Source organism: Oncorhynchus clarkii, chromosome 3, assembly GCF_045791955.1.
Source record: "Oncorhynchus clarkii lewisi isolate Uvic-CL-2024 chromosome 3, UVic_Ocla_1.0, whole genome shotgun sequence".
Classification (NCBI taxonomy): Eukaryota; Metazoa; Chordata; class Actinopteri; order Salmoniformes; family Salmonidae; genus Oncorhynchus; species Oncorhynchus clarkii.
The window spans coordinates 17,894,544-17,965,825 of NC_092149.1; the positions used below are offsets into that span (position 1 = coordinate 17,894,544).

General features: G+C 44.5%; 3 protein-coding genes across 9 annotated transcripts in view; 2 read left to right on the forward strand and 1 right to left on the reverse strand.

Moving 5' to 3' along the window:
- LOC139389858 (hormone-sensitive lipase-like) overlaps positions 1 to 14,640 on the forward strand; it is a 45,757-nt gene extending 31,117 nt beyond the window's left edge. For all 5 annotated transcript variants that reach the window (XM_071136849.1, XM_071136884.1, XM_071136857.1 and 2 more), the window contains 7 exons: positions 158 to 310; positions 2,046 to 2,190; positions 4,510 to 4,737; positions 4,870 to 5,028; positions 6,052 to 6,278; positions 8,377 to 8,643; positions 8,836 to 14,640. In XM_071136849.1, coding sequence (XP_070992950.1) covers positions 158 to 310; positions 2,046 to 2,190; positions 4,510 to 4,737; positions 4,870 to 5,028; positions 6,052 to 6,278; positions 8,377 to 8,643; positions 8,836 to 9,237 — 1,581 coding nt within the window. In that variant the 3' untranslated portion in view covers positions 9,238 to 14,640. The remainder of the gene's footprint in view (positions 1 to 157; positions 311 to 2,045; positions 2,191 to 4,509; positions 4,738 to 4,869; positions 5,029 to 6,051; positions 6,279 to 8,376; positions 8,644 to 8,835) is intronic.
- A 9,503-nt stretch (positions 14,641 to 24,143) lies between these two features.
- On the forward strand, positions 24,144 to 59,944 carry LOC139389880 (transmembrane protein 145-like). Of its 2 annotated transcripts, XM_071136896.1 has the most exons (15): positions 24,144 to 24,323; positions 39,615 to 39,689; positions 40,169 to 40,246; positions 45,371 to 45,457; positions 47,569 to 47,670; positions 50,047 to 50,131; positions 50,735 to 50,806; positions 52,164 to 52,232; positions 52,522 to 52,602; positions 54,026 to 54,104; positions 55,729 to 55,822; positions 56,621 to 56,793; positions 57,106 to 57,226; positions 58,672 to 58,860; positions 59,041 to 59,944. In XM_071136896.1, the coding sequence occupies exons 1-15, from the start codon at positions 24,219 to 24,221 to the stop codon at positions 59,278 to 59,280; spliced, it is 1,650 nt and encodes a 549-aa protein (XP_070992997.1). In that variant the 5' UTR covers positions 24,144 to 24,218; the 3' UTR covers positions 59,281 to 59,944. The 2 variants fall into 2 exon arrangements, with proteins under 2 accessions (XP_070992997.1, XP_070993004.1); XM_071136903.1 differs by lacking the exon at positions 52,164 to 52,232 and having other exon boundaries at positions 59,041 to 59,298.
- A 3,905-nt stretch (positions 59,945 to 63,849) lies between these two features.
- LOC139389894 (large ribosomal subunit protein bL17m-like) lies at positions 63,850 to 65,246 on the reverse strand. 2 transcript variants are annotated; one of them, XM_071136913.1, is made up of 3 exons: positions 64,870 to 65,246; positions 64,649 to 64,717; positions 63,850 to 64,483 (listed from the first exon to the last, which is right to left on the reverse strand). In XM_071136913.1, the coding sequence occupies exons 1-3, from the start codon at positions 65,041 to 65,043 to the stop codon at positions 64,223 to 64,225; spliced, it is 504 nt and encodes a 167-aa protein (XP_070993014.1). In that variant the 5' UTR covers positions 65,044 to 65,246; the 3' UTR covers positions 63,850 to 64,222. The 2 variants fall into 2 exon arrangements, with proteins under 2 accessions (XP_070993014.1, XP_070993024.1); XM_071136923.1 differs by lacking the exon at positions 64,649 to 64,717 and having other exon boundaries at positions 64,870 to 65,239.
- Between the last annotated feature and the right edge of the window lie 6,036 nt (positions 65,247 to 71,282).

Sequence of the window (71,282 nt, forward strand, 5' to 3'; positions counted from 1 at the left end):
CGCCGCTAGTCCTGACTGAAGGGATTGTTCAACAGAGAGCTGTAAAGCAAACGGACAAATCAACATCTGTAGCAATTGAAGTGAAAACAGATTTTGTTCTAGCTTTGATTGCGATAGTGATTCTCTGGCTGTCTCTGTCTCCCTCCCTCTTCTGTAGGACAGTGAGGCGTTGCTGTCCCTGTCTCGTTCTGAGGGGGGTCCTATCTCCCTGTCTCTGGGAATGAAGACCAAGCAGAGCCCCCCTTCTCGCTGGCTCCTGGTGCACTACCACGGAGGAGGCTTTGTGGCTCAGACCTCCAAGTCTCACGAGGTAATAACACATTCTGTTCTCGTTTGTTTGTTGGGGAGGAATTGACCGTCACATTTCACCTTTAACCTAACTAGTGTCTCTATGGTGGGAACCCATGGCGTGGCCTGGTTCTCTCCACAGCCTATCATGTTCAGACCTCAATGTCTTTTTTTATTTATTACTTTTGTTAACTGGAATCAAACCATTCTAATGAATAGTTTGAGAATTGCGTTGTTATAGGGGTACTTGGTGGTCTTGAGGATATGTTCGGAATGATTGTGTTTTCACTCCATGGCTTCCCTGTAATGAGCCGTTCCTGCTAATGACTGTTTAATTCATCCAATAGGGTTGATGGACACAAACTGACTTATATATTTATATCACTCTATATTATCCAGTGATTGGTGCAGGCCAGCCCCTCTTTCCCCCAAATCCACTCCTGTCTCTCTCCTCCCTCCTCATTCCATCTCCTCTCTCTCCCCCCTGTATTATATAACCAGCAGGGTACTTTAAACCACTGAGACGCATCACCATGAAACCAGAATGGACTGGCAGTCCCTTGATCTCCAATAGCCTGGCAACCAGAGGCTATAGGAAGTGATCTGAGGAGGAACAAGCCTGTCATGTTGAATTAGCCTGGAACTCTGCATGAAGTTATTATGGCTTTATATTACATAGGCCCTAATGGAAGATGTCTGTCTGTGTGTGATCTCCATGCTTTAGGCTCTCTCCTCTAACCCTGTCCTCTACGCGTTCCTCCTTTCTGATCATTATTCCCTTTGCGCTCTACTCTCCTTTGTCCTAATGACCTCTTCTGTCATTTTTGTAATCCACCTCTGCTCTTTGCTTTCCTTTCTCTCTCCTCCCTCCTTCACTGTACCCACTCTGTTCTTCCTTCCTCCCCCTGGCCAGTGAGGAGATGGATAGAGTCTGTGAGGGCATTCATCTCTCTCTATGGGGTCCGCTGGCAAGCCTTGTGATTGGCAGACCTGGCCAGCGGCGCTGACGGGTTTCAAAACGCATCATGTACTGACAATGACGATCGTTCAAATTGGCACGCAGGCGCACGCGCGCACACAACGACACGCATGTCAGCGGTGCCAGACTGATCCATTATGGCAGCGTGGCTTTAAAAGTGCAGGGCAGATTCCCAGGGATGGTGTTGAGGTGGTGTCTGGCAGTGTGATGTGGTCACATCCAGTCATGGGCCACTGAGGTGAGGCTCTCTGTGTATTGTTTAGAGAGGCAGAGCTGTCACTACTGACACTGTCACTGATACTTAGAGAGAAGAGGAGTGGCAATGGAGCGATCGAAGGACAGGAGAGAAACTTCTCTAGAGGAGGGCAGACTAATATTGTCAGAGGAGATTTATGTCTAAGAATGCTAATCATTTAGCTACTATGACATCAAATTGCATAGCAACAACAGGTTAACACCACCCATGTGTATTGAGAGCAAGGTTGTCATATTGCATTTGTGAGCACAGTGCACATAACTGGTATTTTCATAACAGAATTACCAAGCCACCACTGGAGTTAGGCAGTGTTGGGTTGGTAGTTCACCAATACAGAACCTGCAAGGTGGGCATCTGATACCAGGACCTCTCTCCTATCCTTCCCAACACCACCTCCTGTAAAGCTAGCTAGGGGGCACTAAGAAGCCTTCAGAACTGCAAACAGCACTCTGCCTGCCCTGGTAGGAGGTTGCACCATCTACAGTACACTCACTCCTTTCACCCCCTTTCTCTCTTCTACAGCCGTACCTGAAGAGCTGGTCTCAGGACTTGGGTGTGCCCATCCTGTCTGTGGACTACTCTCTGGCCCCTGAAGCCCCCTTCCCCAGGGCCCTGGAGGACTGCTTCTACGCCTACTGCTGGGCCATCAAGAACCACCAGCTGCTGGGTAGGACAACACACTACTACCACTTTATCTAACCCTACTGCTGGGCCATCAATAACCACCACCTGCTGGGTAGGATAACACACTACTACCACTTTATCTAACCCTACTGCTGTGCCATCAATAACCACCACCTGCTGGGTAGGACAACACACTACTACCACTTTATCTAACCCTACTGCTGTGCCATCAATAACCACCACCTGCTGGGTAGGACAACACACTACTACCACTTTATCTAACCCTACTGCTGTGCCATCAATAACCACCACCTGCTGGGTAGGATAACACACTACTACCACTTTATCGAACCCTAACCCTACTGCTGGGTAGGATAACACACTACTGCCACTTTATCTTAGAATAGAATGGTCTTTAATGTCCCCGAGGGGAAATGTCTTTGACAACATTTTGATGCTCTACATTTGAAGTCGGAAGTTTACATACACTTAGGTTGAGTCATTAAAACTCGTATTTTCAACCACTCCACAAATTTCTTGTTAACAAACTCTAGTTTTGGCAACTCGGTTAGGACATCTACTTTGCATGACACAAGTAATTTTTCCAACAATTGTTTACAGACAGATTATTTCACTTATATTTCACTGTATCACAATTCCAGTGGGTCAGAAGTTTACATACACTAAGTTGACTGTGCCTTTAAACAGCTTGGAAAATTCCCGAAAATTATTTCATGGCTTTAGAAGCTTCTGATAGGCTAATTGACATCATTTTCATCAATTGGAGGTGTACCAGTGGATCTATTTCAAGGCCTACCTTCAAAGAAATCTGCTAAGACCTCATCCTTGGGAGCAATTTCCAAACGCCTGAAGGTACCACGTTCATCTGTACAAACAATAGTACGCAAGTATGAACACCATGGGACCATGCAGCTGTCATACCGCTCAGGAAGGAGATGCTTTCTGTCTCCTAGAGATTAACGTACTTTAGTGCAAATCAATCCCAGAACAACAGCAAAAGGACCTTGTGAAGATGCTGGAGGAAACGGGTACAAAAGTACCTATTTCCACAGTAAAACAAGTAATATATCGACATAACCTGAAAGGCCGCTCAGCAAGGAAGAAGCACTGCTCCAAAACCACCATAAAAAAGCCAGACTACAGTTTGTAACTGCACATGGGGACAAAGATCATACTTTTTGGAGAAATGTCCTCTGGTCTGATGAAACAAAAATTGAACTGTTTGGCCATAATGACCATTGTTATGTTTGGAGGTTAAAGGGGGATGCTTGCAAGCCGAAGAACACCATCCCAACCGTGAAGCACAGGGGTGGCAGCTGTTGTGGGGGTGCTTTGCTGCAGGAGGGACTGGTGCACTTCTCAAAATAGATGGCATCATGAGGACTGAAAATGATGTGGATATATTGAAGCAAAATCTCAAGACATCAGTCAGTAAGTTAAAGCTTGGTCGCAAATGGGTCTTCCAAATGGACAATGACCCCAAGCATACTTCCAAAGTTGTTGCAAAATGGCTTAAGGACAACAAAGTCAAGGTATTGGAGTGGCTATCACAAAGCCCTGACCTCAATCCTATAGAAAATGTGTGGGGAGAACTGAAAAAGCATGTGCGAGCAAGGAGGCCTACAAACCTGACTCAGTTACACCAGCTCTGTCAGGAGGAATGGGCCAAAATTCACCCAACTTATTGTGGGGAGCTTGTGGAAGGCTACCTGAAACATTTGACCCAAGTTAAACAATTTAAAGGCAATGCTACCAAATACTAATTGAGTGTATGTAAACTTCTGGTCTACTGGGAAAGTGATGAAAGAAATAAAAGCTGAAAGAAACCATTCTCTCTACTATTATTCTGACATTTCACATTCTTAAAATATATTGGTGATCCTAACTGACCCAAGACAGGGAATTCTTACTAGGATTAAATGTCAGGAATTGAAAAACTGAGTTTAAATGTATTTGGCTAAGGTGTATGTAAACTTCTGACTTCAACTTAATTCCCAATGTTCTCAATATTTACTTTGGATGTTTCCTGGTACTTAATAGATTATTATGACAGAAAGCTAAAGACTGGTTAGCTTGGAACTCACTCAACTGATGGCCATAGTCTCAATTTATGTCTCAATTATAAAACATTGTGGGACAAGATAAAACAACACCTATACGGTACTTGCATATCAACAACCACCCCCTCATTGCCCCATATAGACATGGGTACAGAGAGTGGGACTTGGATGTGTTATACAGATTCTCACTTTTACTCAGCTTTTCTCCTTTCTCTCCCTCTTTCTGTTTCTCTGTCACACTCTTGCCTCAATCTACTGACTCTGACTCTCCTCTCTCTCAGGTTGGACGGGCGAGAATGTCTGTCTGGCCGGTGACAGTGCTGGTGGTAACCTGTGTATTACAACATCGATGCGCGCTGCATCTCACGGCGTGCGGATGCCGGATGGCATCGTAGCTGCCTACCCTGCCATCCTGCTCACCGCCTATGCCTCGCCCTCCCGTCTGCTCACCCTCTTTGACCCCCTACTGCCCCTCAGTGTGCTCTCCAGGTGTCTCAGCGCCTACGCAGGTAAGACTGTGTGAGAGGGTGCAGAGATGGTTTACTGCCCCTGAGTGTAGTGCGTGGTGTTTGTGTATGCCAATCAATGCTGGTGAGTGATGGGTACCACATTTCCCCTCTCCCCCTCCCTCTCTCCCCCAGGTGAGGAGCCCCAGGCAGAGAAGCAGGTGGAGAAGGTGAGCACTCTGAGCATGGTGAGGAGAGACACGGCCCTGCTGCTCAGAGACTTCAAACAGGGAGCTTCCAACTGGATCCACTCCCTACTGGACCCCAACAGAGCCGCTGCCACGGCATCCACAGGTAGGTACACGTGTTTGTTGTGGGGGGGGTCTTGTGGTGAGAGGGTGTGTCTGTGTCATTGTGTTCACGCATCTTAGTGTCTGACTGAGGTGAAATAATATTTTCCTATTACCGGAAGGGCCATGTATGGATGATTTTATTGACATTGATATCCACAGTTGACGTCTAATTAACCCATCAATCACCCACGGCCACCACCCTGTTGCGTCACACCCTCATCCATCCATATCAATTCACTGCTTAATCTTAGGCCACAGAAGGCTCTCCCCACTAATTGTGTTGAAACCCTGCAGTAAGCAGACTATTCCAGGCGTCACCATGTTACCTGACACACAGCAGCTGTGGGCCAGACTAATGACTGTATCATTGGGGGGTGTACATTATTAAAGGCCATTATTAATAGAAGAGCTCAGTGAGTACAGCTTTGAGAACAGACAAGCCATGACACCTCTTACAGCTGTGTTGTGACGGGGAGATCATATCGTAATGACACCATTATTGCTTAAAGCTATAATCAAAGTGGGCACCTTGCGTCTGTTTTGGTAAAAAGCTGAGGGATGGGTCTGGAGCAATGTAACCATTCTCAAATTCATACTGTAGACAGCTATGGATGGAAGGACTTACAATCCATGTGATAAACATTGCAGTTTTAACCATGTTTTAAAGCTTTACAGTGTTAGTTTACATTTATATTGTTTAAAACATTGGGGTGAAATAAGATTATATGTGGGGTTCTGATGGGATATTGACAGTTAAACTAAGATAATGAGGCATTTTTAAGTTATATTCTTCAACAATCAATGGTGTATATCAATAATTTGAGTCCAAAAATGAATGCAGTATCTAACGATTCTAGCTTTTAATATCCATCTCCCAATAACCACACGCCGCTCACCCCTGCCTCTTCTCACCGTCCTCCAATCATATGTCTTCATTGATGTTTCCCTGTTCCATAATGGCCTCAGTCTTTGTCTCTCACTCTGCCTCTGTCTTATTTTGTCAGTGACTCTCTTCTCTCTCCAGACACGTCTTCGTCAGTGAGGAAGAGTGTGTCTGAGGCATCCATCAGCTCACCCCACTCGGACCCCCCCGTGCCCCCTGAGCATCCCTTTGACTTCTCCCTGAGGAGAGAGTCTCTGAAGAGCCACACCTGCCAGGACCTGGCAGGCCACGCCAACAACGCCAACTCCACTCCCGCTGCTGCCCCCACCACTCCTGCCCACAATGCAATGGTGTTCCCCGAACCCACGGTATGATACTCCCTGAGTTGCCCTTAACAGGTGTAGGATCAGATTACCCTCTCCAAAACCTAACCTTAACAATTTCGGGGGGGGGGGGGGTTAAACTGACTTCAGATCAGTGTGGCAGCTTCATCCTTACTGCTAGAGGTCGATTTCAAGTTTTCATAACAGTCGGTAATCAGCCTTTTTGGATGCCGATTTATATTGCAATCCACGAGGAGACTGCGTGGCAGGCTTGACCACCTGTTACGTGAGTGCCGCATCAAAAGGACCTTGTGGCTGCAAGGAGCCAAGGTAAGTTGCTAGCTAGCATTAAACTTATAAAAAACTATTAATCTTCACATAATCACTAGTTAACTACACATGGTTGATGATATTACTTGGTTACCTAGCTTATCCTGCATTGCATATAATCAATGCGGTGCCTGTTAATTTATCATCGAATCACAGCCTACTTCAACTTTGCCAAACGGGTAACAATTTAACAAAAGTGCATTCGTGAAAAAAGCACAATCGTGGCACAAATGTACCTAACCATAAATGTCAATGCCTTTCTTAAAATCAATACACAAGTATATATATTTTTTTATCCTGCATATGTAGTTAAAATAAATTAATGTTAGCAGGCAATAATAACTAGGGAAATTGTGTCACTTTTCTTCCCTTTAGTGCAAGCAGAGTCAGGGTATTTGCAGCAGTTTGGGTTGCCTGGCTCGTTGCGAACTGTGTGAAGACCATTTCTTCCTAACAAAGACCGTAATTAATTTGCCAGAATTTTACATAATTATGACATAACATTGAATGTTGTGCAATGTAACATCAATATTTAGACTTATGGATGCCACCCGTTAGATAGAATACAGAACGGTTCCGTATTTCACTGAAAGAATAAAAGTTTTGTTTTCGAAATGATAGTTTCCGGATTTGACCATATTAATGACCAAAGGCTTGTATTTCTGTGTGTTTATTATATTATAATTAAGTATATGATTTAATAGAGCAGTCTGACTGAGCGGTGAAAGGCAGTAGCAGGCTCGTAAGCATTCATTCAAAAAGCACTTTACAGCGTTTGCCTGCAGCTCTTAGCAATGCTTGAGGCACAGCGCTGTTTGACTTCAAGCCTATCAACTCCTGAGATTAGGCTGTCAGTACTAAAGTGCCTATAAGAACATCCAATAGGGATGGTATATGAAATACAAATGGTATAGAGAGAAATAGTCCTATAATGACAACCTAAAACTTCTTACCTGGGAATATTGAAGACTCTTGTTAAAATGAACCACCAGCTTTCATATGTTCTCATGTTCTGAGCAAGGAACTTAAACGTTAGCTTTCTTACATGGCACATATTACACTTTTCTTCTCCAACACGGTGTTTTTGCATTATTTAAACCAAATTGAACATGTTTTATTATTTATTTGAGTCTAATTTGATTGTATTTATGTATTATATTAAGTTAAAATAAGTGTTAATTCAATATTGTTGTAATTGTAATTTATTACAAATATGTATCTATATAAATAAATCGGCCAATTTTAATCAGTATCGGCTTTTTTTGGTCCTCCAATAATTGGTATTGGTGTTGAAAAATCATAATCATTCGAACTCTACTTATTGCGTTTACGACCACTTCAGACACCCTTGTCACTGAATTGTTGGTGTTTGTCTTAACGAAGCCTCTCGCTGAATAATTTATGCAAATAGATGGTGACCAAGCTGCTTGTCTTGTTCCCTCCTCCACAGATTTAACTGGCGCAGACAGGCAGGCAGACAGAACTGTGTGTCTGAGTGTAATGTGTGTCAGTATGGAGATCATCTCTGTGTTTCTATAAAGCCAGTCTGAATGAATGCCTCTGTCTACAGGGGGAATATGAAGAACTGTCACATGACGTCACAGTGAAACATGTCAATGTTTGTTCCTGTGATTTGAAATGTGAAAAAATATACTTGAGGCTTGTAGATTCTTAGAACAAGTGTCTGGTCCCAACGGAAAGACACATCAGTATTATTCAGTATCTTATACCATAAGGTTTCCACAGTCTTGGTCCTTGACTAGTGATAACTTATGTATTGCCATGGTAACATCTTTTTCTTGTACCCCTCCAGCCTGACAACGTGAGCTTCTTCCTCTCCAAAGAGGAGGCGGTGTCCATGTCAGATGCTCTGTCCTCTGTAGCCATAGCGCCCCCTGAGGGGGAGGAAGGCGTGGTGCTGGAGCACCCTCGGGAGTTCCCCCTGGGCTTCGAACCGCTGCGCTCTGAGCGGCTGGCTGAGATGAAGCTGGCCACCTCGCCTGTCGTCAGGAACCCCTACATGTCTCCTCTACTGGCCCCCGACAGCATGCTGAGAGGACTGCCCCCCATACACCTAGTGGTGGGTGGGAGGGAGGGAGGTGGTGGGTGAGAGGGAGGGGAGGACTACCTAGTGGTGAGAGGGAGGGAAATGGAGTTGACGACTGGCTTGTCCCAATCTTTTTCTGGTCTTTTCTACCAATTTAGTATTTTTTTTACATGATCCTAGAAGACCCTCTTTGACTCTGTTGTTTATCTCTCCTTCTCCCCTTAGGCCTGTGCGTTAGACCCCATGCTGGATGACTCTGTGATGTTTGCCAAGCGCCTGAGGAACGTAGATCAGCCAGTCACCCTGTGTGTGGTGGACGACCTCCCCCATGGCTTTCTCAGCCTATCACAGCTCTCCAGGGAGACTAGGGAAGCGGCTAACGTCTGCGTCAACCGAATCAGGGACGTCTTTGACCAGAAGGACTCGCCCCAGGAGCCACGCATGCACCGCAAGCTGGAAAGGACCAATCGACGTGCTTCCTCTGTCGCCACGGGTGACCCAGAGAAGCTTTTTGCAGCACCCATTCAAGAGGAGGAGCTGCTGGTGGCCAGGGGAGGGGCTCTAGTTCAAGATGGGGAGGAGCTAGTTGGTGTGGCAGCACAGAACAACATAGACATTGTAGGATAAAGGCATAATCAGGGGTTTGCTAGATGAGTACTGTTTGTTAAAGGATTTAAAAGAGATGGAGAAAAGGGGGGGATTTGGGCCATATGAAGCCTGGGAGAGGAGAAGAGAATAGAGTGAAGGAAAAACAGCAGGAGGAGGATATGGAGAAGGTGTTGGTAGCGTGCCCAGTTTTGGAGAGACAGAATAAAGCACCCATGGATAGAGAGGACAGCAAGTACTAATTGCAACCTCTTCAGCTTTCAAACTCTCAATTGCTGTTTAGCACCATGCACGGTGACATGTTGACCACACACACACTAAACCATTTTGCCTTTTGGGCTGCTGCATTGTGCTCGGTGTAGAACTGTGAGTTTGGAACCTGGACATTATAAAACAGCACAGAGCGTTGTGGTGAATGGTCAATCCATCTCCCTATAGAAGACTATTCCAGTCCCTAATCAGATGAGCTCCTACATAGTGCCATCACAACTTAATGGCCACTTGTTTTTTAGGGAGCCGCTCTAAATCAAGCTTAATAACTGTAGAACTCTGAGGTCTGTTAAACTAGTTGGTTGTGAATACTGCCGCTGTTCGGTCACTTACCCTGATGATTGGCCCATCAATAGGGTGCTGCAGCATTGGAAACAACAAACTTAGAAACTGGAAGGATTTGGTAGTACCTTGAAATTGTTAACCATAATAGATCTTATTATGCCATAGTATTCCTTGTTATTTGTATTTATTGTGTGTGTTTATGTATTATATATTTATATATACTCGTATTGTATTTTTATTTTAATCCTGGATCATAGTTCTACCTGTTTATTCAAGGCTTTTAAGAGCATATTGTGAGGTGGATGCTAAGTTATGTTCCTAGCTGTGTAGTGCCATACTCTATGGCTGCTCATTCCTAGTTGTTCAAAGTAGCCAAATGTTAACCTCTATCACTGTAGTGACTAGTGATCAGCTAGTCGTTACCCACCCAACCAGTCACCTCAGTGAGATGTGGCTGAGGGTTGATATTATTATATTCTGGTCTTTATATTATACTGATATATTATAACTATCCAATCATAAATAGCTAATGCAATATTATAGCTGCTTTTTCACCAGTGCAATCAACAGGATTCAGTGGAGCCATAATTATATTGTGCTTGGATTTAAGTACACTGTTGGGGGGGTAAAGCATCAAGTCTCACAGTAATTTTTGTTTTGATCATTTTTATTGACACACAGTAATTAAGTCTTATGATTTTAAGTTTCTTGTGCTCAGCCTTTGTTTGTTGCCATCTAAAAGCAATCACTTAGCTGTCTATAAACTGACTGCCTTTAGAAGCACATGTTTTTTAAAAGACTGGAAATCCTTTCTCTATTTGCACAGTGAATAACTTCAATAAGAAAGCCTTGAAGCAGACGGATGCACTGCCCATCTCTTCATACTATCTGTACATCACTGCACTGACTGCCAAAAACTCAGCCCTCTATCCCAGGATGCAGTGCATTACACTGCCACAGCCCTTGAGCCAGGGGACGTCCTGCTTGCTGACCCATTTCTGCACCTCTGTCCAAATCACAGAGGATCCATTCTGCTCCAACAGCCTGTACCGAGCGAGCAGGAGAATCTAGAACAAGCCTGATAGTGAGTTCATACTCACTGAACAGGTGACTTCTCTAGTTAGAAAATGTCTTTATGTGTACCTTTAGGACATTCTACAGTGGCTGACTGACAATCTGTGTTCTACACTATCTTTACCCTGTGCAAATACTCAGGGGCTGATGCTACAACTGTGTTTTGACTGAATCTGATATGATACTTGATATGGCCTCTGTCTAGCTTGTTGAGAATGAATGATTCACATTGGAGTGAAAGCCTTTATCTAAATATAAATGACAACAACCTCACTTCTGGTGCTGTCTTTGTCTGGTGGTCACAGGCCTGGGTTGCCAGATCTGTTGAGAATTATGCTGGTTGATAAGGATGGCTTTTGGCTGGATTTAACCCCCTCCCTCACCCCCCAGAAGAGCAGGGTTTATCCAGCACAAGGTCATGATCTAGTATTATGATTCACTGTCCTGTTTGCTGCCAGTGCTTATTGCAGTGTTTTGAGGCAGGCTGATAGAAATGAAGAGAGCTGTTAAGTGATTCCTTGAAGACCTTCAAGGTTATCTTGTTTTTAGAAGTCTTGTGTTTAATAGTTGATGGTTTTAGACGATCATTTCACACTTTCTTTGTAAGTTAAGTGTAACTGTGTTTCTGTGTTTAGTGCCATGTGAGGTGTCTGGTAAGTGGATTCTGTATGCGTCTATCAAGGACTCTTAACATTGCACGTGTTTGTCAGTGCTTATGTGGGTGGAACATCTACCATCTTTGAAACCATGATTGTGTGTTTTTAATTGCAGCAGTAAAGCAGCACGTGGGTGTATGGGGCCATGAGTTGCAACCCAAGCCCCTGAATCTCATGGGTGTTGTACAGTACACTATTGTTTAGCCAAGCAGGACTTCTGAGATCCCATTTAACATTATGCATTCTGTCAGCCATCCATTGCTATGATGCATGACAAGGTCCTTGATGAATACAGTTCTCATTGTGCTCTAGCAACATAACTGATCATGCATATTGAGATTTAGTAGCCTGGCGTCTCCATTGCCAGAGTAGATATCATAACCCCACACACACACCCAACGAGCACCACTCCAGGCCCTATGGGATCCTATAGACTACTAGCGCCCCCAATGAGCAAGGCTAGTACAGCCCTCTGATCTATCTATGGAACTGTGTAATGGTGGGTTAGAACCGTTGGTGGTTTATGACCAAATCCTTTTTATTTGGGTTGTGGCTTTAGACCAGGTCCTGGTCAGAAACATTGCTCTTGTTTTCCTGGTGGGTCACAATAAAGTATTTTATATGGGTCACAGTGCAACAACTTTGGGAACCACTGCAATAAGCTGCTCTTTTAATGGCTACCAATCCTTCACCTGATCTGAGAGGAGGGCACTGCACAGGAGAAATCCATGACATGGTGCTAGCCCATTAGTCTCGTGAGGTTACCACCATCTTGTTTTCACCTTACTAGTCTAGGTTGTCAGGAAAGGGGAGGAGCCATTTGAGGGCGTTAGAACATGGTCTCCCTCCACATGTGGGCAACCACTGTTTCTATGCCTCAATTTTTTTTTAATTGATTTAGAAAAAACAATGTTTAAAGTGTTATCTTTATTTAACTAGGCAAGTCAGTTCAGAACAAATTCTTATTTTTAATTACAAACTAGGAACAGTGGGTTAACTGCCTTGTTCAGGGGCAGAATGACAGATTTTTACTTTGTCAGCTCAGGGATGAATTATTGCAACCTTTCGGTTACTAGTCCAATGCTCTAACCACTAGGCTCCCTGATGCCCCTACTTGCCGTTTGATGCATCATGCATTAGCATTTGTGTGCGTGTTGCCGCGTTCAAAACAACTTGCCACTCTGAAAAGTATGAAGTCAAATCATGACGTCGGTGATCTTCAGGTCGGAAAGTCGGAGCTCTAGAAAGAGGCCCAAGATTCCGAGTTGGATGAAGGTTCAAATACATTTTCAGTCAGATTGCTTTTTCCTCGATTTCACAGTTTTGAACGCTCGGAAGTTGGAGAATTTCTAGTTCCTAGTTCTTTTGGGGAGTGTGATCCTCATTTTGGTCTTGAAATGCAAAATGGCTGAAGTGGTGTGGAGTGGCTTTGTGTGTTTTGATTATACATCATACCTCAACCATTTCCTTCATGTATAGGCTATTTACACTGGATTCAACATCTCTTAGCCCTGGGATATATTTAGCTCTAGGCTAACCTGAAACATGCAGTGTGAAAAGCCTATTAGTACGTCAACATATTATCTAAAAGCTGTTTAGGTCAAGTACCCGGTCAAATGTTTCACCACACACAGCTATGCAGTAACACACCAGCATCCTTTACTAGATTATGTCTCCTGTCTTTGGTAAGCCGTGTCTCCTTTTTCAATCGAAAATTTGGTCACTTGGTTGAAATGCTTTCGATCAACCCTGAGGCCAGAGTTATGCAAGGCTATTTTCCATTTCCATTTGGTCATTTAGCAGACGGCATACCACTTAGTTTGCCTAGAGCATTGTGCAATCTACACAATCTGGTCACTTGAGAATACTTGAATGGAACTGATCTCGACTGCCTGCTTTGCAGAATGTGTTCGTCTTGATAGGAAATAATTTTATTTTCTATTGTTTTGTCCCACTTAGACCAGGGGTTCTAAAAGTGGCGTCTGTGGAGGTACTGCAGGGCGTACAAGTCCGCTCCCCCCCCCCAAAAAAATGTTTTGTTGTACATAAATGCACTTGAATTTAAGCTTTAAACTGCTATTTTTTTCCTCTGACTCATGGCAATGTGTCGATTGCAGGATGTTACCTTTAAAGCTGCAACAATAACACATTTGTTTGAGAACTACAGCATATTCACTTCGATGCCAAGAGGCAGGCCTTTTTTTCATTTATTTTTCTAGGCAAGTCAGTTGAGAACAAATTATTATTTGCAATGACGGCCTAGGAACAGTGGGTTAACTGCCTTGTTCAGGTGCAGAACGACAGATTTTTACCTTGTCAGCTCGGGGATTCGATCTTGCAACCTTTCGGTTACTAGTCCAACGCTCTAACCACTAGGCTACCTGCCGCCCCAAATGTTCTTTAAATGCTACCTGCCACCCCAGGCCTGAGACTTGGATTGTTCAGCCATACACTGCAGAAGTCATGATAACTCCTTGTTGACTATTTGTTTTTATCTCACTCTAGTTATGATTTATGAGGGGGTTCCTGATGAATTTGCTATCACAAAAGGCCCCCCCCCCCAGCCCCAAAAAGTTTGCAAATCCCTGACTTAGACAATACCACCTGTGTGATAAAGTGCATGTTAGATTAAGGCTTGAAGCAGAACCAAAGATTGCGTCTAGTTTTATATGAAATTTGCCATCACTGTCATTGACATTAGTAACAGACATTTTGGCCTGGGTTGATGTCCGTGCGTCCTGTTAGCTGTGTCATTGAGATCTACACAGTAGTTCTGTGTTTGCACTTTATGGAACAAGACACTGGTTAATATAGAGCTATTTAAGATAACTATATTTTATTAAAACCTACACAAAGCCATAGAAAGTGAAATGTTTTGAAGTTTACTTTATTTTTATTTACCTTATTTTACAACACCACAAGTGCATCCATGTGAATAAAAGATTAATCTGTATTACAAAAATAAAATACATTTCCTGTATAGATATTTTAACTTTCACTTGTTTTTCCTCTTTTTTGACTCCTGTAATGACTCTTTACAGAATTGGTTGACTGTTTCACATATGCAATAAGTCTTTTGTCTCTTGTAACCCTTGTTTTTCCTGTTCATTTTTTTGTTGAATAAATATATTCTCCCAAACATGTTACATCTGTATTTATTTCGAAGCTGAAATGTCAGAATACGGATTTGGGGCAACAGACATTTTGTGACCTATGGTTAAATTCATTACCTGTCAATCAGATCTTTAACTTGATTACAAGGCTGTTTCAACAAGCTTATTCTGCTCATCAATCTGACTTTGACACAGTCAGGTCCATAAATATTTGTACATTGACCAAGTTATCATTTTAGTTCTACACCACCACAATTGATTTGAAAGGAAAGATGAGCTGAAGGTGCAGACTTCCAGCATTAATATGAGGGTATTTACATCCAAATTGAGTGAACGGTGAACACCTCACCCTAATTTTAGGGGCTTAAAAGTAATTTGACAAACTAATAATCCAAAATTAAATTGTGAGTTAATACTTTGTAGCAAATCATTTGCAGTCAAAGACTGCCTGAAGACTGGAACCCATAGACACCACCAGATGCTTGGTTTCTTCCCTGCTGATGCTCTGCCAGGCCTTTACTGCAGCTGTCATCAGTTCCGGCTTGTTCTTGGGGTGTTTTGCCTTCAAGTGAAATGCATGCTCAATTGGATTCAGGTCATGTGATTTACTTGGCCATTGCAGAACATTCCACTTTGCCTTTTGCAGTATGCTTCGGGTCATTGTCCATCTGCACGGTGACACGCCATCCAATGAGTTTTGAAGCATTTGGCTGAATCTGAGCAGATAATATAACCCTAAACACTTCAGAATTCATTCTGCTGCTTTTGTTAGCAGTCACATCAATAAATACAAGGTAACCAGTTCCATTGGCAGCCATACATGCACACGCCATAACACCACCTCCACCATGATTCACAGATGTGGTATGCGTCGGATCATGAGCAGTTCCTTCTCCATACTCTTTTCTAACCATCACAATGGTACATGTTGATATTTGTCTCATCTGTCCATTGGATGTTCCAGAACTGTACAGGCTTTTTTTTGTTGATGTTTTGTTGACAAACTCTAATCTGGTCTTCCTGTTTTTGAGGCTTACCGATGGTTTACATTTTGTGGTAAACTATCTATTTACTCAAGTCTTCTCTTGAATGTTGACTTTGACACAGATACGCCTACTTCCTAGAGGGTGTTCTTGATCTGGCCAACTGTTGTGAGGGGTTTTTTCTTCACCAGGGAAATAATTATTCTGTCATCCCACCACAGTTTTCTGTGGTCTTCCGGGCTTTTTGGTGTCCCTGAGCTCACCAATGCATTCTTTCTTTTTAAGAATGTACCAAATAGTTGTTAAGGCCAAACCTGATGTTTTTGATATCTCTGATGGGCTGGTTTTGATTTCTAAGCCTAGGCTTACTTCACTGCCAGTGACTGCTCTTTGGACTTCATATTGAGGGTTAACAGCAAGATTCCAAATGCAAATACCACACTTGAAATCAACTCCTAGACCTTTTATCTGCTTACTTGTAAATTATCTAATGAGGGAATAACACACACCTGGCCATGGAACAGCTGAGCCAATTGTCCAATTACTTTTGGTCCCTTAAGGGACCCTGGCTCAGTTCTGAGAAGTAGGCCAAACCAAACCACACAGAGTGAGAGACTATTCTATTGTAGGCTATTTAGTAATTTTTTTCTACTTTATCACATTCTATCCTACTGTATTGTATTCTTGACTTGACACATAAAAAGTCCTGTAATTCATACACCGTAAATACCCTCAAAATAAATAAATACCCTCAAATTAAAGCTGAAAATCTGCACTTTCAGCTCATATTCATTATTACTTTCAATTCTAATATGCTGTGGTAGACAGCTAAAATAATAACTTGGTCAATGTCCAAATATTTATGGACGTGACTATGTTGCGAACTTCTGAAACGACTTATGCCCGATTGTTCACCAGATGTGTTTTGTTTTGCTGCGATCTAGTCTGCATTTTCCATACATGGCGCACGTGCTTCACTTTACAACTATACTGAACAAAAATATACATGCAACAATTTCAAACATTTTACTTACAGTTCATATAAAGAAATCAGTCAATTAAAATGTATTAATTAGGCCCTAATCTATGGATCTATTCTATCTATTTCACATGACTGGGCAGGGGCAACACCATGGGTGGGCCTGGGAGGGCATAGGTCCACCCACTGGGGAGCCAGGCCCAGCCAATCAGAATTAGTTTTTCCCCACAAAAGTGCTTTATTACAGACAGAAAATCTCTTCAGTTTCATCAGCTGTATGGGTGGCTGGCCTCAGACAATCCCGCAGGGTTAAAAGTCGGATGTGGAGGTCCTGGGCTGGTGTAGTCACATACACAAGGTTAGCAGATGTTATTCCGAGTGGAGCAAAATTCCTATGCTTCTAGATCGACAGTGCAGCAGTATCTAACAGGTAATATCTAACAATTTCACAACAAAACCTAATACAATCTAGTAAAGGAATGGGATAAGAATATAGAAGTATAAAATAAATGGATGAGCAGTGACAGAGCAGCCTTCTTCACCACACTTTCTTTGTGCGTAGACCATTTCAGTTTGTCGGTGATATGTACACCGAGGAACTTGAAGCTTTCCACCTTCTCCACTGCTGTCCCATTGATGTGGATGGGGGGAGGGTGCTCCCTTTGCTGTTTCCTGAAATCCACAATAATATCTCTTGTTTTGCTGACATTGAGTGAGAGGTTATTTTCTTGACACCACACTCCAAGGGCCCACAACTCCCTGTAGGCTGTCTCGTTATTGTTGGTAATCAAGCCTACCACTGTAGTGTCGTCTGCAAACTTGATGATCGAGTTGGAGGCCTGCATGGCCACGCAGTCGTGGGTGAACAGGGAGTACAGGAGGGGGCTGAGAACACACCCTTGTGGGGCCCCAGTGTTGCGGATCAGCGGGGTGGAGATGTTTCCTACCTTCACCACCTGGGGGAGGCCCGTCAGGAAGTCCAGGACCCAGTTGCACAGGGTGGGGTTGAGACCCAAAGTCTCAAGCTTAATGACGAGTTTGGAGGGTACTATGGTGTTGAATGCTGAGCTGTAATCAATGAACAGCATTCTTACATAGGTATTCCTCTTGTCCAGATGGGATAGGGCAGTGTGCAGTGTGATGGCGATTGCATCGTCTGTGGATCTATTGGGGCGGTAAGCAAATTGAAGTGGGTCTAGGGTGTCAGGTAGGGTGGAGGTGATATGATCCTTGACTAGTCTCTGAAAGCACTTCATGGTGATGGAGGTGAGTGCTAAGGGCTGATAGTCATTTAGTTCAGTTACCTTAGCTTTCTTGGGAACAGGAACAAGGTGGTCATCTTGAAGCTTGTGGGGGCAGCAGACTTGGACAAGGAGTGATTGAATATGTCCATAAACACACCAGCCAGCTGGTCTGCGCATGCTCTGAGGACGCGGCTAGGGAGCCGGCAGCTTTGCGAGGGTTTAAATGTGTTACTCACGTCGGCCATGAGGGGGAGAGCCCACAGTCTTTGGTAGCGGGCCACATCGGTGGCACTGTATTGTCCTCAAAGCATGCAAAAAGGTTGTTTAATATGTCTGGAAGCAAGATGTCGATGTCCGCGATGGGGCTTGTTTTCTTTTTGTAATCTGTGATTGTCTGTAGACCCTGCCACATCTTGTATTTGAGCCGTTGAATTGCGACTCCACTGTCGCTATACTGATGCTTTGCTTGTTTGATTGTCTTACGGCGGGAATAACTACACTGTTTGTATTCGGCCATGTTTCCAGTGCCTTGCCACGATTAAATATGGTGGTACGTGTCTTCAGTTTTGCACAAATGCTGCCATCAATCCACAGTTTCTGGTTAGGGAAGGTTTTAATAGTGGGTACAACATCTCCTATACACTTCCTTATAAACTCACTCACCGAGTCAGCGTATATGTCAATGTTATTGTCTGAGGCTACATGACACATATCCCAGTCCACTTGAGCGAAGCGGTCTTGAAGCGTGGAATCTGATTGGTCAGACCAATGTTGGCTAGATCTAAGCATGGGCATTTCCTGTTTTAGTTTCTGCCTGTAGCAGGGGAGCAACAAGATGGAATCATGTTCAGATTTGCCAAAAGGAGGGCAGGGGAGGGCCTTGCATGCGTCACAGAAGTTAGAGTAGCAATGGTTGGGCGTGTTACTCGCTCGTGTACTGCAATCGATATGCTGAGAGAATTTAGGTAGCCTTGTTCTCAAATTAGCTTTGTTAAAATCCCCAGCTACAATAAATGCAGCCTCGGGATATATGGTTTCCAGTATGCATAAAGTCCAGTGACGTTCCTTGATGGCCGACTTGATATCTGCATGCGGGGGGATATACATGGCTGTGACGATAACCAAGGAGAGTTCTCTTGGGAGATAATACGCTCAGCATTTGATTGTGAGGAATTCTAGGTCAGCTGAACAAAAGGACTTCAATTCCTGTATGTTGTTACAATTACACCATTAGTCGTTAATCATGAAACATACACCCCCGCCCTTCTTCTTACCGGAGAGATGTTTATTCCTGTAGGCGCGATGCACTGAAAATCCCATTGGCTGTACGGGCTCCGACTGCATGTCCCCAGCTAGCCATGTTTCCGTGAAACAGAGTATGTTACTATCCCGGATATCTCTTTGGGGAAAAAAACTGCATATTTTAGTGGCCTTTTATTGTCCCCAGCACAAGGTGCGCCTGTGTAATGATTATGCTGTTTAATCAGCTTTTTGATATGCCACACCTGTCAGGTGAATGGATTATCTTGGCAAAGGAGAAATGTTCACTAAAAGGGATGTAAACAAATTTGTGCACAAATTTGTTTCAGCTCATGAAACATGGGACCAACACTTTACATGTTGCATTTTATATTTTTGTTCAGTATAGCTAATAGCTAGCTAGTTGGAGTCTGTGTACTTCTGTTTGTACCACCGCACAGTAAAGCAACGAGTTGAAAATATTGAATGGATACGGTACACAGAACGCACCGCAGCCTAGTGCAGCACCCCCAACATAGTGTTGCGGACTGCTCCATTGATAATGAATGACTTCTGATGGAACGGTACACAGAACGCACCCAGCCTAGTGCAGCACCCCCAACATAGTGTTGCGGACTGCTCCATTGACAATGAATTACTTCTGACTGAACGCAAAGAGTTTGATGCATCTGGTGGACATGTGGCAATAGACCTATTTGTATGAGGTATGCTAAACGTATGGATAGCACACAAGCTGTTAACCTCAAAGTATAAACTGTTGGGAATAAGGTTGTTTAGTGTCTGCCCTATATCTAGGAGATAAGAAAGCTCAGGAAATATTTAAGTTTTTTTGAACACGTATTTTACCTCTTATTTTTGTTGGCTCAAAACTACCTCCATACTACCATTCATTTCTATAAGTTACCTTCAGACTAGTCCCATGACATGGTCTGACAAACACCACTGTAGCGCAGATGCGGAGGATTGAGATGTATAGCCCATGCAAAAAAAAATGTCTCTAGTTTAAATGGACCGATTTTGATTGGGATCTTTTTATTATGTTACTCAGATTGACACACCGGTTTTAACTACATTATGTGGATGTAAATGCACACAGTCTCTGAACAGTTGATGTTGAGATGTGTCTGTTACTTGAACTCTGTGAAGCATTTATTTGGGTTCAAATTTCTGAGGCTGGTAACTCTAATGAACTTTGACAGCAGAGGTAATTCTGGGTCTTCCATTCCTGTGGTGGTCCTCATGAGAGACAGTTTCATCATAGCAGAGGTAACTCTGGGTCTTCCTTTCCTGTGGTGGTCCTCATGAGAACCAGTTTCATCATAGCAGAGGTAACACTGTGGTGGTCCTCATGAGAGACAGTTTCATCATAGCAGAGGTAACACTGGGTCTTCCATTCCTGTGGCGGTCCTCATGAGAACCAGTTTCATCATAGCGCTTGATGGTTTTTGCAGCTGCACTTGAAGAAACTTAAAAATGTCTTAATTGTCCATATTGACTGACCTTCATGTCTTAAAGTAATGATGGACTGTTGTGCACTATATCAGCACTATATCTTGACATGATGCTGGTTGAGTATTACAGCCAGGTTTTCCTGCTCTCTTCCCCATCTCACCTTCATCTCCCCCTCTCCTCTCCCCATTCTCTACCCTATGCCCCTGTCTTCCTCCTCCTCCTCGCCCCGGCTCTGGTTCCCCACTCTAAACAGGACTGGTTGTTCCTCACTCGCTTCTGTTTTCTCACTGATTTTGGACGTCTGGACTTCCGGTTCCGCTACCAAAAGGTGAGGTTATAGGTCAACTGATCTCCTATCTATCATTCTCTTTTCTTATTTTGTTTCATCAGTATTGTTGAATCTCTCCCTCTTAGTGAGTTTCTCTCTCTCTCTCCCCCTCTCTCTCTCTCTCTCTCTCAAATTGTCCCCCTGTACCCTATTATTTTCTTACCTTCATCATCTTTCCTCTATGTCCATTTCTCTCTTGTCTCTCTCCTCACTGATTAATTTTCTCTCCCTCTCGCTCCTCACTCTTTCTGTCTTTGGTAATTGTATCGACCCTTGTCTGTTCCTGTTATATTCTCCATACATTTACCCTGTCCTCTCTCCTCCTCTCTATCCTCTCCTCTTTTGTTATTTCTGTCCTCCTTTCTGTGTTCCTCCGGTTGCTGTTAGTGGTCTACAGACTTTGAGGCAGTCTGGTATTAATCTTAGGCCCCCTTTTCCCATTCCTTCTCTCCTCCATTCTCTCATTCTCTCCTCTCTAGTCACGATGCTGTCAGAATATATTGCTCTACTTTGATGACAGCTCTCAGTGGCCAGCTGTGTACAAGAAGCCGGACAAGGTGAGAAACCACTACTCTGTGTCACACTTGGCATGTGTGTGTGTGTGTATATGTACAGTGCCTTGCGAAAGTATTCGGCCCCCTTGAACTTTGCGACCTTTTGCCACATTTCAGGCTTCAAACATAAAGATATAAAACTGTATTTTTTTTGTGAGGATCAACAACAAGTGGGACCCAATCATGAAGTGGAACGACATTTATTGGATATTTCAAACTTTTTTAACAAATCAAACACTGAAAAATTGGGCGTGCAAAATTATTCAGCCCCCTTAAGTTAATACTTTGTAGCGCCACCTTTTGCTGTGATTACAGCTGTAAGTCGCTTGGGGTATGTCTCTATCAGTTTTGCACATCGAGAGACTGAACTTTTTCCCATTCCTCCTTGCAAAACAGCTCGAGCTCAGTGAGGTTGGATGGAGAGCATTTGTGAACAGCAGTTTTCAGTTCTTTCCACAGATTCTCGATTGGATTCAGGTCTGGACTTTGACTTGGCCATTCTAACACCTGGATATGTTTATTTTTGAACCATTCCATTGTAGATTTTGCTTTATGTTTTGGATCATTGTCTTGTTGGAAGACAAATCTCCATCCAAGTCTCAGGTCTTTTGCAGACTCCATCAGGTTTTCTTCCAGAATGGTCCTGTATTTGGCTCCATCCATCTTCCCATCAATTTTAACCATCTTCCCTGTCCCTGCTGAAGAAAAGCAGGCCCAAACCATGATGCTGCCACCACCATGTTTGACAGTGGGGATGGTGTGTTCAGTGTGATGAGCTGTGTTGCTTTTACGCCAAACATAACGTTTTGCATTGTTGCCAAAAAGTTCAATTTTGGTTTCATCTGACCAGAGCACCTTCTTCCACATGCTTGGTGTGTCTCCCAGGTGGCTTGTGGCAAACTTTAAACAACACGTTTTATGGATATCTTTAAGAAATGGCTTTCTTCTTGCCACTCTTCCATAAAGGCCAGATTTGTGCAATATACGACTGATTGTTGTCCTATGGACAGAGTCTCCCACCTCAGCTGTAGATCTCTGCAGTTCATCCAGAGTGATCATGGGCCTCTTGGCTGTATCTTTGATCAGTCTTCTCCTTGTATGAGCTGAAAGTTTAGAGGGACGGCCAGGTCTTGGTAGATTTGCAGTGGTCTGATACTCCTTCCATTTCAATATTATCGCTTGCACAGTGCTCCTTGGGATGTTTAAAGCTTGGGAAATCTTTTTGTATCCAAATCCGGCTTTAAACTTCTTCACAACAGTATCTCGGACCTGCCTGGTGTGTTCCTTGTTCTTCATGATGCTCTCTGCGCTTTTAACGGACCTCTGAGACTATCACAGTGCAGGTGCATTTATACGGAGACTTGATTACACACAGGTGGATTGTATTTATTATCATTAGTCATTTAGGTCAACATTGGATCATTCAGAGATCCTCACTGAACTTCTGGAGAGAGTTTGCTGCACTGAAAGTAAAGGGGCTGAATAATTTTGCACGCTCAATTTTTCAGTTTTTGATTTGTTAAAAAAGTTTGAAATATCCAATAAATGTCGTTCCACTTCATGATTGTGTCCCACTTGTTGTTGATTCTTCACAAAAAAATACAGTTTTATATCTTTATGTTTGAAGCCTGAAATGTGGCAAAAGGTCGCAAAGTTCAAGGGGGCCGAATACTTTCGCAAGGCACTGTATGTGTGTGTGTTTCCATCTGCTCTGTTTTACCTGTCCATGCTCCTTCTGTGATCTGGGCAAAATTGTGTGTGCAGGCATTTATGTTTCTTTATATGGAGTTAGTTCCATAGAAATAGAATGAATAGAACGGGCTTGGACGCTCTAACCTTGGCAATTTGACTGGTAAACTCATGGGTACACTCACAATCACTGATGAGGAATATGAAGGATCGGACCAAAATGCAGCGTGGTACGTGTCCATGTTAACTTTATTAATCTGAACACAAAATAACAAAGGTGAAAAAACGAAACAGGAGACTCTGGCGGCGCCGGACAGGCGGGAGGCTCTGGTGGCTCCGGACAGGCGGGAGGCTCTGGCGGCGCCGGATAGGCGGGAGGCTCTGGCGGTGCCGGACAGGCGGGAGGCTCTGGCGGCGCCGGACAGGTGGGAGGCTCCGGACTGCCAGCGGCTCTGGCGGCTCCGGACTGATGGGCGGCTCTGGCGGCTCCGGACTAGAGAGAGAACCTAGAGGGAGGAGAAGAGACAGCCTGGTGCGTTATTCCAGTCTTCAATATTATTATACAATGTAGAAAATAATAAAAATAAAGAAAAACCAGACAAGACAAAATTACAAAGAAACATATACTTCCATTAAACTTTTATCTGAACATGTGAAAATCATGTAGCCTATCCTTGGTGTGATGATTTACATTGATATGTGTAGTTGTTTTAGAAGGTGTAGCCTATTAGTCTTGTTCGATTCTATAGGCCTAGGCTAAGAGTGAACAACAGGCCTATAATGTGAGTGAAAACCCCACTCATCGAAAATGTTTGACCAAATAGGTAACAAATTAATTTAAACGTGAATGATTGATGTATGTCTCTTGAATGTGTCGCAATCTGAGAGCGAGAACGCGCATTCTGCCTCTGTTTCCAGTGAGTGGGGAAGGAGTAGAGGCGATTATCCAAAGCGCGCTCACAGCGGAAATATTGGGGCCACATGCATCGGCAAAAGACGAGAACGCGCGCCCTGTGTCTTCTCTGCTTCCTTCTCCGATACTGTCGTTTCCTGCATACCAGTTGATTGGGAAGGGGGGCCGGGACGAACACTGAGTAGCGAAATTCTAGGATAAGATGGAGGTTTGCGAGAGACTTTTGTGTCTGGCTGTGGTGTCCAGCGTTCTCTGCGTTGGCTCGGTTCTGGGGAAATACGTGAGAGGTATCGTCAACACCAAGGAGGTAAGGTGTTTGATACCTAATTTATCACTTGTGACAATGACACCATTATAAGACTCGGCAGCGCCTTCTCATTTAGCCTAAAGCCTTTCCGTGTTTATATTATATTGTGAGTGTGACGCGCTCCGAAATTGCCTGATCATTTTTATTCCAAATCAAGCAATTTCTCCAAGATGTTACAGGATGTCCATACTGCCTTCTATTTGTGCGCATCTCTATGCGTGTCAGAGTGAGCGTATTTCTATCTACATCGTTCTGGCTCTGTTTGTGGCTCTCACCAACCGGTAGAAGCAAGCTGTGGATGTTTACGAGAATGTGCCTTGCAAATCCATCTAGCATTTATTTTTCTTTGTGATAGCGCCAAGTGTTGGTGATATCCTACACTGTAACCAAAATAACTCACATCCATAATTCGCATATAATAACGGTAACCCCGCCGTTACAGGTGTACGTCAGTTGTCGCTCACGTCGCATGTAGTTTATTATAGGTCCTCCTCATCTCACATCAGTCGTGCTCCAACACCTAACACTAGCCTATCAATATAAAACATTGTCTTTTGATATCAATCTGTTATGAATCTCAAAGATATTATTATCTGATTTAATGTATCTGTTGCTATTGATTCCTTCTGCGTTTAGATGTTGTGCTCATATTGTCCCCATGCCCTGCTGTGAGTGACCGCATTATAGGTCGGGCCAGTGTAAAGTGCACCAGACAGATCTGTGCCAGCCGCGACTATCCCGTGCACTGAGCTCTCTCAGAACTCTTCTCATCTCAGCTCTTTTAAGTGTCCCACTTCTGCATAACAGTTTGATGATCAGGTGTGATATTTAACCCATGACATTCATGACTCATAAAGTAGGCTAACACCTGTCCTACACAATATAATGAATTCCCTCTTCCCCCTTCCCTCTTCAGAAGGACCACAATGGAAATAAGCTTTTAAGCTTTATTGTGTTATCCTTGATGATTTTCTTATTGTATGTGGAGGTGTCGCTGGCTGGAGCTCCCTTATGTATTTCAAAAAAATGGCCTAATAAATTCAATCAATCAATATCATATGTAGAAACACTTAGGCTTCTTATCAGATCATGTGGCTTCCAATCAATAGCTATTGAAAATTGACTAACTATAATATAGTTAACTAGCTAAATACACTAGTGTATGATATCAGAAATGCTTATGAATAACATAAACCATATTAGATCTCCAGCTCATGCCAGACGTACTCTATACTCTCTTCTCTTACATGGTGTGTGTTAGTCTGAACCAGGGCTGTGTCTTCCCTCAAACACCATGTCACTGCTCTGAATGGACTGAAACAACACTCATCTGGACATGTTGATATAGTGTGTGTGTGTTGTCCAGTGGGATTGTTCAACACATCAGTCTTGTCTGCGGACTCCCACCCAAGGTCACACACACGCACATGGCCTCACTCATCCACCTCAAAGTCACAGTAGAGTACAGTCGTGGCCAAAAGTTTTGAGAATGACACAAATATTCATTTTCACAAAATCTGCTGCCTCAGTTTGTGTGATGGCAATTTGCATATACTCCAGAATGTTATGAAGAGTGATCAGATGGATTGCAATTAATTGCAAAGTCCCTCTTTGCCATGCAAATGAACTGAATCCCCCAAAAACATTTACACTACATTTCAGTCCTGCCAGAAAAGGACCAGCTGACTTCATGTCAGTGAGTCTCTCGTTAACACAGGTGTGAGTGTTGACGAGGAAAAGGCTGGAGATCACTCTGTCATGCTGATTGAGTTCGAATAACAGACTGGAAGCTTCAAAAGGAGGGTGGTGCTTGGAATCATTGTTCCTCCTCTGTCAATCATGGTTAACTGCAAGGAAACACGTGCCGTCATCATTGCTTTGCACAAAAAGGGCTTCACAGGCAACGATATGGCTGCCAGTAAGATTGCACCTAAATCAACCATTTATCGGATCATCAAGAACTTCAAGGAGAGCGGTTCAATTGTTGTGAAGAAGGCTTCAGGGCGCCCAAGAAAGTCCAGCAAGCGCCAGGACCGTCTCCTAAAGTTGATTCTGCTGCGGGATCGGGGCACCATCAGTACAGAGCTTGCTCAGGAATGGCAGCAGGCAGGTGTGAGTGCATCTGCACACACAGTGGAGGATGGCCTGGTGTCAAGAAGGGCAGCAAAGAAGCCACTTCTCTCCAGGAAAAACATCAGGGACAGACTGATATTCTGCAAAAGTTACAGGGATTGGACTGCTGAGGACTGGGGTAAAGTCATTTTCTCTGATGAATCCCCTTTCCGATTGTTTGGGGCACCCGAAATAAAGCTTGTCCGGAGAAGACAAGGTGAGCGCTTACCATCAGTCCTGTGTCATGCCAACAGTAAAGCATCCTGAGACAATTCATGTCTGGGGTTGCTTCTCAGCCAAGGGAGTGGGCTCACTCACAATTTTGCCTAAGAACACAGCCATAAATAAAGAATGGTACCAACACATCCTCCTAGAGCAACTTCTCCCAACCATCCAGGAACAGTTTGGTGACAAATAATGCCTTTCCCAGCATGAGGGAGCACCTTGCCATAAGGTAAAAGTGATAACTAAGTGGCTCGGGGAACAAAACATCGATATTTTGGGTCCATGGCCAGGAAACTCCCCAGACCTTAATCCCATTGAGAACTTGTGGTCAATCCTCAAGAGGCTTGGGGACAAACAAAACCCCACAAATTCTGACAAACTCCAAAGCATTGATTATGCAAGAATGGGCTGCAATCAGTGTGGCCCAGAAGTTAATTGACAGGAAGCCAGGGCGGATTACAGAGGTATTGAAATAGAAGGGTCAACACTGCAAATATTGACTCTTTGCATCAACTTCATGTAATTGTCAATAAAAGCCTTTGACACTTATGAAAGGCTTGTAATTATACTTCAGTATTCCATAGTAACATCTGACAAAAATATCTAAAGACACTGAAGCAGCAAACTTTGTGGAAATTAATATTTGTGTCATTCTCAAAACTTTTGGCCACGACTGTACAACATATCAAATCAGCAGGCAAGGCATGTTCAGGTTCAGTGATGGTGGGGAGGATTATAGGTATGTTCAGGTTCAGTGATGGTGGGGAGGATTATAGGTATGTTCAGGTTCAGTGATGATGAGAAGGATTATAGGTATGTTCAGGTTCAGTGATGGTGGGGAGGATTATAGGTATGTTCAGGTTCAGTGATGGTGGGGAGGATTATAGGTATGTTCAGGTTCAGTGATGGTGGGGAGGATTATAGGTATGTTCAGGTTCAGTGATGGTGGGGAGGATTATAGGTATGATCAGGTTCAGTGATGGTGGGGAGGATTATAGGTATGATCAGGTTCAGTGATGGTGGGGAGGATTATAGGTATGATCAGGTTCAGTGATGGTGGGGAGGATTATAGGTATGTTCAGGTTCAGTGATGGTGGGGAGGATTATAGGTATGATCAGGTTCAGTGATGGTGGGGAGGATTATAGGTATGATCAGGTTCAGTGATGGTGGGGAGGATTATAGGTATGATCAGGTTCAGTGATGGTGGGGAGGATTATAGGTATGATCAGGTTCAGTGATGGTGGGGAGGATTATAGGTATGTTCAGGTTCAGTGATGGTGGGGAGGATTATAGGTATGATCAGGTTCAGTGATGGTGGGGAGGATTATAGGTATGTTCAGGTTCAGTGATGGTGGGGAGGATTATAGGTATGATCAGGTTCAGTGATGGTGGGGAGGATTATAGGTATGTTCAGGTTCAGTGATGGTGGGGAGGATTATAGGTATGATCAGGTTCAGTGATGGTGGGGAGGATTATAGGTATGATCAGGTTCAGTGATGGTGGGGAGGATTATAGGTATGTTCAGGTTCAGTGATGGTGGGGAGGATTATAGGTATGTTCAGGTTCAGTGATGGTGGGGAGGATTATAGGTTAGGTTTTTTAGTTTATTTATGTTTGTGTGTGATTGTGATTTCATGTGGCTGTGAGTATGTTGAGGCAAGTGAGTGTGTTTGTGTTGCACCGTTGTGTAACCTTACTAATGAATCATTGAGAGGTCCAGGGGTGACTTGACTATAGTTGATTGGTAATTAATTGTTAATGAGGTTTAGCAAGCAAACCGGGTTCTGGAGAGAGGGGGAGAGACGAAGAGAGAGGGAAATAGGAAGGGAGGGACAGCGAGAGCGGGGAGAGATAGAGAGGAAGGGAGGGACAGACAGAGGGGTAAGAGAGGGACAGAGAGAGAGGGAGTAGTAGTGACCGCTGTAGTGACCGGATACTGCATCGAGGCCTAGCACTTGATTAATGGGCTGTCTAACACACACATACACATGCACACACACTGGCTCAATGTCTCTGCGTCACAATGCAGTGGCTGTGGGGTAATGAGAGGACTAAGGGGGATTAAGGTTGACACCCCATCCACTGTTCCACTGCTCCTGTTCCCCTACTACTCTCCACTGACTGGGCCTAGTGCAGGACTACAGGTGCCTTCTGGGCTTACACTGAACTGCATTGATTGGGGCTAGACTGGACTGACCTGCTCAGAAACACTGTTAGGCTCTATTCCCTTTCTGTTCCTTAAGCGCATGCCCCCCCCCACCTGAGGATCTTTTTTCAGCCATATATTTCCTGTTTGAGGAGTGCAAAATCAATTTGTCACTTAAATCTTGCTGCAGTGATTGCTTTAATTTGACTCCTTCGACACTTTCATACTCTTGTGCCTGTTTTTCCCCATTAAAGTTACGACCGTGGAAATGACGCCTCTTGCACTGAGATGCAGTGCCTTAGACCGCTGCGCCACTCGGGAGCCGAAGTGACAATAGTGGTAGGTGGATTGTTTGTCCAGATCTGTAATAGGCTATAGCAGTGGTCCCAACTTTTTTGAGTCAAGATCACTTTGAGTCAAAATCTACTGTTCAAATAGTTTTTTTTCCGTTACTTAAAAAATGTAAGCCTATGCAACATTAACCTAATGAAACAATAGTGTAGTAATGAGATTTGAGCAGTAGGCTATAGGCCCAAAACATTATTACCGCATATTATCTTTGCTTGAATTGCCTTGCCAATGCATTGTTGTTCTTCTCGGACCGTTTAAAAAACTGATATTTTAACATTTGAGTAAGACTATATGATCACACTTTTTTTTACCGGGCTGATGGAGCCTGCATCTGATGGTCAGTCTCAGCAGAGGGTGAGGGCAGCAGACTGAGGGTCTGCCTCTCAACGTCTCGCCGCTCTCCCTTTCCTCAGCTGACCCAAAAGGGACGCCGTCTTCCAGCTGATGACGAAACTCGAGTCACACCACATTATTTCTGCCTCATGCACAAATGTATTTTGTTATTCCTATGACCAAAGAAAGAAGACCCAAGCCACCAATAATAACAACGCAAGCCTATCGATACATTTTCCTACTCATTCATTGCAGTTGCAGTGCTGGTTGTATTGTGAGTGGTAGTAGGGAAAACACACATGTTATGGTAGTGTTAATAATAGTGTTGAATAGAAAGTGTTGACAGTTCTAGGTAAAAACTTAAACATGAACTCACTCATCAAAACAGCAGCTCTTTGCTGTATTTGTTGACAGTCTCTTTCTGGTCATGCTTTTAAAGTTTATAAATCTCCCAGTATCAACTTTGCTGTAGCTTTCTTTTACGCCTGCTACATTACTGCAGACACAGTCATCTGAGCCATCTGATTGGCCAGTTGTAGGCCTATAGTGCACTTGATTTGCTACCCCTGGGCCCGCCAGGAAGGCAGAGTTTATACCTTCAGACATGTGAAATGGTTCAAAATGTGAACACGTCGCCTACTCGGTGCGCAGGGAAGCTGAATCAGGTGCCCCCACCACCAACAGAGCGAGACATTTACAAAAATATTTGGTGTTCGACTAATAATGCCTTGGAGATGGAACAGATTTTTATTTATTGGACATTTGAGAAATCCATATGCATTGGGTGCTTAACCCATTAGGGCGTCACCCACACAACCGGCGTCACCCACACAACCGGCGTCACCCACACAACCGGCGTCACCCACACAACCGGCGTCACCCACACAACCGGCGTCACCCACACAACCGGCGTCACCAATAAACCAGGGATATTGGCCAAATGAGCCATTTCCTTGTGTGTAGATGTGTAGCATTACAAAGCTTTATAGCTTATTGTTTTATTGGTTTTTACTTTCCTTAAATAATAATTGTCCACCTCATGGTTCAGCTGTCAGAGATTTGAGTACTAAATCCATCTGGGCATTGCATGACACCAGAATGCATTTCATTATCCTAGGCTAGCCTACTGCGTCTGCTATAGAGATATAGGCGTACAGAAGGAGTCTACTTTGTTAGTTTTTTATCCTAATATTTTTTATAAAGATAACCATTATATTGTAAGGTTATGGGAGTAACTCTGGTAGGCCTAAAATATTTTTCCTCACCTCAAGTTAAACTGTTGGTGTCAGTTGGTGTGTCGGTGCGCACCCCCTTAATATCATAGGCCTGCAGTATAATATGCTAATAGCCACATCAAACCTACACACAAGTTTCTAAACTTTATTAGGGTAACATCAAAAGAAAGTACATTTTTAAAATAGGCGCAGGATATTATATTGTGGCAAACAAAGAAAAGGGCTCTGAATGAAACAAAACCCTTACGAACTGGTCTGAACCTTCACAGCTTTTAATACATTTTATTGGCCTAAAGCCAGCAATTACCAGCTAACCGAAACATATGCTCCAGACAAGCCCAGTTATTCAGGAAACTTTAACGCGTGCTCTGCCTCCTCTCCAATCCGAGCGGCTATTCCTCACTCACCTAGAATCTAACGCTTCAATACAGACGTTGAATTGACAAGGGTACTGTGTATATATACAGTGCCTTGCAAAAGTATTCGGCCCCCTTGAACTTTGCGACCTTTTGCCACATTTCAGGCTTCAAACATAAAGATATAAAACTGTATTTTTTTTGTGAAGAATCAACAACAAGTGGGACACAATCATGAAGTGGAACGACATTTATTGGATATTTCAAACTGTTTTAACAAATCAAAAACTGAAAAATTGAGCGTGCAAAATTATTCAGCCCCTTTACTTTCAGTGCATCAAACTCTCTCCAGAAGTTCAGTGAGGATCTCTGAATGATCCAATGTTGACCTAAATGACTAATGATGATAAATACAATCCACCTGTGTGTAATCAAGTCTCCGTATAAATGCACCTGCACTGTGATAGTCTCAGAGGTCCGTTAAAAGCGCAGAGAGCATCATGAAGAACAAGGAACACACCAGGCAGGTCCGAGATACTGCTGTGAAGAAGTTTAAAGCCGGATTTGGATACAAAAAGATTTCCCAAGCTTTAAACATCCCAAGGAGCACTGTGCAAGCGATAATATTGAAAGGAAGGAGTATCAGACCACTGCAAATCTACCAAGACCTGGCCGTCCCTCTAAACTTTCAGCTCATACAAGGAGAAGACTGATCAGAGATGCAGCCAAGAGGCTCATGATCACTCTGGATGAACTGCAGAGATCTACAGTTGAGGTGGGAGACTCTGTCCATAGGACAACAATCAGTCGTATATTGCACAAATCTGGCCTTTATGGAAGAGTGGCAAGAAGAAAGCCATTTCTTAAAGATATCCATAAAAAGTTGTCACAAGCCACCTGGGAGACACACCAAACATGTGGAAGAAGGTGCTCTGGTCAGATGAAACCAAAATTGAACTTTTTGGCAACAATGCAAGATGTTATGTTTGGCGTAAAAGCAACACAGCTCATCACCCTGAACACACCATCCCCACTGTCAAACATGGTGGTGGCAGCATCATGGTTTGGGCCTGCTTTTCTTCAGCAGGGACAGGGAAGATGGTTAAAATTGATGGGAAGATGGATGGAGCCAAATACAGGACCATTCTGGAAGAAAACCTGATGGAGTCTGCAAAAGACCTGAGACTGGGACGGAGATTTGTCTTCCAACAAGACAATGATCCAAAACATAAAGCAAAATCTACAATGGAATGGTTCAAAAATAAACATATCCAGGTGTTAGAATGGCCAAGTCAAAGTCCAGACCTGAATCCAATCGAATCTGTGGAAAGAACTGAAAACTGCTGTTCACAAATGTTCTCCATCCAACCTCACTGAGCTCGAGCTGTTTTGCAAGGAGGAATGGGAAAAAAATTCAGTCTCTCGATGTGCAAAACTGATAGAGACATACCCCAAGCGACTTACAGCTGTAATCGCAGCAAAAGGTGGCGCTACAAAGTATTAACTTAAGGGGGCTGAATAATTTTGCACGCCCAATTTTTCAGTTTCTGATTTGTTAAAGTTTGAAATATCCAATAAATGTCGTTCCACTTCATGATTGTGTCCCACTTGTTGTTGATTCTTCACAAAAAAATACAGTTTTATATCTTTATGTTTGAAGCTATTGTTATTTGTGGGCGTAAACAAATATTTGTAAAATTGGGGAGGGGGGTGCATTTTTTTTACACCGTGTGTTGGACTTTGAATCCGAGGGTAGCCTGCTATTAGCAATTTTTTTTAGTTAAGCAACGTGACAACAGTAATTAATGAGGCTGTCTAGACAGCACAGGTGACTGCAGGTAGGGTAGACAGAGCAGGTGACTGCAGGTAGGGTAGACAGAGCAGGTAAGGTAGACAGAGCAGGTGATTACAGGTAGGGTAGACAGAGCAGGTAGGGTAGACAGAGCAGGTGACTGCAGGTAGGGTAGACAGAGCAGATAGGGTAGACAGAGCAGGTGACTGCAGGTGGGGTAGAAAGAGCAGGTGACTGCAGGTAGGGTAGACAGAGAAGGTAGGGTAGACAGAGCAGGTGACTGTAGGCACCGCCCTCAACCGTAAGGCTCTCCAGAGGGTAGTGAGGTCTGCACAACGCATCACCGGGGGCAAACTACCTGCCCTCCAGGACACCTACACCACCCGATGTCACAGGAAGGCCATAAAGATCATCAAGGACATCAACCACCCGAGCCACTGCCTGTTCACCCCGCTATCATCCAGAAGGCGAGGTCAGTACAGGTGCATCAAAGCTGGGACCGAGAGACTGAAAAACAGCTTCTATCTCAAGGCCATCAGACTGTTAAACAGCCACCACTAACACTGAGTGGCTGCTGCCAACACACTGACACTGACTCAACTCCAGCCACTTTAATAATGGGAATTGATGGGAAATGATGTAAATATATCACTAGCCACTTTAAACAATGCTACCTTATATAAATGTTACTTACCCTACATTATTCATCTCATACGCATACGTATATACTGTACTCTATATCATCGACGGTATCCTTATGTAATACATGTATCACTAGCCACTTTATACTATACTATGCCACTTTGTTTACATACTCATCTCATTTGTACATACTGTACCCGATACCATCTACTGTATCTTGCCTATGCTGCTCTGTACCATCACTCATTCATATATCCTTATGTACATATTCTTTATCCCCTTACACTGTGTACAAGACAGTAGTTTTGGAATTGTTAGTTAGATTACTTGTTATTACTGCATTGTCGGAACTAGAAGCACAAGCATTTCGCTACACTCGCATTAACATCTGCTAACCATGTGTATGTGACAAATAAAATTTGATTTGATTTGATTTAGGTGGGGTAGACAGAGCAGGTGACTGCAGGTAGGGTAGACAGAGCAGGTAGGTTATGCAGAGCAGGTAGGGTAGAAAGAGCAGGTGACTGCAGGTAGGGTAGAAAGAGCAGGTGACTGCAGGTAGGGTAGACAGAGCATGTAGGGTAGACAGAGCATGTAGGGTAGACAGAGCAGGTAGGGTAGACAGAGCAGGTGACTGCAGGTAGGCTAGACAGAGCAGGTGACTGCAAGTAGGCTAGACAGAGCAGGTGACTGCAGATAGGGTAGACAGAGCAGGTAGGGTAGACAGAGCAGGTGACTGCAGGTAGGGTAGACAGAGCAGGTGACTGCATGTAGGGTAGACAGAGCAGGTCGGTTATACAGAGCAGGTAGGGTAGACAGAGCAGGTGACTGCAGGTAGGGTAGAAAGAGCAGGTGACTGCAGGTAGGGTAGACAGAGCAGGTAGGTTATGCAGGTAGGGTAGAAAGAACAGGTGACTGCAGGTAGGGTAGAAAGAGCAGGTGACTGCAGGTAGGGTAGACAGAGCAGATAGGGTAGACAGAGCATGTAGGGTAGACAGAGCATGTAGGGTAGACAGAGCATGTAGGGTAGACAGAGCAAGTAGGGTAGACAGAGCAGGTGAGCATTTTTTTTACACCGTGTGTTGGACTTTGAATCTGAGGGTATCCTGCTATTAGCATTGTTTTTTAGTTAAGCAACGTGACAACAGTAATTAATGAGGCTGTCTAGACAGCACAGGTGACTGCAGGTAGGGTAGACAGAGGAGGTAGGGTAGACAGAGCAGGTGACTGCAGGTAGGGTAGACAGAGCAGGTAGGGTAGACAGAGCAGGTGACTGCAGGTAGGGTAGACAGAGCAGGTAGGGTAGACAGAGCAGGTGACTGCAGGTAGGGTAGACAGAGCAGGTAGGGTAGACAGAGCAGGTGACTGCAGGTAGGGTAGACAGAGCAGATAGGGTAGAAAGAGCAGGTGACTGCAGGTAGGGTAGACAGAGAGGGTAGGGTAGACAGAGCAGGTGACTGGCAGGTAGGGTAGACAGAGCAGGTAGGTTATGCAGGTAGGGTAGAAAGAGCAGGTGACTGCAGGTAGGGTAGCAAGAGCAGGTGACTGCAGGTAGGGTAGACAGAGCAGATAGGGTAGACAGAGCAGGTGACTGCAGGTAGGGTAGACAGAGCAGGTGACTGCAGGTAGGGTAGACAGAGCAGGTGACTGCAGATAGGGTAGACAGAGCAGGTAGGGTAGACAGAGCAGGTAGGGTAGACAGAGCAGGTGACTCCAGGTAGGGTAGACAGAGCAGATAGGGTAGAAAGAGCAGGTGACTGCAGGTAGGGTAGACAGAGAGGGTAGGGTAGACAGAGAGGGTAGGGTAGACAGAGCAGGTGACTGCAGGTAGGGTAGACAGAGCAGGTAGGGTAGACAGAGCAGGTGACTGCAGGTAGGGTAGACAGAGCAGGTAGGGTAGACGGAGCAGGTGACTGCAGGTAGGGTAGACAGAGCAGGTGACTGCAGGTAGGGTAGACAGAGCAGGTAGGGTAGACGGAGCAGGTGACTGCAGGTAGGGTAGACAGAGCAGGTGACTGCGGGTAGGGTAGACAGAGCAGGTGACTGCAGGTAGGGTAGACAGAGCAGGTAGGGTAGACAGAGCAGGTGACTGCAGGTAGGGTAGACAGAGAAGGTAGGGTAGACAGAGCAGGTGACTGCAGGTAGGTTAGACAGAGCATGTAGGGTAGACAGAGCAGATGACTGCAGGTAGGGTAGACAGAGCATGTAGGGTAGACAGAGCAGTTCACTGCAGGTAGGGTAGACAGCGCAGGTAGGTTACACAGAGCAGGTAGGGTAGAAAAAGCAGGTGACTGCAGGTAGGGTACACAGAGCAGGGAGGGTAGACAGAGCAGGTAGGGTAGACAGAGCAGGTAGGGTGGACAGAGCAGGTGACTGCAGGTAGGGTAGACAGAGCAGGTAGGGTAGACACAGCAGGTAGGGTAGACAGAGCAGGTGACTGTAGGTAGGTAGACAGAGCAGGTAGGGTAGACAGAGCAGGTAGGGTAGACAACACACATGACTGCAGGTGAGGTAGACAGAGCAGGTAGGGTAGACAGAGCAGGTGACTGCAGGTAGGGTAGACAGAGCAGGTAGGGTAGACGGAACAGTTGACTGCAGGTAGGGTAGACAGAGTAGGTAGGGTAGACAGAACAGGTTAATACAGGTAGGGTAGACAGAGTAGGTAGGGTAGACAGAACAGGTTAATACGGGTAGGGTAGACAGAACAGGTTAATACAGGTAGGGTAGACAGAACAGGTTAATACAAGTAGGGTAGACAGAACAGGTTACTACGGGTAGGGTAGACAGAACATGTTAATACAGGTAGGGTAGACAGAGCATGTGACTGCAGGTAGGGTAGACAGAACAGGTTTTAATACAGGTAGGGTAGACAGAACAGGTTAATACAGGTAGGGTAGACAGAACAGGTTAATACAGGTAGGGTAGACAGAACAGGTTAATACAGGTAGGGTAGACAGAACAGGTTAATACAGGTAGGGTAGACAGAGCATGTAGGGTAGACAGAACATGTTAATACAGGTAGGGTAGACAGAGCATGTAGGGTAGACAGAACAGGTTAATACAGGTAGGGTAGACAGAGTAGGTAGGGTAGACAGAGTAGGTAGGGTAGACAGAACAGGTTAATACAGGTAGGGTGGACAGAGCAGGTAGGGTAGACAGAACAGGTAGGGCAGACAGAACAGGTTAATACAGGTAGGGTAGACAGAACAGGTTATACAGGTAGTGTAGACAGAACAGGTAGGGTAGACAGAACAGGTTAATACAGATAAAGAAGAGGTCGTAGATACAGAAGGACAGAAAGACAGCCAGATAGAGAAGAGGTCTTAGATACAGAAGGACAGAAAGACAGCCAGATAGAGAAGAGGTCGTAGATACAGAAGGACAGAAAGGCAGCCAGATAGAGAAGAGGTTGTAGATACAGAAGGACAGAAAGACAGCCAGATAGAGAAGAGGTTGTAGATACAGAAGGACAGAAAGACAGCCAGATAGAGAAGAGGTCGTAGATACAGAAGGACAGAAAGACAGCCAGATAGAGAAGAGGTTGTAGATACAGAAGGACAGCCAGATAGAGAAGAGGTCGTAGATACAGAAAGACAGCCAGATAGAGAAGAGGTCGTAGATACAGAAAGACAGCCAGATAGAGAAGAGGTCGTAGATGCAGAAGGACAGAAAGACACCTAGAGCGAGAGAGATGGTCAATACAAATGGAAAGACGTTAACCTGTTTGGCCTGGAGGGTTTAAAATTAGATTAATATGTCTTGGCAACACAGATTAATTTACAGGGTTGTGTGTGTGTGTGTGTCTGTGTGTGTGTGCGTTTGTGTGCGGGCGTGCATGCGAAAGAGAGAAGGAAGTAGAAAGGAGTGTGTATTTCTGAGAGAGTGCGGTGACTTTCATGGTTTCTATGGCAGCTGCAAACTCGGGCAGCATGTGGCAGTTGCTATGACAATAATGGGGGAAATGGAGGTTTGGTGTGTGTGTCTGAGCCTAACAAGGGGGTCTTTCACAGTCCTTGGGCAGTCATATGATATACCCCAGGCACAGCCCCCAGTCCCACCACCTCTCCTCCTTTCTGACTGCTCTGTAGTCATGGACACACCTTTAGCCTAGGACAATACAATCTAGGACAATAAAATACATTGAAGTGCAGTATGTAGTGCTGCAGGTCTGGAAGTTAGGCCTCTTGATATACAGTACCATTCAAGGGTTTTTCTTTATTTTTACTATTTTCTACATTGTATAATAATAGTGAAGACATCAGAACTATGAAAAAACACAAAATATATTTTATATTTGAGATTCTTCAAAGTAGCCACCCTTGGCCTTGATGACAGCTTTGCACATTTTTGACATTCTCTCAACCAGCTTCATGAGGTAGTCACCTGGAATGCATTTCAAATAACATGTGTGCCTTGTTAAAAGTTAATTTGTGGATTTTCTTTCCTTCTTAATGCTTTTGAGACAATCAGTTGTGCTGTGACAAGGTAGGGATGGTATACAGAAGATAGCCCTATTTGGTAAAAGACCAAGTCAGTATAATGGAAAGAACAACTCAAATAAGCGAAGAGAAACGATAGTTCATCATTACTTTTAAGACATGAAGGTCAGTCAATTTAAAGAAGTTTCTTCAAGTGCAGTCGCAAAAGCTATCAAGGCTATGATGAAACTGGCTCTCATGAGGACCCCTACCGGAATGGAAGACCCAGAGTTGCCTTTACTGTAGAGGATAAGTTAATTAGAGTTAACTGCACCTCATATTGCATCCCAAATAACTGCTTCACAGAGTTCAAGTAACAGACACATCTGAACATCAACTGTTCAGAGGAGGCTGTGTGAATCAGGCCTTCATGGTCGAATTGCTGCAAAGAAACCACAACTTAAGGACACCAATAAGAAGACGAGACTTACTTGGGCCAAGAAACACGAGCAATGGACATCAGACTGGTGGAAATCTGTCCTTTGGTCTGATGAGTTCAAATTTGAGATTTTTGGTTCCAACCGCCGTGACTTTATGAGACACAGAGTAGGTGAACAGATGATCTCTGCATGTGTGGCTCCCACCGTGAAGCATGGAGGAGGAGATGTGGGTGTGTTTTGTTGGTGACACTGTCAGTGATTTATTTAGAATTCAAGTCACACTTAACCAGCATAGCTACCACAGGATTCTGCAGTGATACACCATCCCATCTGGTTTGCCCTTAGTGGGACTTTCATTTGTTTTTCAACAGGACAATGACCCAACACACCTCCAGGCTGTGTAAGGGCTAATTGACCAAGCAGGAGAGTGATGGAGTGCTGCATCAGATGACCTGGCCTCCACAATCAACCGACCTCAACCCAATTGAGATGGTTTAGGATGAGTTGCACCGCAGAGTGAAGGAAAAGCAGCCAACAAGTGCTCCGCATATGTAGGAACTCCTTCAAGACTGTTGGGAAAAGCATTCTTCATGAAGCTGGTTGAGAGAATGCCAAGAGTGTGCAAAGCTGTCATCAAGGCAAAGGGTGGCTACTTTAAACAATAAAACATATATAAAATATATTTTGATTTGTTTAACACTTTCTTGATTACTACATGATATGTGTTTTTGTCATAGTTTTGATGTCTTCACTATTATTCCACAATGTAGAACATTGTAAAAAATAAAGAAAAACCCTTGAATGAGTAGTTGTTTCCAAACTTTTGACTGGTACTGTATGGCTGAGTGTGTTAACTGTTAACTACAGATGGCTTACTCTCTGACATATGGCTACGGATTTGCTCGCTATCTATGAGATATAGTACAGCTGTAAGTTCAACTTTTTCTGTGTTGTTTAAAATGATCAATTCTATACAGCCTGTGCATGTGTCTGTCAGCCTACATCTGCAGGACAGCCCATTGACTGATACCCTGCTGCAATGCCTTATGGAAGAACAGTGGAGCACTGTATACCATCAGCACTATATCTTGACATGATGCTGGTTGAGTATTACAGCCAGGTTTTCCTGCTCTCTTCCCCATCTCACCTTCATCTCCCCCTCTCCTCTCCCCATTCTCTACCCTATGCCCCTGTCTTCCTCCTCCTCCTCGCCCCGGCTCTGGTTCCCCACTCCAAACAGGACTGGTTGTTCCTCACTCGCTTCTGTTTTCTCACTGATTTTGGACGTCTGGACTTCCGGTTCCGCTACCAAAAGGTGAGGTTATAGGTCAACTGATCTCCTATCTATCTATCATTCTCTTTTCTTATTTTGTTTCATCAGTATTGTTGAATCTCTCCCTCTTAGTGAGTTTCTCTCTCTCTCTCTCCCTCTCTCTCTCTCTCTCAAATTGTCCCCCTGTACCCTATTATTTTCTTACCTTCATCATCTTTCCTCTATGTCCATTTCTCTCTTGTCTCTCTCCTCACTGATTAATTTTCTCTCCCTCTCGCTCCTCACTCTTTCTGTCTTTGGTAATTGTATCGACCCTTGTCTGTTCCTGTTATATTCTCCATACATTTACCCTGTCCTCTCTCCTCCTCTCTATCCTCTCCTCTTTTGTTATTTCTGTCCTCCTTTCTGTGTTCCTCCGGTTGCTGTTAGTGGTCTACAGACTTTGAGGCAGTCTGGTATTAATCTTAGGCCCCCTTTTCCCATTCCTTCCCTCCTCCATTCTCTCATTCTCTCCTCTCTAGTCGCGATGCTGTCAGAATATATTGCTCTACTTTGATGACAGCTCTCAGTGGCCAGCTGTGTACAAGAAGCCGGACAAGGTGAGAAACCACTACTCTGTGTCACACTTGGCGTGTGTGTGTGTATATGTATGTGTGTGTGTTTCCATCTGCTCTGTTTTACCTGTCCATGCTCCTTCTGTGATCTGGGCGACATTGTGTGTGCAGGCATTTATGTTTCTTTATATGGAGCTAGTTCCATAGAAATATAATGAATAGAATGGGCTTGGATGTTAACTTTATTAATCTGAACACAAAATAACAAAGGTGAAAAAACGAAACAGGAGACTCTGGCGGCGCCGGACAGGCGGGAGGCTCTGGCGGCGCCGGACAGGCGGGAGGCTCTGGCGGCGCCGGACAGGCGGGAGGCTCCGGCCTGCCGGAGGCTCTGGTGGCTCCGGACTGGTGGGCGGCTCTGGCGGCTCCGGACTGGAGAGAGAACCTGGAGGGAGGAGATGGAGAGACAGCCTGGTGCGTGGAGCTGCCACATGACCCACTAGGCTGGGGAGACCTACAGGAGGCCTAGTGCATGGAGGAGGCACCGGATGGACCGGGCTGTGGGGGAGCACTGGAGCTGTGGTGCGCAGCCTTGGCACCACCCCTCCAGGCTGGATGACCACTTTAGCCCGGACCCTCCAGATTGCAGGCACAGGTTGAACCGGGCTGTGGGTGAGCACTGGAGATCTGGTGCATACCACTCGCACCTCTCCCTTAGGCTCAATGCCCACATTCGCCCGGCACGGGCAGAGCGCAGGCACAGGGCGCACTGCAACCTCCCAGCACCCCGAAGACACAGCATGCAGAGCCGGCGCAGGATACCCGGCGTACCGGAGACCAAACACGCTGAGCCGGCACAATACGCCCTGGCTGGATGCCCACTCTCGCATGGCACTTGCGGAGGCCTGGCCTATAGCGCACCGGGCTATGAGTGCGTACTGGCGACACCGTGCGCTTGACCGCATAACACTGTGCCTGACCAGTACTACGCTTCTTCCGGTAAGTTGGCTCAGGTCTATCGCCTGACTCCGGCAAATTTTTTTGGGGGCTGCCTCTCGTGCCTGTTGCCTCCAGGTCCTTTTTGGGGCGGCGATATTCCCCAGCCTGTGCCCAGGGTCCCTTGCCGTCCAATATCTCCTCCCATGTCCATTTCTCCAGATCGCGCTGCTCCTCCTTACCACGCTGCTTGGTCCGTTTTTGGAGGGTAGTTCTGTAACGATTCTCGTCCTCGTCTGATGAGGAATATGAAGGATCGGACCAAAATGCAGAGTGGTACGTGTCCATGTTAACTTTATTAATCTGAACACAAAATAACAAAGGTGAAAAACGAAACAGTCCTATCAGGTGACAAAACAGGAAACAACTTCCCACAAACACAGGTGGGAACAGGCTACCTAAGTATGGTTCTCAATCAGAGACAACGATAGACAGCTGCCTCTGATTGGGAACCATACCAGGCCAAACACAGAAATACAAAACATAGAACAAAAACATAGAATGCCCACCCCAACTCACGCCCTGACCAAACCAAAAATAGAAACATAAAAAAGGAACTACGGTCAGAACGTGACAATCACTGCCTGGTATTGTGATGCAATAATTTCCATGGTATTTTGGAATGTTCTATCAACTGATGGATGCAGTAAAGAGGTCAATCAAACTCGACCAAAACAATGGAATTGTCATGAAACGCGTGGGGTAAGGGCCTAAGCAAAAGATCCTGAGTCTCCTCATTGCTCCCCAGCAAAATGATCCTACATTTAGGCTATTGTTTACATGTGTATTTCACACTATGTTGAGGTAAAAATCTGAATATAATGTTTGTATGGATGTCAAACCCAATGCATGTTTATGTCATTGTTACCAATCAACTGCATTACAGTTAAAAATGACTGACTACCACCACTGATATCTGTATGCTAACCAGCTTATACAAATGGGAGTTAGCATTTAGCAGTCTTCTAAACCTTAAAAGGGACAACTTCTACATGTTATGCAGCGAAAACAGCCAATTTCTTTTTTTTTTGTAATATCAGTTGAGTTTACTCAACAAATCAAAGCACATTTTGAAGGGTACACATCATGCTTTTACTTCCTGGCATAGCCAGTTGATATTCAGATATTCACATCATATGAAGGGATTCCCCTCGACCACACCCACAAATTGGGGGAAACAAACATTCTTTCCCAATAACCACCATTGTAAAAGAGCCAACTTCATGGTCTACTTTTGTTTGTTATACAGAAATAACAAAACATTGCGAAAAGCTGCTGTGTTGTTCAATGCACATGTAAAATCCCAACCTATGGTTCGCAATGCTCACACTTAGAGAAATAGAGCCTTCGAAAAGAGTCCTGTGGCTTCAGGTGGACCTGGGAGGGCATAGACACACCCACTTGGAAGCCAGGCCCACTCACTGGGGAGCCAGGCCCAGTCAAACATAATTAGTTTTTCCCCACAAAAGGGCTTTATTACAGACAGAAATACACTTCAGTTTCCATCAGCAGTCTGGGTGGCTGGTCTCAGACGATCCCGCAGGCCATCCCGCAGTTGGATGTGGAGGTCCTGGACTGGTGTGGTTACACATGGTCTGCGGTTGTGAGGCCGGTTGGACGTACTGCCAAATTCTCTAAAACAACATTGGAGGCGGCTTATGGTAGCGAAATTAACAAATTCTCTGGCAAAAGCTCTGGTGGACATTACTGCACTCAGCCTGCCAATTGCACACTCCCTCAACTTGAGACATCTCTGGCATTGTGTTGTGGCCTTCTATTGTCCCCAGCACAAGGCGCAGCTGTGTAATTATCATGCAGTTTAGTCAGCTTATTGATATGCCACACATGTCAGGTGGATCGATTATCTTGGCAAAGGTGAAAGGCTCACTAACAGGGATGTAAACAAATCTGTGCATAAAATTTGAGAAATAAGCTTTTTGTACGTATGGAACATTTCGGGGATCTTATATTTCAGCTCATGAAACGTGGGACCAACACTTTAAATGTTGCGTTTATATTTTGGTTCAATTTACACTAGCGTTCAAAAGTTTGGGGTCACTTAAAAATGTCCTTGTTTTTGAAAGAAAAGCACTTTTTTGTCTGTTAAAATAACATCAAATTGATCAGAAATACAGTGTAGACATTGTTAATGTTGTAAATGACTATTGTAGCTGGAAACAGCAGATTTTCTATGTAGTATCTACATAGGCGTACAGAGGCCCATTATCAGTAACCATCACTCCTGTGTTCCAATGGCACGTTGTGTTAGCTAATCCAAGTTTATAATTTTAAAAGGCTAATTGATCATTAGAAAACCCTTTTGCAATTATGTTAGCACAGCTGAAAACTGTGGTTCTGATTAAAGAAGCAATAAAACTGGCCTTCTTTAGACTCGTTGAGTATCTGGAGCATCAGCATTTGTGGGTTCGATTACAGGCTCAAAATGTCCAGAAACAAATAACTTTCTTCTGAAACTCGTCAATCTATTCTTATTCTGAGAAATGAAGGCTATTTCATGCAAGAAATTGCCAAGAAACTGAAGATCTCGTACAACGCTGTGTACTAATCCCTTCACAGAACAGAGCAAACTTGCTCTAACCAGAATAGAAAGAGGAGTGGGAGGCCCCGGTGCACAACTGAGCAAGAGGACAAGTACATTAGAGTGTCTAGTTTGAGAAACAGATGCCTCACAAGACCTCAACTGGCAGCTTCATTAAATAGTACCCGCAAAACACCAGTCTCAAGGTCAACAGTGAAAAGGCGATTTTGGGATGCTGGCCTTCTAGGCAAAGTTGCAAAGAAAAAACATATCTCAGACTGGCCAATAAAAATAAAAGATTAAGATGGGCAAAAGAACACACACTGGACAGAGGAAGATTGGAAAAAAAAAGTGTTAAGGACAGACGAATCTAAGATTGAGGTGTTCGGATCACAAAGAAGAACATACGTGAGATGCAGAAAAAATGAAAAGATGCTGGAGGAGTGCTTGACGCCATCTGTCAAGCATGGTGGAGGCAATGTGATGGTCTGGGGGTACTTTGGTGGTGGTAAAGTGGGAGAGTTGTACAGGGTAAAAGGGATCTTGAAGAAGGAAGGCTATCCCTCCATTTTGCAACGCCATGCCATACCCTGTGGACGATGCTTAATTGGAGCCAATTTCCAGGACAATGACCCAAAACACAGCTCCAAACTATGCAAGAACTAATTAGGGAAGAACCAGTCAACTGGTATTCTGTCTGTGCTGGCCACTTCATTATAGTCACCGGATCTCAACCCTATTGAGCTTTTGTGGGAGCAGCTTGACCGCATGGTACGTAAGAAGTGTCCATCAAGCCAAACCAACTTGTGGGAGGTGCTTCAGAAAGCATGGGGTGAAATATTTTCAGATTACCTCAACAAATTGACAACTAGAATGCCAAAGGTCTGCAAGGCTGTAATTGCTGCAAATGGAAGATTCTTTGACGGAAGCAAAGTTTGAAGGACAATTATTATTTCAATTTAAAATCATTATTTATAACCTTGTCAACGTCTTGACAATATTTCCTATTCACTTTGCAACTATTTTCATGTATGTATTCATGGAAAAAAAGGACATTTCTAAGTGACCCCAAACTTTTGAACGGTAGTGCATATATCAAATTTTGCTAAAACATTGCTCTTTCCTTTAAATGGCTCTACTGTTAGGGATGGATCCTTGGCTGCAACGAGATGTTACAATTCCTCTCTTGAAGGCTTCATCTTTCACTGACATACGTTGGCAACTGAGGCAAAGTAGTGACTGGCTACAACTGGAGCAAGGCGTGAGAGTGAGACTAACCCTTCCCCCCAAAAACAATCTGTTTAAAACTATTCCTGTACTGCCCGTTCTTGTGGACTGTCGCATCCTGTACCAAACTAGACTCTAGAACATCACTTTGATTCCTGCCGGAATACCGCGCAACCTGCAAGACCCACAGGAGTCCTTTTCTACTTGCGACGTTCTATCTAATACCAACTGGGACTATGGGTGGACTCAAAATGGCTGCCAGTGATTATGCCATCATTGACATGAATGGAGATTCCCTTTCTATTCATTCTATTTCTATGGTTAGTTCGTCCAGTACCTGTGTGCATAATGTGATGTGTGTATGACACCGTTTCTTTATTATTCTTGACCGTATTTCTTGACCGCAGGACTGCTACCAGAAGGAGGCGGTGTTGAGACCAGAGAATAACCAGGTTATCAACTTGACCACACGCTACACCTGGTCTGGCTGTGTGGTAAGAACATGGACAACCTCTACAGCTCTCTGTCTTATATAGTGCCTTCAGAAAGTATTCATACCCATTGACGTATTCCACATTTCTGTTGTGTTACAGTCTGAATTCAAAATTAAATAGATTAAATATAAAAATACACACATACCACATAATGACAAAGTGAAACCATGTTTTAGAGATGTTTTGTTAATTTATTGAAAATAAAATATCAGAAATATCAATACCCTTTGCTATGACACTCCAAGCTGAGTTCAGGTGCATTCAATTTCCTTTGGTCGTACGTGAGATGTCGCTACAACTTGATTGGATTCCACCTGTGGCCAATAAAAACACACCGGTGTATATATAAGGTCCCACAGTTGATAGTGCATGTCAGAGCAGAAACCAGACCATGAAGTCCAGGGAACTCTCCGTAGAGCTCTGAGGGAGAATTGTGATGAGGCATATATCTGGGGAAGGGTGTAAAACAATTTATAGTGTTGAAAGGTTCCAAGAGCACAGTGGTCTCCAATCATTGGGAAATGGGAAAAATATGGATCTACCCAGACTCTGCCTAGAGCAGGCTGTCCAACCAAACTGAGCAACTGGGCAAGAAGGACCTTGGTCAGGGAGGTGACCAAGAACCCATTGACCACTCTGACAGAACTACAGAGTTCCTTGGCTGAGATGGGAGAACCTGCCAGAAGGACAACTGTCTCTACAGCACGGATATTTCAACTCTTTCCCTACGAGGTCCGGAGCCTGCTGGTTTACTGTTCTACCTGATAATTAATTAACCCAAATCAGTCCCTGATTAAAGGGCAACAAGGAAAAACTGCAGTGGAATTGGCTTTGAGGTCCAGAGTTGAGTTTGAAGGTTCTACAGCACTTCACCAATCTGGGTTTAGAGGGGGTGGCCAGACGGAAGCTACTCCTGAGAAAAAGGCACATGACAACACGCCTTTAGTTTACAAAAAGGCACATGAATGACTGAGATCATAAGGCAAAATATCAATTTAACTCTTGGCCTGAATGCAAAGTGCTATGTCTGGAGAAAACCAGGCACAGCTCCTCACCCGTCTAACACCATCCCTACTGTGAAGCATGGTGGTGTCAGACTCATGCCATGGGGATGCTTTTCAGCGGGAAGGACTCGGTGACTGGTAAGAATAGAGGTAACAACGAATGGAGCTAAATACAAGCAAATTCTTGGTGAGAACCTGCTTCAGAGTGCAAACAACCTTCAAAATGGGGCGAAGATTTACGTTCCAATAGGACAATGACCCCAAACATACAGCCAAAGTAACTCTGGAATGGCTTCAGAACAAGAATATGAAAGTCCTTGAGTGGCCCAGCCAAGACTTGAGTCCCTGTGGAAAGACTTGAAGATGTGGAAAGACTTGAAGATGTGGAAAGACTTGAAGATGTGGAAAGACTTGAACTTGAAGTGGAAAGACTTGAAGATTGCTGCTCCCCGCCACTACCCATCTAACAGAGCTTTAGAAAATCTGCAAGGAAGAATTGGAGAAAATCACCAAATCCATATGTGCAAAGCTGAAACAGACATACCCAAGACGACTCAAAGCTGAAACAGACATACCCAAGATGACTCAAAGCTGAAACAGACATACCCAAGACGTCTCAAAGCTGAAACAGACATACCAAGACGACTCAAGGCGGTAATTGCAGCGAAAGGTGCTTCTACAAAGTATTGACTCGGGTGTGAAAACGCATGTAATTGAGATATTTCTGTATTTAATTGTCAATAAACTTGCAAAAATGTCTAAACATCTTTTCACTTTGTCCGTATGAGGTATTGTGTAGATGGGTGAGGGAAAAAAATATTTAAACCATTTTTAATTCAGGCTGTAACACAACAAAATGTGGAATAAGTCAAGAGGTATGAATACTTTCTGAAGGCACTGTAAATGTGGGCTTGTCTTGTATGTTTTCCTATGGGACTGTGGTTGTTTTTAGTTCTAACTAAAATAGCTATTTTGAGGTGTGAGGAGTGTGTGTATGTGAGACAGAGGGGTCTGTGTGTAACTCCCTCTTTGGAAATGTGTTAGGATGTGTTGATTCAATGTGTTTTTGAAATATTAACTCTGTCTCTCTCTGTTTCTGTCTCTAAGGTGGAAGGAGAGGGAGATGAGGAGGTGCTGAGTTGTGTGGGAGGTCGTAGTTTCCGCTCGGTGAGGGAGAGATGGTGGTACATCGCTCTCAGCAAGTGTGGGGTGAGCACTGACCTTTCACTTCTCACTGATGGCTAGCGCACACAGACATTGTTACTCTGACACACACTGCACCCCCTCCCCACACACACATATCATATACACTCACAGATTGACATACAAAACATTAAGAACTCCTGCTCCTTCCATGTCAGAGTGACCAGGTTAATCCCTTATTGATGTCACTTGTTAAATCCATTTCAATCAGTGTAGATGAAGAGGATGAGACGGGTTAAAGGATTTTTAAGCCTTGACACAATTGAGACATGGATTGTGCGCCATTCAGAAGGTGAATGGGCAAAACAAAAAATGATTGTGCTGGGTTTTTCACGCTCAACAGTTTCCTGTGTGTATCAAGAATGGTTCACCACCCAAAGGACATCCAGCCAACTTGACACAAGTGTGGGAAGCATTGGAGTCAGCATGGGCCAGCATCCCTGTGGAAAGCTTTCGACACCTTGCATGCCCTGATGAATTGGGGGGGGGCAACTCAATATTAGGAAGGTGTTTGGTATGCTCAGTGTAGATCTTCTCTGAATGTGTGCTTTTGTGTGTGCATATGGATGCACAAGTGTGTGTGTGTGTGTGTGTGCCTGTGTGTGTGTGTGTGCGTGTGCGTGTGCGTGTGTGTGTGTGTGTGTGTGTGTGTGTGTGTGTGTGTGTATGTGTGTGTGTGTGCGCCTGTGTGTGTGTGTGTGTGTGCGCCTGTGTGTTGTGGCAGGGCCAGTGTATCCTAACACTGACTGGCAGTGTTGTGGTGTTAGTAGAGAGTGAGTGTTTGTGAAGAGGGACAGACAGGATTGAAGTGGATGTTTCCTGGAGAGTGTGTTGTGTTGTCACGGCAGCAAGTGGAGGGCTGTTGACGGACATGATGCCTAATGGTGTAGGACTGAAGTTAAAGCTCTGTCTCCGGCCCACATGGCCCTAGGGACTCTCCCCGTCTCGCCCAGCCTTACCTCGCCTGCACACTGCCAATATAATACACGCCTTCCACCCTCTCTCAGTTCTTACTCTCTCTGTCTTTCTCTTCACCTCTTTCTCTCATTCTTACTCTTTCTTTTTCACTCACTCTTTGAATCTCTCTTTTACCGTGGCCTTCTTTCTCTGCGTCACTTCATCTCCTCTCACTGCTGTCTCTCAATGTTTCTCTCTCCCTCCAACCCAGTCCTGCCTGTCTCCTCTCTCTCCCTCCAACCCAGTCCTGCCTGTCTCCTCTCTCTCCCTCCAACCCAGTCCTGCCTGTCTCCTCTCTCTCCCTCCAACACAGTCCTGCCTGTCTCCTCTCTCTCCCTCCAACACAGTCCTGCCTGTCTCCTCTCTCTCCCTCCAACACAGTCCTGCCTGTCTCCTCTCTCTCCCTCCAACACAGTCCTGCCTGTCTCCTCTCTCTCCCTCCAACACAGTCCTGCCTGTCTCCTCTCTCTCCCTCCAACACAGTCCTGCCTGTCTCCTCTCTCTCCCTCAACCCAGTTCTGCCTGTCTCCTCTCTCTCCCTCCAACCCAGTCCTGCCTGTCTCCTCTCACTGCTGTCTCTCAATGTTCCTCTCTCTCCCTCCAACCCAGTCCTGCCTGTCTCCTCTCTCTCCCTCCAACCCAGTCCTGCCTGTCTCCTCTCACTGCTGTCTCCTCCAACCCAGTCCTGCCTGTCTCCTCTCTCTCCCTCCAACCCAGTCCTGCCTGTCTCCTCTCTCTCCCTCCAACCCAGTCCTGCCTGTCTCCTCTCTCTCCCTCCAACCCAGTCCTGCCTGTCTCCTCTCTCCCTCCAACCCAGTCCTGCCTGTCTCCTCTCTCTCTCTCCAACCCAGTCCTGCCTGTCTCCTCTCTCTCTCTCCCTCCATCCCAGTCCTGCCTGTCTCCTCTCTCTCTCTCTCTCCCTCCAACCCAGTCCTGCCTGTCTCCTCTCTCTCTCTCCCTCCAACCCAGTCCTGCCTGTCTCCTCTCTCTCTCTCCCTCCAACCCAGTCCTGCCTGTCTCCTCTCACTGCTGTCTCTCAATGTCTCTCTCTTTCTCTCCCAGTCCTGCCTGTCTCCTCACTGCTCTCCGTCTCTCTCCCAGCCCTGCATGTCTCCTCTCACTACTCTCTGTCTCTCAAATTCTCTCTCCCTCTCTCCCAGTCCTGCCTGGCTAGTATTGATTTTGTGACAGTGCACGGTTCATGCTCCTCACTCCTCTGATGGAGGTTCTGAGATCGAGTCTTGGCTGGCAGATGAAATCAAAGGTTTTTTTCTCTCACTTACAGTACAACAACACAAACTCTAGAGGCTTTGAACTCTTCTCTGTGAAATGAGCTCTTTGTGCACTCACTGTCGCTCCATCTAACTCCCCGCTCTCTCCCTCTCCCTCTCCGTCTCCGTCTCTGTCTCTGTCTCTGTCTCTCAGGGGGAAGGTTTGCAGCTGGAGTATGAGATGAAGCTGACCAATGGCCAGTCTTTCTGGACACAACATTTCTCTGCAGACGAGTTTGGTGAGAACGACACAGATTACAGAATGAACGTTAATGGCTCGTCCAACACTATTTAACACGGCCAATAAAGCATATTAAAATGAACAAATTATTACAACGAAGGAATGGATGAATGAATTAATGATGATGGATTAACATGAGTGGATTGGGTAAAAAGGAAACGCAGTTTAGAAAAGGACAATATTAATATCTCTCTTATTCTGATGTTCTAATGACCTCTCTCTTTCTGTCTCTCTCTGTCACTCTCTCTTTTCCCCTCCCTCCCCCTCGTTCTCATCACCATCTCACACCCTCTATCTGCCCTCTCTCGTGCTTTTGATTTCATCCTCCATTTCTCCCTCTCTTTCTCCCTCTACCTCTCTCTTTTACCTCTCTCTCTCTCTCCTTTTCTCTCTCTCTCTTTATCTCTCTCTCTCCTTATCTCTCTCTCTGTCTCTCTCTCTATCTCTCTCTCTTTACCTCTTTATCTATCTCTCTCTCTCTCTCTCTCTCTCTCTCTCTGTCTCTCTCTCTCTCTCTACCTCTTTACCTCTCTCTTTCTACCTCTCTCTCTCTCTCTCTCTCTCTATCTACCTCTCACTGACCCCATGCCTCTATTCTCAGGGATCCTGGAAACTGACATCACGTTCCTGGTTATCTTCTCCCTGGTCTTCATCCTCTCATGTTATTTTGCCTGTAAGTGCCTGAGGAACAACATCAGATCTCGTCTTCCTCACACCAGAAAAGCACTTAGCAGCCAATCCTAACCTGAGATCTCGGCTCTTAACTCCCATCTTCACACAAATGTCTTATTGGCATTAATGCACCAATGCACCAAACGTCAGAATTAGTGCTAGTCCTTTCTGGAATTAAGACAAAGAGTGGAGGAATAGAGCTTGTCATTTTGGAGTCATGGGGGCATGCCTTTCTGGAATGAGGGAAGAGTGGCCCCTCTCTGGTGGAGGAACTTGTCATTAGGGCTGAACATGTAGCCGGGGAAAGTAAAGTGGGGCAGATGAAGGGAAGGCAGATGTGACAGAGTTACAATATGGAGAGTATCTTCTCAGATAATACAGCCCATGTGTCTACAAACACACAGACTCCTGCTGCACATACTAATGCCTAATACACCACTCCCCTCCCTCTCATTCTCTATCCTTCTTTTTACATTACCATCTCTGTTTTTGTGTCTATGTCACTGCATCTTTCCCCTCTAACCCATCGCTCTCTCTCTTTTCATCTGTTTCTCTCTCTCCTCTTCATCTCTCTCTCTTTTCATCTGTCTCTCTCTCTCTCATCTTCATCTGTCTCTCTCTCTCTCCTCTTCATCTGTCGCTCTCTCTCCTCTTCATCTGTCTCTCTCTCCTCTTCATCTCTCTCCTCTTCATCTGTCTCTCTCTCTCTCATCTTCATCTGTCTCTCTCTCTCCTCTTCATCTGTCGCTCTCTCTCCTCTTCATCTGTCGCTCTCTCTCCTCTTCATCTGTCGCTCTCTCCTCTTCATCTGTCTCTCTCTCTCCTCTTCATCTCTCTCCTCTTCATCTCTCCTCATCTCTCTCCCCTCTTCATCTGTCTCTCTCTCTCCTCTTCATTTCTCTCCTCTTCATCTGTCTCTCTCTCTCCTCTTCATCTCTCTCCTCTTCATCTCTCTCCTCTGCATCTGTCTCTCTCTCTCCTCTTCATTTCTCTCCTCTTCATCTGTCTCTCTCTCTCCTCTTCATCTCTCTCCTCTTCATCTCTCTCCTCTTCATCTGTCTCTCTCTCTCCTCATTTCTCTCTCCTCTTCATCTGTCTCTCTCTCTCCTCTTCATCTCTCTCCTCTTCATCTGTCTCTCTCTCCTCTTCATCTCTCTCCTCTTCATCTGTCTCTCTCTCCTCTTCATCTCTCTCTCTCTCCTCATCTCTTTCTCCTCTTCATCTGTCTCTCTCTCTCCTCTTCATCTCTCTCCTCTTCATCTGTCTCTCTCTCTGTCCTCTTCATCTCTCTCCTCTTCATCTGTCTCTTTCCTCTTCATATCTCTCTTTATTTGTCTCTCGCTCTCTATCTCTCCTAGATAATCTGAAAGGAAGGCAGCTTCTCCATACGACATATAAGATGTTTATGACTGCGGCTGGTGTAGAGGGTGAGTGTGGACCACAACTCCACTCATACACACACACACACACCCACAGGCGGCCGGCCGGCTGCAGCAGCATCACCATCTGACTCACACACTGCAGTCGTTGGCATCTCAGACATGGTAATGACTCCTTCTGATTATCATAGATATTAACCACTGCTTCAGCACCATACAGATAGCTCCCTGTCTCTGTATAGGGTAGGACTGCTGCTGCTATATGCAGCTCTGCAGTGCAGAACAGTGAAATATCCCTCTCTCTGTCTCTCCCTCTCCTCCCTCCTCCTCCCCTCAGTTGTCAGCCTTCTGTTCCACTGTATCTACTGGGGCCTGTATGCCAGAGATGGAGTGGGCAACGGCAGTCTCAAGATAATGGGTGAGTCTGATCATCACAAACACCCTGATAAAGGATGTAAAGCAGAATCACCCTGATAAAGGATGTAAAGCAAAAACACCCTGATAAAGGATGTAAAGCAGAAACACCCTGATAAAGGATGTAATGCAGAAACACCCTGATAAAGGATGTAATGCCGAAACACCCTGATAAAGAATGTAATGCAGAAACACCCTGATAAAGGATGTAATGCAGAAACACCTTGATAAAGGATGTAATGCCGAAACACCCTGATAAAGAATGTAATGCAGAAACACCCTGATAAAGTATGTAAAGCAGAAACACCCTGATAAAGGATGTAATGCAGAAACACCCTGATAAAGGATGTAATCCAGAAACACCCTGATAAAGGATGTAATGCCGAAACACCCTGATAAAGGATGTAATGCAGAAACACCCTGATAAAGGATGTAATCCAGAAACACCCTGATAAAGGATGTAATCCAGAAACACCCTGATAAAGGATGTAATGCAGAAACACCCTGATAAAGAATGTAATCCAGAAACACCCTGATAAAGGATGTAATCCAGAAACACCCTGATAAAGGATGTAAAGCAGAAACACCCTGATAAAGGATGTAATGCAGAAACACCCTGATAAAGGATGTAATGCAGAAACACCCTGATGAAGAATGTAATCCAGAAACACCCTGATGAAGGATGTAATGCAGAAACACCCTGATAAAGGATGTAAAGCAGAAACACCCTGATAAAGGATGTAATGCAGAAACACCCTGATAAAGGATGTAATGCAGAAACACCTTGATAAAGGATGTAATGCAGAAACACCCTGATAAAGGATGTAAAGCAGAAACACCCTGATAAAGGATGTAATGCAGAAACACCCTGATAAACGATGTAATGCAGAAACACCCTGATAAAGGATGTAATGCAGAAACACCCTGATAAAGGATGTAATGCAGAAACACCCTGATAAAGGATGTAATGCAGAAACACCCTGATAAAGGATGTAAAGCAGAAACACCCTGATAAAGGATGTAATGCAGAAACACCCTGATAAAGGATGTAAAGCAGAAACACCCTGATAAAGGATGTAATGCAGAAACACCCTGATAAACGATGTAATGCAGAAACACCCTGATAAACGATGTAATGCAGAAACACCCTGATAAAGGATGTAATCCAGAAACACCCTGATAAAGGATGTAAAGCAGAAACTTTCCCACACAACCCATGCAGTGTAAGAGAGTGCACATGAGAGGATGAGTGTGTCCTTATTTGGGTGTGTGTTGCAAGTGTGTGTGAGCGTGTACTGGAGTGAGTGAGTGACCTGATTTCAGGTTCTGGTATGATGTTACATATTCAGATAATATAACCTACTTACAGTAATCTTTCTTTCACTCTGTGGAGTTCTCATTTTCTTCCCATCTCTCTCTCTCTCCAGGGAAATTACTGTTCTCTGTCAGTTTCCTGGTGTTCCTACTGATGCTGATCCTGCTGGGAAAAGGCTTCACTGTCACCAGGTAGGGAGTGTGTGTGTGTGTGTGTGTCAGGCCGTCTCACCTATGGTCTCAGGGTCAGAGCTACAGTAGCTGTCCCAGCCTTAATAACACCCTTTACCATAGAGGACATGTCAGTCTAACTGCTTGGCTGGCTGACAGGTTCACTGCTTACAGTGTGTCTCAGGATTAAATCCTCCAGCCACTCTCTCTGTCTCCTTCTAACTCGTAACCAGTAGGCCAGTCTCTCTCTGTCTCCTTCTAACTCGTAACCAGTAGGCCAGTCTCTCTCTGTCTCCTTCTAACTCGTAACCAGTAGGCCAGTCTCTCTCTGTCTCCTTCTAACTCGTAACCAGTAGCCCAGTCTCTCTCTGTCTCCTTCTAACTCGTAACCAGTAGCCCAGTCTCTCTCTGTTTCCTTCTAACTCGTAACCAGTAGGCCAGTCTCTCTCTGTCTCCTTCTAACTCGTAACCAGTAGGCCAGTCTCTCTCTGTCTCCTTCTAACTCGTAACCAGTAGTTTCTCTCTGTCTCCTTCTAACTCGTAACCAGTAGGCCAGTCTCTCTCTGTCTCCTTCTAACTCGTAACCAGTAGGCCAGTCTCTCTCTGTCTCCTTCTAACTCGTAACCAGTAGGCCAGTCTCTCTCTGTCTCCTTCTAACTCGTAACCAGTAGTCTCTCTCTGTCTCCTTCTAACTCGTAACCAGTAGTCTCTCTCTGTCTCCTTCTAACTCGTAACCAGTAGTCTCTCTCTGTCTCCTTCTAACTCGTAACCAGTAGTCTCTCTCTGTCTCCTTCTAACTCGTAACCAGTAGTCTCTCTCTGTCTCCTTCTAACTCGTAACCAGTAGGCCAGTCTCTCTCTGTCTCCTTCTAACTCGTAACCAGTAGGCCAGTCTCTCTCTGTCTCCTTCTAACTCGTAACCAGTAGGCCAGTCTCTCTCTGTCTGCTTCTAACTCGTAACCAGTAGGCCAGTCTCTCTCTGTCTCCTTCTAACTCGTAACCAGTAGGCCAGTCTCTCTCTGTCTTACTCCTTCTAACTCGTAACCAGTAGCATAGTCTCTCTCTGTCTTACTCCTTCTAACTCGTAACCAGTAGCCCAGTCTCTCTGTCTTACTCCTTCTAACTCGTAACCAGTAGCCCAGTCTCTCTCTGTCTTACTCCTTCTAACTCGTAACCAGTAGGCCAGTCTCTCTCTGTCTTACTCCTTCTAACTCGTAACCAGTAGCCCAGTCTCTCTGTCTTACTCCTTCTAACTCGTAACCAGTAGCCCAGTCTCTCTCTGTCTTACTCCTTCTAACTCGTAACCAGTAGGCCAGTCTCTCTCTGTCTTACTCCTTCTAACTCGTAACCAGTAGCCCAGTCTCTCTCTGTCTTACTCCTTCTAACTCGTAACCAGTAGCCCAGTCTCTCTGTCTTACTCCTTCTAACTCGTAACCAGTAGCCCAGTCTCTCTCTGTCTTACTCCTTATAACTCGTAACCAGTAGGCCAGTCTCTCTCTGTCTTACTCCTTCTAACTCGTACCAGTAGCCCAGTCTCTCTCTGTCTTACTCCTTCTAACTCGTACCAGTATCCCAGAGAGAGTGTGTGTGTGTATTCATCTGTCTGTGTGAAAGCTAACCCCCCTGTGTGTATCCGTCTCTGTCAGGGCGAGGATCAGCCACAGTGGCTCTGTCAAGCTGTCCATCTACATGACAGTCTACACCGTCACCTATATCATCCTCTTCATATACGAGGCAGAGGTACTGCAGTCTACACTACAGAACTGCTGCTGCTACACTCCTACTGTCCATGCTATACGTGAAGGGCCAGTATATGACGGTCTAAGTTTCAACCGGGGATTCCTGTGTCCCACAACACTATGTTAGCCTACTGAGTTGAAGTCTAGGTATTAGCTCTAGGAGCTAGTCTTCAGGTCTCGGGCACGGTTACTCATCAGCCGAGCATGGATCACAGAATCACCTCCATTACAAGTGTAAAATGCGCTCTACTATAATTTAGAATGGGTCCCTCTTGAAAATGAGGTTCACATATCATGGAACCTCCTGGTAAGATAAAGGTGAAATTAAAGGGACCTACTCCTGATGTACTGTAGTATACAGGGATAGGAGTTTCTTACCCAGCCTGTCGGTGCCTAGCACTGGGCCTGTACATACATAATGCAGGGGACGACCGAGGGCAATCCTGTTTGACCAATGATATCCAGTCTCTGGCCTGTGAAACTGAATACATAGCCCGCAAGCAGAGGCACTGTCAATGACCCAGTTGTAGAGAAGTGTCAATGACGCACAAACAAACAAACAAACAAACAAACAAACATACATACATGTACACGCACACACTTGCAGACACACTCACCAACGAAAACGAGTAGATTTCACACCCCAACATGTCAGCAATCCACAGGCTGTTACAACACATGCTGGGGAACGTATTGTAATACACCTCTCTGCTATTTGAGGGTAAAGTTAGTAGGTTGATTAGTAGGGTGCGGTCCATTAGAGTGGTTGTATGATGTTGTAAGTGTGTGTGCGTCTCAGTTCTTTGACCCAGGTGAGGTGCTGTATGCATATGACAGCCCGGCGGGCTACGGTCTGATGGGTCTCCAGCTGCTGGCCTACGTGTGGTTCTGCTACGCAGTCCTGATCTCCCTCAAACACTACCCTGAGAAACAACCCTTCTACATCCCCTTCTTCACGGCATACACACTCTGGTGAGAGGACATAGCCCTACAACCCTTCACTCTCTGCATGCAGTTATTCTCTGTCAGGTTCATCAACTTCATTCCCTAAAAAGCATTGCACCCGATAAACTCCCCGTCTCCCTTATCCTTCCACTTCTCGCTTGCTCGTCTTAAATCCGTCCTCCTCCGCCTCTCGTTTCCTTTTGTCACAACTCCACCATATTCATTTTTTCTCCTTCCTTTACATATCTCAATCTCTCCCTTCCCTATCTCTCTCTCCTCTCTCTCTCTTAATAATCTCTCTCCCTCATTATCTCTCTCTCCTCTCTCTCCCTTTGGCAGGTTTTTCGCTGTGCCCGTCATGGCTCTGATAGCTAACTTTGGCATCCCTCGCTGGGCACGGGAGAAGATCGTCAACGGCATCCAACTGGGAATCCACCTCTATGCTCACATCGTATTCCTCGTTAGTACCCTTCATCTCTCTACACACTCACACACAGGCATGCATGTGCGCACACATACACACACTGCCTCACTGTTGACGTTAATTATCTCGAAGACCTCATCGCCCGCCTCGTTAGTAACCCCCTGCCCTTCACACGCAGGCATGCACACACTCACCTCTCTTTTAATATCTGTGTGTCATATCTCTCTGTCCTCATCGGCCTCTGCGTTAGTATACTCCCAAACCCAGACTTCTGCACCAGACCGAGCCTCTCGGTCCCAGACTTCTGCACCAGACCAAGCCTCTCGGTCCCAGGCTTCTGCACCAGACTGAGCCTCTCGGTCCCAGACTTCTGCACCAGACCGAGCCTCTCGGTCCCAGACTTCTGCACCAGACCGAGCCTCTCGGTCCCAGGCTTCTGCACCAGACTGAGCCTCTCGGTCCCAGACTTCTGCACCAGACTGAGCCTCTCGGTCCCAGACTTCTGCACCAGACTGAGCCTCTCGGTCCCAGACTTCTGCACCAGACTGAGCCTCTCGGTCCCAGACTTCTGCACCAGACCGAGCCTCTCGGTCCCAGACTTCTGCACGAGACTGAGCCTCTCTGTCCCAGACTTCTGCACCAGACCGAGCCTCTCGGTCCCAGACTTCTGCACGAGACTGAGCCTCTCGGTCCCAGACTTCTGCACCAGACCGAGCCTCTCGGTCCCAGACTTCTGCACGAGACTGAGCCTCTCGGTCCCAGACTTCTGCACCAGACCGAGCCTCTCGGTCCCAGACTTCTGCACCAGACCGAGCCTCTCGGTCCCAGACTTCTGCACCAGACCGAGCCTCTCGGTCCCAGACTTCTGCACCAGACCGAGCCTCTCGGTCCCAGACTTCTGCACCAGACCGAGCCTCTCGGTCCCAGGCTTCTGCACCAGACCGAGCCTCTCGGTCCCAGGCTTCTGCACCAGACCGAGCCTCTCGGTCCCAGGCTTCTGCACCAGACCGAGCCTCTCGGTCCCAGGCTTCTGCACCAGACCGAGCCTCTCGGTCCCAGACTTCTGCACCAGACCGAGCCTCTCGGTCCCAGACTTCTGCACCAGACCGAGCCTCTCGGTCCCAGACTTCTGCACCAGACCGAGCCTCTCGGTCCCAGACTTCTGCACCAGACCGAGCCTCTCGGTCCCAGACTTCTGCACCAGACCGAGCCTCTCGGTCCCAGACTTCTGCACCAGACCGAGCCTCTCGGTCCCAGGCTTCTGCACCAGACTGAGCCTATCGGTCCCTGACTTCTGTACCAGACTGAGCCTCTCTGTCCTTTGTTAGTGACACATTCAGACACATACTGTTCTGTTCTTATATGTGCAGGAATGTGTATCAGTGTATGGAGAATAGAGGGCAATATTTGTACAGACAATATTCTGAATATGATGCATTCCTCCCATCCGTCGCCTCTCCCCCCTCCCTGCCTCGCCACAGGCTATCACGCGGCCCTCTGCAGCCAATAAGAACTTCCCATACCACGTGCGGACCTCTCAGATCGGGATCCTGCTGTCTAGTCCGAAGGCGGGTGTGGCGAGTGAGAGTTTCCCCCACCATGCCTATGGGAACAGCTCCTTCCTGGGCGACTCCCAGCCCAACTTCACAGAACTCTTCTCCATCCAGTCGGTGAGTGGATGTATGATCTGAGGAGGATCTAGTAACTGATACTAAGGTCCGATATAGTCCCTGTAACACTCCAGAGGTGTTAGAGCACAGAGGAAGTTGTCAGAGAAGGATGTGGTAACTGATATTGTGACAAATACAACCCAGCATGACCTTTAACCTTTCAACCTTTACCTCCCTCAGGGCCCAGTGAAGACGGTGGAGGAGACGGTGGGCCGGAAGGGACAGGAAGTGCAGAGGAACAGTGAGCATAAGATCATCACCACCACGGCTGACCTGTCGTCACCCACCTTCCCCCCACTCCCTCCCCCCATGCTCCCCCGCCTCTCTGCCCACTCCCCCCCTCCTCCTCCACGACTCCCCTCCCACTTTACCGAGTACTTCAGCATGCAGGGGGGAGGGGGCGTGGGCACCAAGGCATGAGACAGACAGAGAGTAAGAGGGACACAGAGAGAAGGAGAAAGATCGAGAGGGAGGTGGAGGAAGATCAGGTAGCACAGAAAACAGGCTATGTTTAGCCACGAGGGAAGGATATAAGGAGGAAGAGAAGGGGAAGTCATCATAAGCAGACATGTGGAATAGAAGTTTGAAACGTCCCATTTTCACCTCTAAATAGAGAGAATGGGAAATGGCTGTGAGTTAAAGTGCTGAGCTTGTAAAAGAAAAAAAGAAGCAATAAATATTTGAACATGAGCAGGGAGAGAGGCACCGGGAGGGAGAGATGACAGGGTGGATGTAGCCTGACCAATAGAATGATAGGAGCGCACAGTGGAGACTGAACAAAACTCCTATGAACACTTTTATTCAAGAATTTATAAGGCATCAATGGAGAGGCTGAGGGAAACGTGTAAATAACTGAAGAGAATGAGTTACCATTACTCTAAAATAGTTGCAGAGTTTATATTACAAAAGGGATGGTTTTTTCCCCACATTGTTAAATTCCAAGTGGTGCTGTGACCATTGCAGTTCTCATGCCATTACATTGTACAAGAGTAAAATGTTCACTCACATCCTGAAACAATACATTCATGTTTTTTTCTTCATGTTTGACAGATGTTGTTAATACAAAATATTGAATTTCTCCATATATAATATGTTGGGATGATTTATATTCTTAGATATGCTGATTGCTCCAGGCTATAGGATTGATATACTGATGTTTAAGTGTACAATGTTCCGTTTACTGTGGACCACTGAGGTACTGCTAAAACAAGCATGTCTCTAAACTGATTATACTCCATGTGCTCATACCTGAGTAACAGCGTGCCTGTTGTACTAACTTTGTATATTTCATACCATATAGGCTAGTGAGGAGGTGTTAATAATGTCACTTCTTCTGGAACCTTATGTCATACTGTCCCCAGACAACTGTTTCAACTCCCAATAGTACTGTTCAGTTCTCACTGGAGTGCAAGATATTAGCTTGCTCTGAATGTAATTCCTTGATGTATGTAGACCTTGGTGAATGTATTAATGCAATAGAGCACAGGGAAAGGGGTGGTTTTAAAGTTAAATTATTATTTTTTACATAGAAATCATACTTATAGCTTGTTTTACTTTCAATTTCAGCCTCCATCCTTGACACATGATTTAAGGAGGGAAAGTTGTCCAGCGAGGATGTGAACTAACTTCACAATCACCCCCCCCCCCCCCCCCCGACTAGTATGTAATGATGTCATGTCAACTGCGTGAGGGGCTCACTGTTGTTTATCCATAAGTAGGAACAGTAGTTCTTCCTGACCATGAAAAGTCCTGGGCCCATAAACAACTAAAGCAAACCTTTTAGAGTAACTGTGAAAGTAGTAGCACCAACGTCCTGTTTGTCCTGCATGAAGCACTTTAATGTTCCCCTTCTCTTAGTTTTCTGTTCCACCATTTATTTCAAAGTGACTTTGATTAGCGCTTTAATCTGGATCATATGTATCCACACACTACATCCAATCATATTCCGGTATCAAATATACAAATGTTACCTGTAGATATGTTCATATTAATCAATGTTATCAAGTGTCATTATCAGACATTTCAAAATGTACATGTATCTTAATAACATTAAGTTGATTAAATAGCCTAATGATATCAATGTAAGGGGGTAGGGTGTAATTCACAAGACGGTGTCAAGGCCAATTTGCCACCTGTTTCATCTAAGAAATGGAAATAATGGAAGTAATCAACTACATTGTATTTTTTTTTTTGTATAACTTGTTAATATCTCAGTATGAAATGTGCAACTCTTTATTTTTTTTATCCAATCTGTAAAAACAAAAAAGGTGTGGGGGAAAGAATGGTGGTTAATTGACTGTTTCTAATGGTTGAATTAATAGCCCTTTACTACAGAAAGACAATGTCTGGAGTAGGCTTGGGTTGGTCAGACTGGTACCGCACATGTTATGTACATGAGAACATACAGTCAAAGGTATAATGTAGTCTGTAAAAAAGAATGACACTTGAATTAGATTGTTCTGGTGTTCTAAAGGTTTTGTCTCTGTAGGCGTATACAATTGAAGTCGGAAGTTTACATACACTTAGGTTGGAGTCATTAAAACTTGTTTTTCAACCACACCACAAATTTCTTAACAAACTATAGTTTTGACAAGTCAGTTAGGACATCTACTTTGTGTATGACACAAGTAATTTTTCCAACAATTGTTTACAGATTATTTCACTTATAATTCACTGTATAACAATTCCAGTGGATCAGAAGTTTACATACACTAAGTTGCCTCTAAACAGCTTGGAAAATTCCTGAAAATGATGTCATGGCTTTAGAAGCTTCTGATAGGCTAATTGACATAATTTGAATCAATTGGAGGTGTACTTGTGGATGTATTTCAAGGCCTACCTTCAAACGCAGTGCCTCTTTGCTTGACATCATGGGAAAATCAAAAGAAATCAGCCAAGACCTCAGAAAAAAATTGTCTGATTCATCCTTGGGAGCAATTTCCAAATGCCTGAAGGTACCACGTTCATCTGTACAAACAATAGTACGCAAGTATAAACCATGGGACTACGCTGACGTCATACCGCTCAGGAAGGATACGCATTCTGTCTCCTAGAGATGAACGTACTTTGGTGAGAAAAGTGCAAATCAATCCCAGAACAACAGCAAAGGACCCTGTGAAGATGCACAGGTACAAAAATATCTATATCCACAGTAAAATGAGCCTTATATCGATATAACCTGAAAGGCTGCTCAGCAAGGAAGAAGCCACTGCTCCAAAACCACCATAAAAAAGTCAGACTACGGTTTGCAACTGCACATGGGGACAAAGATCGTACTTTTTGGAGAAATGTCCTCTGGTCTGATCAAACAAAAATTTAACTGTTTGGCCATAATGACCATTGTTATGTTTGGAGGAAAAAGGGGGAGGCTTGCAAGCTGAAGAACACCATCCCAACTGTGAAGCACGGAAGTGGCAGCATCATGTTGTGGGGGTGCTTTGCTGCAGGAGGGACAGTTGCACTTCACAAAATAGATGGCATCATGAGGGAGGAAATTATGTGGATATATTGAAGCAACATCTCAAGACATCAGTCAGGAAGTTAGAGCTTGGTTGCAAATGGGTCTTCCATTTCCCCAAGCATACTTCCAAATGGGTCTTCCATACCCCAAGCATACTTCCAAAGTTGTGGCAAAAAGGACAACGAAGTCAAGTTATTGGAGTGGCCATCACAAAGCCCTGACCTCAATCCTATATAAAATTTGTGGGCAGAACTGAAAAAGCGTGTGCGAGCAAGGAGGCCTACAAACCTGACTCGGTTACGAGGAATGGGCCATAATTCACTCAATTTATTGTGGGAAGCTTGTGGAAGGCTACCCGAAACGTTTGACCCAATTTAAAGGCAATGCTACCAAATACTAATTGAGTGTATGTAAACTTCTGACCCACTGGGAATGTGATGAAAGAAATAAAAGCTGAAATCATTCTCTACTATAATTCTGACATTTCACATTCTTAAAATAAAGTGTTGATCCTAACTGGCCCAAGACAGGGAATTTTTACTAGGATTGAATGTCAGGAATTGTGAAAAACTTGAGTTTAAATGTATTTGGCTAAGGTGTATGTAAACTTCCGACTTCAACTGTATGTCTATTGCCTTTACAGTCCACTTGTCCATGGTTACGGATGCCATTACTTGACTGAATAGATTGATATTGACAGGCAGGTTCCATTCATCCTGTACAACAAGCTGCATGATCAATTTATCTATGGTATTTTGTCTATTAGACACAGACACAAGTGGAAGAGCAAAGGGAGAGGAGAGGGTTTTATATGCATGACAGACAACAGCACAGCTTCCTGGGTATTTCAAGAGGTCTGGTTAAGAGCACATTACTGAAGCACTGTTTGAAATTAATGCATTTTAATGGTGTCAAATTAGGATATTCTGAATACGCTGTACATACACTTTTTGCCAAATTAAAATGGTTGGTTTTATTAGAGGCCTTGTCAGTTTCTTTCATACCTTGGCAGTGTGAATGTGTATGTTTAATGTGATGTAGAAGGGCAAGGGCATTCGTCCAAAACATCTACTCCATCTTGGTACAGTACAATTACTTTTCTGGAACCTCACAATTAAGAGCGCTTACAGGCAAGTGGCAAAGGAGAACGGAGAGCCGGTCCAATTGAATGTAATTGCAATAGTTTTGGGGCAATTTAGGCAAGTAGTTACCAGTATGTGAAAACTGAACTCTACAGCAGCTCTTAACAAAACAGTTTGAATCTAAAACAGAATGAGTGTGTGATTTTGCCTGGTTGAAGGTGGTTGCTTTCATAAAACATCCTGCCTCTATTTGCCACTCTCTGTTTATTCTGAATCAGTAGAGAGATTAAAAACAGGACATCAACCATGATGATAATGAAAAGTTTGGGGGACATGTTTCTGAACCGTTAGTGGGATTAATAACAGCATATTTAATCACATCTGTTAAATTCACAGCAGTGCCATGAACAGAACTTTTCATTTGACTAAGTCAAAATAACAGAACACTTAACATTGTCAAACAATCACATTTATTTTGACACACAACATCCTCATGTTCAGTGGGGTCCACAGAAAGTCAAATACTGTGCCAGTCATCTAAAACAGTGTGATCCACCAAAAGTGTTTGGGTGTTTTTCTTATTACACACAAAGCAACACAATGTTTCCAAACCAGGACCTAGTCAGAATCTGTGGACTATAAAAGTTGAGTACAACCCACCAGTGGGTCCCCTTCTTGGGAAATACAGGGGCTTATTCAGGAGGGAGCAACGTTCCAGAATGTTCATATACTGTGGAACAGACATGACATTCTAAATGTTTCACCATATCGAACACACCCCTGATCTAACACATGTAATGTCAATGTGTGGCTGGTTGCATCATGCCTCAACCTTGGCTGCTGCCTGCTGTGCCCTCTGTTCTCTGTAGCCTTTGAGGAGCTGGTTGATTAGCGTGAGGTCATTGTCCCGTTTGGCGGTCTGGAGAGGTGGGAACGGGTTGCCTTTATACTCCAGCACGGCCATAGCAGCCTTGTCCAGGTTCTCCCTGTTGGGAATGCGGGCCATCCGGGTGTAGGCTTTGGGCTGGGTCTCAAACCTGGGAGCCAGGACCTTGAAGAGCTTTGGGATCAGGTCCTTTTCCTTAAATCCACAGAGGAGAGAGCGTCAGATTGACTGTCTGAAAGAACTAGGAACACACTCATACTAATCTGGTAGATAATAGTACAACAAAGCTGGGGACATTGGGATGGTCTGACTTGGTCTGAGTACATTAAAATACTAACAAAGATCATAAAGAACATTTACTGTGAGCCAGAAGTTTGCCATTTTCATCGCTTTCTCGTCAGTGTCTCCCTTCTTGGCATAGTCAATCAACTGCAAAACATCACACATTGGTCAACATCGTCACAAGCTGTCAAAAACTACAGTAGCCTATTAAACAGGGATGGTTGAAGAAGTAGCTACTATTGTTGAAGCAGCTGTGTTGAGCTGTGTAAAAGGGTAACGTTTACCATCCATGTCCTCACCTTTTCAGCATAGAATCGAACTTCGTCTGCTCTACCTCGGGTGGTCTCTATCCTCTCGTGTCGAACGAGGCCGGTAAGAATGTTCCGAAGCATGTTTATTCGGGACTCTGGACCGAGACCCATTTTACGGGCCACCCGGCCATGGGATATAAACATCTGAATGGTGAGGCGCATCTTGTCGAGTTCAGACACCTATAAGAGGCTAGAAAGAAAAAAGGAATCAAACCGGCCTTTAAAATGCAAAACGATGTTTCTAAGGAAAATTATATTCCGTTATTCTCGTGTAAATTAGGTGTATGTGCTCATTAATACATCCCCGAGGTCGCATAACGTGACAAATTTCGTTTGACAATTTTGACATTGCCGGTGCATCAGTTATCGCAGTCTGTGTGGGTGAATGGTGTTACGTGAAAAATAGTTCCACTTTAGGATGAAATGGTTCCGCCTCAAATGTATTCTATTTGTTTCTAGTTGTCATTAATTAATTCATTGTTTTGTTATTAGATATCAGGCCTTTCTATGTGCATAGAGATTTCAACATGTAAAAAGGTTAATTTCTAATTTGGAAATGTAATCGGAAAAAGGGGAAAATATTTAAATGACTTATTTCTCTGCGATATATGATGACAAATAGCATAGATATGCAGTACCAGTCAATAGTTTGGACACACCTACTCATAATTTTCTTTATTTTTATTTTTACATTGTAGAATAATAGTGAATACATCAAAACTATGAAAAAACAAATATGAAATCATGTAGTAACCCAATTGTTTTTAAACGTCTTTCGGATGGGACGTTAAACGGGTGTCCTGACTCTCTGAGGTCATTAAAGATCCCATGGCACTTATCGTAAGAGTAGGGGTGTTAACCCCGGTGTCCTGGCTAAATTCCCAATCTGGCCCTCAAATCATCACGGTCACCTAATAATCCCCAGTTTACAATTGGCTCATTCATCCCCCTCCTCTCCCCTGTAACTATTCCCCAGGTCGTTGCTGCAAATGAGAACTTGTTCTCAGTCAACTTACCTGGTAAAATAATGGATAAATATATAAAAATAAATAAAAACAAACCAAATCAAAATATATTTTAGATTCTTCAAAGGAGCCACCCATTGCCTTGATGGCAGCTTTTCACACTCTTGGCATTCTCTCAACCAGCTTCACCTGGAATGCTTTTCCAACAGCCTTGAAGGAGTTTCTACATATGCTGAGCACTTGTTGGCTGCTTTTCCTTCACTCTGCGTTCCAACTCATCCCAAACCATCTCAATTGAGTTGAGGTCGGGTGATTGTGGAGGCCATGTCATCTGATGCAGCACTACATAACTCTCCTTTGTCAAATAGCCCTTACACAGCCAGGAAGTGTTGGTTTTGGGTCATTGTCCTGTTGAAAAACAAATGATTTTCCCACAAAGTGCAAACCAGATGGGATGGCGTATCGCTGCAGAATGCTGTAGTAGCCATGCTGGTTAAGTGTGACTTGAATTCTAAATAAATCAGACAGTGTCACCAGCAAAGCACCCCCACACCATCACACCTCCTCCTCCATGCGTCACAGTGGGAACCATAAATGCGGAGATCATCCGTTCACCTACTCTGTCTCACATTTTGACTTATCAGACCAAAATACAGATTTCCACTGGTCTAATGTCCATTGCTCGTGTTTCTTGGCCCAACCAAGTCTCTTCTTCTAATTGGTGTCCTTTAGCAGTGATTTCTTTGCAGCAATTTAACCATGAAGACCTGATTCACACGGTCTCCTCTGAACAGTTGATGTTGAGATGTGTCTGTTACTTGAACTCTGAAGCATTTATTTGGGCTGCAATTTCTGAGGCTGGTAACTCTAACGAACTTATCCTCTGCAGAAAAGGTAACTCTGGGTCTTCTATATACCACCCATACGTTGTCACATCACAACTGTTTGACTGAAACACATTAAGAAGGAAAGAAATTCCACAAATTAACTTAACAGGGCACACATGTTAATTCAAATGCATTCCAGGTGACTACCTCATGAAGCTGGTTGAGATAATGCCAAGAGCGTGCAAAGCTGTCATCAAAGCAAAGGGTGGCTACTTTGAAGAATCTCAAGTATAAAATATGTATATTTTTTTGCTTACTACATGATTCCATATGTGTTATTTCATAGTTTTGATGCCTTCACCATTAGTCTACAATGTAGAAAATAGTAAAAATGAAGAAAAACTCTGGAATGAGTAGGTGTGTCCAAACTTCTGACCACTACTGTGTGTATATATACAGTGGGGAGAACAAGTATTTGATAACCTGCAAAATCGGCAGTGTTTCCTACTTACAAAGCATGTAGAGGTCTAATTTTTATCATAGGTACACTTCAACTGTGAGAGACGGAATCTAAAACAAAAATCTAGAAAATCACATTGTATGATTTTTAAGTAATTAATTTGCATTTTATTGCATGACATAAGTATTTGATCACCTACCAACCAGTAAGAATTCCGGCTCTCACAGACCTGTTCGTTTTTCTTTAAGGATCCCTCCTGTTCTCCAGTCATTACATGTATTAACTGCACCTGTTTGAACTCGTTACCTGTATAAAAGACACCTGTCCACACACTCAAACAGACTCCAACCTCTCCACAATGGCCAAGTCCAGAAAGCTGTGTAAGGACATCAGGACTAAAATTGCAGACCTGCACAAGGCTGGGATGGGCTACAGGACAATAGGCAAGCAGCTTGGTGAGAAGGCAACAACTGTTGGCGCAATTATTAGAAAATGGAAGAAGTTCAAGATGACGGTCAATCACCCTCGGTCTGGGGCTCCATGCAAGATCTCACCTCGTGGGGAATCAATGATCATGAGGAAGTGAGGGATCAGCCCAGAACTACACGGCAGGACCTGGTCAATAACCTAAAGAGAGCTGGGACCACAGTCTCAAAGAAAACCATTAGTAACACACTATGCCATCATGGATTAAAATCCTGCAGCGCACGCAAGGTCCCCCTGCTCAAGCCAGCGCATGTCCAGGCCCGTCTGAAGTTTGCCAATGACCATCTGGATAATCCAGAGGAGGAATGGGAGAAGGTCATGTGGTCTGATGAGACAAAAATAGAGCTTTTTGGTCTTAACTCCACTCGCCGTGTTTGGAGGAAGAAGGATGAGTACAACCCCAAGAACACCATCCCAACCGTGAAGCATGGAGGTGGAAACATCATTCTTTGGGGGTGCTTTTCTGCAAAGGGGGCAGGACGATTGCACCGTATTGAGGGGAGGATGGATGGGGCCATGTATCGCGAGATCTTGGCAAACAACCTCCTTCCCTCAGTAAGAGCATTGAAGATGGGTCGTTGCTGGGTCTTCCAGCATGACAACGACCCGAAACACACAGCCAGGGCAACTAAGGAGTGGCTCCATAAGAAGCATCACAAGGTCCTGGAGTGGCCTAGCCAGTCTCCAGACCTGAACCCAATAGAAAATCTTTGGAGGGAGCTGAAAGTCCGTATTGCCCAGCGACAGCCCCGAAACCTGAAGGATCTGGAGAAAGTCTGTATGGAGGAGTGGGCCAAAATCCCTGCTGCAGTGTGTGCAAACCTGGTCAAGAACTACAGGAAACGTATGATCTCTGTTTGCAAACAAAGGTTTCTGTACCAAATATTAAGTTCTGCTTTTCTAATGTATCAAATACTTATGTCATGCAATAAAATGCAAATGAATTACTTAAAAATCATACAATGTGATTTTCTAGATTTTTGTTTTAGATTCCGTCTCTCACAGTTGAAGTGTACCTATGATAAAAAATTACAGACCTCTACATGCTTTGTAAGTAGGAAAACCAGCAAAATCGGCAGTATCAAATACTTGTTCTCCCCACTGTATACAGTGGGGCAAAAAAGTATTTAGTCAGCCACCAATTGTGCAAGTTCTCCCACTTAAAAAGATGAGAGGCCTGTAACTGTCATAGGTACACTTCCACTATGACAGACAAAATGAGAAAAAAAAATCCAGAAAATCACATTGTAGGATTTTTAATGAATTTATTTGCAAATTATGGTGGAAGATAAGTATTTGGTCAATAACAAAGGTTTATCTCAATACCTTGTTATATAATCTTTGTTGGCAATGACAGAGGTCAAACGTTTTCTGTAAGTCTTCACAAGGTTTTCACACACTGTTGCTGGTATTTTGGCCCATTCCTCCATGCAGATCTCCTCTAGAGCAGTGATGTTTTGGGGATGTTGCTGGGCAACACGGACTTTCAACTCCCTACAAATATTTTCTATGGGGTTGAGAGCTGGAGACTGGCTAGGCCACTCCAGGACCTTGAAATGCTTCTTACGAAGCCTGTTGCCCGGGCGGTGTGTTTGGGATCATTGTCATGCTAAAAGACCCAGCCACGTTTCATCTTCAATGCCCTTGCTGATGGAAGGAGGTTTTCACTCAAAATCTCACGATACATGGCCCCATTCATTCTTTCCTTTACACGGATCAGTCGTCCTGGTCCCTTTGCAGAAAAACAGCCCCAAAGCATGATGTTTCCACCCCCATGCTTCACAGTAGGTATGGTGTTCTTTGGATGCAACTCAGCATTCTTTGTCCTCCAAACACGACGAGTTGAGTTACCAAAAAGTTATATTTTGGTTTCATCTGACCATATGACATTCTCCCAATCTTCTTCTGGATCATCCAAATGCTTTCTAGCAAACTTCAGACGGGCCTGGACATGTACTGGCTTAAGCAGGGGGACACGTCTGGCACTGCAGGATTTGAGTCCCTGGCGGCGTAGTGTGTTACTGATGGTAGGCTTTGTTACTTTGGTCCCAGCTCTCTGCAGGTCATTCACTAGGTCCCCCCGTGTGGTTCTGGGATTTTTGCTCACCATTTTTATGATAATTTTGACCCCACGGGGTGAGATCTTGTGTGAAGCCCCAGATCGAGGGAGATTATCAGTGGTCTTGTATGTCTTCCATTTCCTAATAATTGCTCCCACAGTTGATTTCTTCTAACCAAGCTGCTTACCTATTGCAGATTCAGTCTTCCCAGCCTGGTGCAGGTCTACAATTTTGTTTCTGGTGTCCTTTGACAGCTCTTTGGTCTTGGCCATAGTGGAGTTTGGATTGTGACTGTTTGAGGTTGTGGACAGGTGTCTTTTATACTGATAACAAGTTAAAACAGGTGCCATTAATACAGGTAACGAGTGGAGGACAGAGGAGCCTCTTAAAGAAGAAGTTACAGGTCTGTGAGAGCCAGAAATCTTGCTTGTTTGTAGGTGACCAAATACTTATTTTCCACCATAATTTGCAAATAAATTCATTAAAAATCCTACAATGTGACCTCCCGGGTGGCGCAGTGGTTAAGGAGCCCGTACGGGAGTTGTAGCGATGAGACAAGATAGTAGCTACTACAACAATTGGATACCACGAAATTGGGGAGAAAAAGGGGTCAAATTTAAAAAAAAAAAAACTTTTAAAAAATCCTACAATGTGATTTTCCTGGATTTTTTTTCTCATTTTGTCTGTCATAGTTGAAGTGTACCTATGATGAAAATTACAGGCCTCTCTCATCTTTTTAAGTGGGAGAACTTGCACAATTGGTGGTTGACTGAATACTTTTTTTTGCCCCACTGTATATATTTTATTGTACTCCGAATGATCCCAAATGCAAAGCCAAAATAGTATTCTAGACAGAATTGTCCTGATAGCATAGTCCTTCGGGCCACCATACTGCTTTCTCTTCTGGGTCCCTTGTGGCTATGGGTCTGAGACCATTCTGAAAATCCATCAATATCTCAGTCACTCTTATTTAGCAGTTTCACAGTAGAGGGGAGTGAGGTAAGTTGAGACAATTTTTTCATTCAGCATCACTCTATCAAGGGAAATATTGTATTCTTTCAAACAAAGATATCTACATATATTTCAGGATGTTATTAACATTAAAAAGTGGTTTCTTGGCACAACTTCCCCCAGGTGTATCACGTTCATTGACGAATGGATTGGACCAAGGTGCAGCGTGGTAGGCGTACATCTTTCTTTTATTTAAAAGACACAAAAAAACAACAAAATACAAACGTGAAGCTATATGCAGTGCAGAACGCAACTACACACAAACAAGATTCCACAATCTAAGGTGGGGAAAAGGGCTGCCTAAGTATGATCCCCAATCAGAGACAACGATAAACAGCTGCCTCTGATTGGGAACCATACTGGGCCAACAAAGAAATAGAAACATAGATTTGCCCACCCAAGTCACACCCTGACTGTTACGGATACAGGTATCCTGTGTCTGTGTGTATCCTGTGTGTGTTTCTTTTCTCTCCTTCTCCCCTCACAGGTGAAAATCATTACTCCCCAATCAGTCAACAATCAACCCATCAATCAGAAGACACACCTCCTCCTGTTTCCTACCCTATCACAGTTCCTTCCCCATGGTTTAAAA

Coding starts and splice junctions, on each gene's coding strand:
- LOC139389880 (XM_071136896.1), top strand. CDS start 24,219: ATGGAGGTTTGCGAGAGACTTTTGTGTCTGGCTGTGGTGTCCAGCGTT. Junction 54,105..55,728: donor AAAGGCTTCACTGTCACCAG/GTAGGGAGTGTG, acceptor CGTCTCTGTCAG/GGCGAGGATCAGCCACAGTG. Junction 56,794..57,105: donor TTCACGGCATACACACTCTG/GTGAGAGGACAT, acceptor TCCCTTTGGCAG/GTTTTTCGCTGTGCCCGTCA.
- LOC139389894 (XM_071136913.1), bottom strand. CDS start 65,043: ATGCGCCTCACCATTCAGATGTTTATATCCCATGGCCGGGTGGCCCGT. Junction 64,718..64,869: donor TTCGATTCTATGCTGAAAAG/GTGAGGACATGG, acceptor GATGTTTTGCAG/TTGATTGACTATGCCAAGAA. Junction 64,484..64,648: donor TGGCAAACTTCTGGCTCACA/GTAAATGTTCTT, acceptor TGTGGATTTAAG/GAAAAGGACCTGATCCCAAA.